A 72,089-nucleotide genomic window follows, 5' to 3' on the forward strand; every position below is an offset into this window, starting at 1 on the left:
AGCTGATGCTTTCATGGTGCCCTTCATATAAACACTCCAGAATGCTACACTTACTAAGTGAGGGGAAATGGTTTACAAAATAGTAATGAAAAGCCAGATCAAATGTATGCAATTTAAGAGTAGAGTTTTGGTTAAAAAAGAGATGGTGAGAGCTGAACATCATTTGTGAAAACTATTCTAGAATCTGGATTTGTAAAACAAAACAAAAACAAATACATTGCTTGCTCCAAAGGACTAAATATTATGGTTTGGAAGTTTTAAGACTAGTACTAGAACAATCTAATTCATGGCCAGAAGAGTAAAAATTAATTATGATTGGAACCAAGTGGCAAAGCCATATAAACCCTTGCAGACAATCAACACAACCTTAACATTGATTTGATAACTCACTGGAATTGGAGAAACTGATATTGCTGTTGGGAAAATGGGCATTTTCTGCAAGCAAATACATCTATATCAGTATTTCATTATTTGGATTTGATTTGAGTAAACTCATAATGGATGGGATAGATAAAACAGAATGGTGGTGATTCTGGTGAGTAGCAAACAGGGATGTATCCTTTTCAGCATGATGTTGACTTCAGTTGCCTTCAGCATTGTCTCCTGAGTGCACCCAGTCATAGATGACCAAAGGAATGCTCACTAGGGAAAACAATATTCCCAATGCCATGAAAAGAGAAGCCTGAAAGAAAAAAGGAAAGGAGTCTTTCAACTAAGGTAACTTTTTTCCTTAGAGAGACTTACAAATTGATACTGGGGTTCAAAATTACAAATGAAAACAAAGCTCTGAATTCCTTGTTAAGCACTGAGAATGAAAATTTCCTCTATCCTCAGTTAACAAACTTTGCCTTAAGTGCTCATTTCAGTGACTCTATCTGAAGAGGGCTGAATGGGTTCTCCTTTGGTACCCCTTGGCTCTGCTCTTCAACTAGCCAAAGGGCTCATTGCAGAATGAAGTAAAGCACATGCACTGGGCCATCCCATGAGGGTTTACTTGCACAGCATTTCAGCCATTGTCGTCTGGTGGAGCTAATGAATTAACCCACATATGTAACCTAAGATTCTTGCATGCCAGTGCAGAGAAATAACTATGGAATCACGAGCCTGGCCCAAATGAAGTTCTTGATTATGGAGTAATCAAATAAAATTAATCCAAATCACTACTGTAATATGAATAAAAAACAAAGACATGATAACAGAAGGGCTGGTTCTGGTAGTGCACTGAGTGCACTCAGCAAATCACAGGGACTATTCAGAATCTTACATGACTCTATTCACAGCTGGGAAATTAGCAGGATCTTTGACCTTTACCAAGGAAGTTTTTTATTCTAATCTCAGTATGGGAAGGATTGTGACATCTTCTGTACTGCAAATCTCCCTTGACATCCAGTAAAAACTTGTAAGACCCTGCTGAGATCAAGTTGTCACAGTCCTGTATGCTCACAAATGGTGAAGAGTTGGCTCCTTTTGCAGGGGGCGCCCAAAATTTGACTGTGATCCCTTAAAACAATGTGAAGTGCTGCAAACATGACACACTGCAGGCTCTTTCAGGTCATGTGTTGCAGTGGAAAATAAGTTGTGGCTATGGAGGCAGTTCCTCTGCTGCCAAACTTCAAAGGACTCAGAACCTTGCTAGGGATTACTATTGTTTAAACTATGGTACTTCCGGATGGCCCCTAATTAGATTTGAGGCCCCAATCAGATCAAGGCCTCAGTGTGCTAGGTGCTGTACAAACACATAAGAAGGTAAGGGTCCCTGCACCAAAGGTCTTACAATCTAATTTAAGACAAAACACTGCACAGGAGTGTGACAGAGGGAGGGAGGACAAGGGTAACAGCAATAGGTTCACATATGTTCAGACAACAGATTAGATCTGTTCTCAACCGAATACATTTTAATGAGTAACAGGCAAAGCACTAAATCGATCTACAGAAAAACATACCCAAATCCTCTGAGTAAATTTTTCCGTATCCCGGTGTGTGATTTTTAAATACAGCGATGAAGGAATAATGAAAATCAACATATTGGCAGAAGTTACTCCTGTAACATTCAAATAAATATGTTAGTTATTGTGGAATTTCACATCTGCCAACAACAGCTATTTATTATTAATATAAAACCAGAATACTGTACCTACAACTCCAAAAATATCCTTCATTGAGGGGATAAAAATTACTAACAGGTTGATGAAAATCAGGAGGACAATAGTAACCACAATATGATGGCATAAGTCATATTTTGTTTTTTTAGCCAGCTCAAATAAAGAAGAACGCACCTGTAGGAAAATGAAGAGTTCTCTGTTAGGAGGAGCATACAACTTTCAAGCCCATATACTAATTTTTATTGATTCTGTGCATGACAATGAGATTTTCATAGATGCCCCAGTGATTCTGGAGGTCTCAAATGTACTGCTTTTGGAATAAGCCTTACATTTAATTCAAAATCTGAGAACTGGATTTCTATGTGTCTGTACGAGTGTATTTCCCCCCAGATTATATTTCTTGACAGAGGTGGGGGAGTATGTTAACATGTACTTTTTAGTTCAAAATTAACTGCTGTTCTGCTAGGGTGAAAGCTCACGTAATCGGCTTTGTGTGTGGAATTAAACAGCGATGGGAAGGAATGGAATTCACCTACATCCAACTCTGCAACATAGCCACTCTGTAGCTGCCATTCCAGCCTACACAGTAGGTTGGAATAATGTCACCCATGTGGGTGGGGAGGTATTGAATCCACTGGATCTGCATAATTGAGGATTCAGTGACTCCTTCCCCAGCCTGCCCATAATGCCGCTTTCTGTGTTAGACTCTTCAAATGTTGTACAGAGCTCCTTGATCCCTGCAACACACAGGGGAAGTGGAGGCTGCCCTCATGGTCAGTCCATCCCACCCTCTCATGAAGAGCCCTACTACAACAGGGTTACTGAAAGGGATTTCTGTGGTTCCTCTGTTCTTGGATGAATTTCATCCTTGATTCTGCCCCTATTGAGATCAATAGGGTAGGATAAGGCCCTTATGTATTTTCATTTTAAATCGACTTAACACCTTCCAGTTCCAAGAGAGATTAATTTTTTTTAATTGTATGATAGTTTCTTATTCTCCTATCCAGAACTCCCAATGAAGCCAATGAGAGTTTAATATGTGGAAAGACTGACTGCAGGATCAAGTACTCTCTGTAGTCTGTCATTGATTCAGAAACCAGACCACACACACAAACCAGCCTTGCTTTGGGAGAGTGCACCTACTACAGATCTTAGCTGTTTCTAAATTGCAAGGAGCCTTATACTTACAGTGAAAAACAGCACTGGCACTGTGAGTATGACTGCAAAAATGACAGCCACACGCACTGTCAGGATGAGGATGTCATCTCTACTCTGGTAGTTGTGAAGCAGATCTGAGTGCACATTGTCTGCAGGGAAGACAATAACGTAAGTGTTCCAGCAAATAACCAATTAATTTACAGAAACCGTCACTTAACAATGGCCTTCTTGAACAATAAGTGATGTATCAGCAAACAAAAGGGCAGGGAATGAAACATTCTTGAGTTAAAATATGTTTTAAATCATACTCTAGTGATTCCATGTTTCAAGATTATCTCTTTGGGGCCCTGTTTCAGGAAAGCATCCCTAGTCAAGAAAGCACAAGGTTAACTCTAAGCTGAAGTCCATTGCAGGAAGACTACAGGGAGGCATAGCATAGCTACTGGGGATTTTTTGGCAGCTTAAACTTATATAAAAATAACCACATGCACTGTCCCTGCTGAATTTATACTAAATTATTAGGTTGCACTAAATAAGTCCAAATAGCAAATAAAGTGCTAGGAGAAAACAGAACATCTTCTCTTGAAGAACAAACCCCTTTTTAGGTCAACCCTTTCCCCATGAGGTTTCTCTGACCACACAAACTGCTATCCAGCTACTTCTGGTGGCTACCCCCACACCTCCATTTTCCCCCTTGAACCTACCCTCCTCCCTCAGCAACACTCACAGCCCCTGCACCTCAATGACCACCTCCTGGAGGAAGTGATCCATTCTAAATGCTGCTGATATGGGTCACTGGGAGCACCACGTGCTGGTGTACTGACAATATTTTAACAAGGCCTCCCACAAAAGCATCTCCCTTAACCAGTGAGAAATGCTGTGGACCAGGTGTACACATGCTGGCAGACAGGAAGAACATAGAATTCATTTGTTTGTTTCCGCACCTTTAAAAAAACTCTCATAACTGTAACCAAAGGAAGCAAATGCACTGAGCACAAAAAAAAAGTATATTAATCTGCCCTTTTCTGGAAGTGTTCAGGCTTTGTTTCTGAAAGGTGTCCTGAGAAAACTGATAGCACAGAACAGTGGTCAGCCTGTGTAATCTAATGGGGGGAGGCAGGAGGGTAAAGACCTTGCAGGGGGCTCATTGGGGATATATAGTTTTAAAATACCTGCCATTTGGTGCAATCTGGTCTATTCCTGAAGGCAAAAATATTACTCGTCAGAAAGATTTGACCCTAAAGGATAAACCCTCTCTGACAAGAATCACTTATCAATATACAGAAAAAGCCTGAAATCATCCCAAACTTCCCTTCAGTTTGCAGGTGCAATTTTAAAAGGGTGCTGGCATAGCCCCTTCTCGTACCTGGCTTATACCACATGAGGCGCATTCTGCCATTACAAGCCCAGGTTGCTGCCTCTGTACCTCTGGTCTCCCACTCAGCATGACAGCAAAATACCATACAGCCCAAGCAAGTGACCTTTATCAATACCTAATTTTTTGTAACTGTACTCCTGTAATGTACATATGGCAATAACTGCGACACCCTGAGCAAATAAACAAGTGGTGTTGGTTTAAAAAAAGAGAAGGCCAAAATAAAATGCTATTCTGGTCTATGAAAGGATGAAGGAAAGGGCTACAGAAAAAAAAGTGCATTTAAAAAAGGCATGTTCCTGTCAGTCTCAAACGATGATCCCTGGGGAAGGAGAAAAGTAATGCTGCCCTTCCACGCCCCAATTCTGCAACTGATAGGGTGCAGGCGAACATCGGGGTGGGGGGCTCTCGCAGATGCAGCATTATCCACACACTATTAATATTCAGGCACATGGTAAAGTAGGAAAGAATTGGGTTTCCTTTCCTCACAGATTAAAGTAATCTGTAGGGTTAGATTTGCCTCCTGCGTGGACTTTGCCTCCTCTGTGGACTTGTCTCCAGGCTTCCTGCTCCAGGTCGCCCCCAGGACTTGGTCCCAGCACCATAGGCACCGATTTCTGCTCCCAATGGTGGGTGCTCGACCCCCTTCTGCCCTCTGCCCCGCCCCGACTCCACCCCTGCCCCGCACCCATTCCAACCCCTTCCCCAAAGTCCCTGCCCCAACTCTGCCTCCTCCCTGCCCCTATTCCGACTCCTTCCCCAAATCCCAGCCCCGGCCCTACCTCTTCCCCACCTCCTCCTGTGAGCACGCCATGTTCCCGCTCCTCCCCCCTCCCTCCTGGAGCTTGCTACACCGCCAAACAGCTGTTTGGTGGCGGCAAGTGCTGGGAGGTAGGCGGAGGAGCTGGGACACGGCTGGCTGCCTGCTGGTGGGTGCAGAGCACCCACTAATTTTTCCCCGTGGGTGCTGTGGTGTCTGTTCTGTGGTGTCTGGGAGTTTCAGCGCATTAGTCTGGTCTTAAGAGGCTCAGATCCTTCAGTTGAGCCCCAGATAGTCCAACCCTTCCAGGGTTTGTCAATAAACCCAAATGAAGTAACCGCAAATGAAACATCCCACTTGTGGGGTCAGAGTCCTCTTCCCTCTTCATCTTCTGTAAAGCAGCGGGCCCCAAATAGGCTCACAGGCTAGCATCAAAGATTAGTCCCATCATAAGTGGATCCACAACAGGTCCTCCCTTCCTTTGAGGAGGCAGTAATCAGCTAAGGAGTTCTAGCCTTTAGCCAGAACTTGGTCCAGTAGCCAAAGACTGGAGATTTGCTCTCCTGATATGTCTGCCCCCCAACTCAGCTGGGTTTTTCTCTTTTAAGCTCCTCCCTCCAATTCTGATATCTCCTACAGGTGTAGCAAGGCACAGCCAACTGAGTCCACAGTAGCTCATTAACCCTGTATAATTTGTAATACTGGGGCCGGCAGGTCTAGCCCTGCCCATAACTAAAAGGCCCACCCCCCTCAAGTAAGCAGAGTAAGCACTAAGTCCAGGCCACAATTGATTTCTGGGGACAACAAATGAGAAAAAAAAAAAAAAAAAAACAGGAGCAGGAGTGAGGTCAAAGGTTGGAAATCAGGGATCTGGAGCACGACACTGAGCAGAGAACCCCAGATAGCACCGACTGCTCCTCAAAGGTGTCTAGAGAGTCAGTGGACGCTGCTCAGAGGAACTCTGCCTGGAGGCCTGATCATACGAGGGATCAGAAATAGACCCCCACAGTTACAGAGCACGGTCCTGTCCAGCTTCTTCCTCCTAGTATAATGGATGGAAATTTTAGGCCAGCACCAGGAGGAGATTAAGGAGGCCTCACGACTTCCTGGGGCCACAGATGAGGTGTGCCACAACCAGGAAGTGTGAGGAAAAGTGCAGCCAGATCTCAGTAAGAGGTTCTGGAGGTACCGGAAGAGGGGCTGCAAGTGTGCTAGGCTCATTAACCATATGTTGCTGAGAGTGGGGTTTGTAAACCCCATCACATGACTCCAAACTCCTCCTACATGAGGTGGGAATTTCAAAGAAATTCCAGAAATTGAATCTTGGGGAGTTTCTTAGCCTCCTCAAACTTCTTGGGAATCAGATCCTCAGCTGGTATAAATCTGCCTGGCTCTGTTGAAGTCAATATGATATACTAATTTATACCAGCTGAAGATCTGGCCCATTGTGGCTATTTCTTCAGGACCATACAACTGGATCATTAATTTTAATATTTTGTTTGTAGTTTTCTGTGAAAACTTACTGGCTAGCAACCGCCCAACTGTTGAATGAGAATGGCCATCGGTGTTGGCACCTGCAGCCTTTATCAGTTTTCTTGGCAAAATCCATTAAACAGAAATGGTGAATTCAAATTATCTTAATTTCTTCAAATTGGAGGCTTCATACCCACCATGACAGCCTCATGGTAGAAAGTAATAACTTTTTTGTAAATTGTTAAGACAGATGAACTTTTGGTGACCTATGACAGAAATGTCAACTTTCAAATTTGCTTCCCCCTGCCCAACAATATCCCATTATGCATTGGTTCCCAACCTTTCCAGACTACTTCCAGGAGTCTGATTTGTCTTGTGTACCCCAAGTTTCACCTCACTTAAAAACTACTTGTTTACAAAATCAGATATAAAAATACAAGAGTGTCACAACACACTAGTACTGACAAATTTCTTACTTTCTCATTTTACCATATAATTATAAAATAAATTGATTAGAATATAAATATTGTACGTATATTTCAGTGTACCTGAATCCCGAGTCCCGCTGCCCGGGGCCGAAACATATAACTTAGCTTTATGGGGCCCCCTGAGGCGTGGGGCTCCAGGCAATTGCCCTGCTTGCCATCCCCTATTGCCAGCTCTGCAATTGTGACCCCCTTGAACCTCTCCCGCAAACCCCTTGGGGGTTGCAACCCCCAAGTAAAGAAACACTGAAGTAGGCGAATATCTAGATGAGTTGACATACCCCCTGGAAGACCTTTATGTACCCCCAGGGGTACGCGTACCCTTGGTTGAGAACCACTGCCATAATGAATGACTGTAACAAACATGAAGGCTGTAGCTAGTCAGGGCACTTGAAATCTAATAAGAAAGACTGATGACCTTTTGGTGCCCCTGATGGAAAACTCACAGGTCAAATCTGTGATCTCCCTCTGATTGACTTAGTGGCCTGTAATGAACAAATGTACCAAATTTCAAGATTCAAATTGCTTTAGAACATTAGCTCTCAATCATCCTGCCAGTGTAAGGGTCTGTGTGTTCTTCGATTTTTATTTATTCTGCATATTCCTTTTAATAAGGAAAAAAATAAGATTTGCTTGTTTTTTGTATTTTTAAAGTGAATTAGTGTTCATGAAAGGAGGCGGATTGAAAATCTTGGACACTGAAGTATTCAGAATTGCGAAAACATTTCAAGCAGCAGCATTCCAAGCTTACCTAAACATGCATCACCAATGTATTTAACCTGAATGGGTAGGGACCAGCTTTGGCTAACAGAGGGAGCACAGTCTCCATCCCCCAGAATGGTAATAAGGCTGCCAATTGCTGTGGTGATGATTTTGACACCTATTCACTAGGCGCTATCCTGAGATCACAATCTCATTTCACACAGGCAATTGAATAGCCAATCAGATATCACCTAATCACTTTAGGTCATTACTGATGAGTTGAACTGAAACTAGTAACACAGAGTTGAAAGTTCTGATATGACACTGCTAAGCTCCAGTTACCCAAAATAAAACTAGTTTACATTAAACTTGTGCCTTTCCTCCTTTCTCTTTCATTTTTGAAGTTAAATTGGCAAATGCTGCATATAGCTACTGTCTGTAGCCACTCAGAGCACCGGTAAAGAAGAGATTTGTATCTTTATGGAAAAGGTTAGGGGATTTTTTTTTTTTAAATTCTAGTAAGGTAAGTGAGTGGGATTCTCCTTTTTCAGTGGGTAAATGTTATTGATTTCACCTGGATTCTTTCTGACCGATATGTTAGATCAGCAAAAGCTGCTTACTTACCATAGAAAGTGAAATAGCCAAAAACGGCAGTCATTAAGTACATAACGAACATGGCAAAAAATGAGATATTTGAAACCATTTGCATTCTCTTCTGTGTGCGACTGGAAAAAGAAGAAAACATAATAAATGGCTGCATTTTGTTTGAATAACTGTTGTAGAAATGTATTAACCTTTGCAGAAACAAAATTAACTAGCATCGGAGAGACTCCAGAGTGTGTCTTTTCTTCATTTAAATCAGTGATCCCCAATAGCTGTACTGAAGGAGGAGAATGATTGGGGGACTAAGTCTCCCAAAAGCCACTGGTAGCCTCCCAGTTTTGCTAGGGTTTTAAGTCAAGAGAACATAATGACCATTCTGTGAATATTGCCATCCCCAAACCCCAATGGGTGGCTATGGCCCCTTGCAGTAGCCTCTGTAGCAGAGAAAGGGTCAGCTTGGAACTGCTTCTGTGTGCAAATTAAAGGACTAGTAAAATAACAGAATATTAACATCCTAAATGTTTGCAAAAAATGGTCTGTGTCCTCTGGTAAGGAGAACTGCTGTAGTTTAAAACAAATTGGGTAAACATAAACATTTCATTTTAGACACTTATTTTGAAATGCTTAAACCTGGGTGCCTAGCATTGGGCTCTTAATCCATATTTTGATACCAAAATAGAAACACCCAGATTTCTAGAAGAGTTGAGCACCCAAAAATCCCACTGAAGTCAATGGAAGCTGAAAGTGCCCAACAGCTCCCAGTTAGACACCTTATTAAGTGGTCAGAATTTCAACAAACAGCAGATCCTTTGACAAGGATGGGAACTGCAGCAGGCTGAGCACTGCTGAAATTCCAGTAACTTCTTTTTAGGTACTTAAATAGGCGCTGAACTCTTTTGGCCTTGAAGCACTAATGCAAAGACATTAATATGGAGTAAAGAGAGAAAATGGCACAGTCGTTTAGGAGCAGATTTTGCTTCATGGCAAAAAATGTTTTCATCTAAGGTATAAAAATATAGCCCTGATTCTCCACTGGATCTGAGCTGTGCTGGAGGGAGCAGCTGCAAGGAGCCAGTTGCAGCTCCCTGATCATTGGCCGCTCAGCCTTGATGGATGTTAGAGAAGCAGGGGGCCTACTGTAACTTGCACCAGTGCAAATCAGGTCACCACACCTACTGCCTGCTCATGCCCCTTTGCTCCCCTTATGCGAGGGACGGAGGTACCGTTGCTGGTGTGGGAGACTCATCTTCTTCATCTTTCTTACACAAAGAAAAGTTATTGGTGTCTGTCACATCGTTTAACTATACTTGATGTGGTTTAAAAACACATTGGGGTGAAAGCCTGTACATAAAAAGCATAACTTCTTACTGTCACAGGCTTTTTGCTACATTGGAATCAATGGCATTAGCTGAAGTACAAGACTCTATCTTGTAAACTATAATAATTTGCACTGCTTGGCTCTCCAAAATCGCTGTGTCATTCTAAAGAAAACCCCTGGGATGTCATGTTACCCCATAGGAAATCCAGATTTACCTAGCTTCAAGCAGTGCTCCTTTGTTTTCTGATTTTATTAAACTACTTTTCCTTTGAATTACGAGGGTGATGTGGAGCAACTCTGCACTAACATTTTACACTCTAAACAGTTCATTTTAAACAAACAAACAAACAAACAAACAATAAAGAACATCTTACTCTTTAAGTTCGCTGTAAATTGGAAGGACCGATGGGTGGCACACAAATGCAAATGCAAGGGTAGGCAAAGCATAAACAGTCTGTTTGAACATAATTGAAGAAAAGACAGTTAGGAAAAATACATAGTAAGAAATCATCAGTGTTTCAACTACCTCATCTCCCAACTTTCTGAACTCTTCAACTGAACATTGAGAGTCCCTGCAGGGAAGGCAGAGTGCCTGTCAAAAACATCAGGAACAATAACTTTTCAATGTAAGGACACAATCTATGTATTTTTCTTGCAAATATTTCTGAGACAGTTCAGAGACAGCAGTCGTGTGGCAGCTGCTACCACCAGGTTTATTCCCTTGAATAAGACACTTTCATATCCTCTTCATATTCTGTCTGGGGATGGGTCCTGCTTTGAGCAGGGGGTTGGACTAGATGACCTCCTGAGGTCCCTTCCAACCCTGATATTCTATGATTCTACTATTGCTGCCAAACACAGTCTTGTGTGCGCGGGGCAAATGTTTGATCTTTACATGCCATGAGGAGGAATATTATTTCAGTGCCATCGAATGGATGCTCAGAGGAGTCTGACAGTGATAGATCAGAGCTTGACTGTGATATTTAGTCTCAGCCCATAGGAAGGAGCTGTGCAGAGGGTCACTGTCCCAGAAGGAGTACTGGGACACATTCTATTTCAAGGAGGCAAATGCCTGCTGGAGTTCCCAGGCATTACAACCTCTGTGTATTGATTGATAGTGCAGTTCATTCCCTCTTTGAAGCTGGCCAGATCTGCCCTGGTGCAAAGAGAGGCAGAGCCTCAACTCCTTAAAGTCCAGTGGAACCTGCCCCTTACACAAGCTGAGGGAGAAGATTCATTATGCCCTTCCCATCACAGCGCATCTGTGAAAGGGCCACGGAGACTCTGGACCTAAATGATGTGTCTCATTGACTAGGAATATGGAGTGTGATATCAAATTATCTGAATTAAAAATAAATATCATAGAAAGAAACATACCTTGGAATTAAAGGTAACATACTTTGCTTGACACATCTCTTCATGTGTTGAGCTAACATTTGATATGATAGATGATGTTGCACTTGGCTCCAGTACTGGGCAGGAAAGTTGAACTTTCTTGTAGATAACCTGCAATAAAGTGCCACATGGTAAACTGTAAAAACTTATTAAAATAAAAAATACCAAAGACACTATAGGGGCAACTCTAATCCAACCAAACAGCAAGCAGAACTTACCACTATGAGGAAAAAAACCATGCAACCAAGGGAAAATCCACTAGTATATCCAAGATACCCTAAAAGAAATACAAAAGAAATCTAATCAATAACTCATGTAATGGTCACATTTGTTTGTGTTTTTGTTCTTTTTATAGCTTCTTACTTTATAACATAGTTAAAGTTATTACACATTATACACATAATATGAACCATGAACTTCAGGATAATATAAAAGTGTCTCATTTTTCTGGAAATCTGTCATTTCACAAGGTTGCTACATTTCAGACATATTAAAATTCTGTTCTGATATGTTTTACTCTTATTTAATATTCTTCTCCTGCCTCCTTGCAGATCATCTATATGGCAGTTTGACTAACTGCACTCTTGAGAATGACTTTCACAATGGACGTAAACTTGATAATAGGAGAATACTCTCATAATATGCCGCAAATCACGCAGTGCTTAAATGTTAAAAGTTACTATGGGATTAGATTTTCCAAGGGATTTAGATTTTTATTTCAAGGGCAGTTAGGTGCCTAACCGCCTTAGGTGCTTTTAGAAATTCCAATATGTGCCTATCAGCAACTTTAGGCACCTAAATACCTTTGAAAATCTGGCCATATACGGTGAGAGGCACCTTGTGGAATATAAGTAATATCCATATACACATTACCTAGACAGAACTAGTCAACAATTTTCAATGAGAATTGTTATTGAAATTTTGAATTTTTATGGAAAAAACATTTTTTGATAATTCTGTTGCAATTAAAAAAATTACTAGCTCTATGTAATATTAATTTACCTAACGGAATAAACACCCAGGTGGTCATAAAATCTGTAATCAGTTGCCACAAGCAAATGGAAGAGCTAACGAACACATTATTTTGAATCAATTTAGTTATACTGTCTCATTTGTCATGTTACTAGCTTTTAGTTTAGCCTGGCTTGTTCCAGGATGCCTAATACATAGCTTATTCCTGTGCTAAGGCCACTTTATTCATGACTGAGCACTGTCCTCTCCATTACATCTGAGTGGCCAATATGACCTAGAGGGGAGCAAAATTTGGGTACCCCCACTTTATTCTAATGATATTTGCACTCTTACCTAAGTTCTTAAGAAGACACAGGGGGAGGATTATAGTAAATGTCACGGCTACAACAAGAATTCGCCCATCCACATACCATGCCCTGTAAAACATTTCAAAGATACAGTGAAATCTCTTCTTAAAGCACTATCACTGTTTTTTAACATTGGATCAGCCATCCAGAATTACAGCATTTTCTCTGGCTTCCATATATTATAAGCTCAAGTACAGGCAAAGGCTGGGACAATTTCTGAACTTCCTAGGGCACCGGTTACATGTGATAGTAAATGGAATATTTTATCAGTAATTGCTTAAAAAGTGGCACTCTTTGGAATCTGAGCCACAACACATTTTCATAGTCCGAGGGCAAAATGTTGCCCTTACTGGTAGGAGTGGTGGCATGGGTGAAGGGATGGAGCAATACCAGTTGGCATTAGATAGAAGCTATCCTGCCAGCACAGGAAAAGACAGATCAAGCGGTCAGATATAGTGCAGTGCAGCATATGCTGCAGACAGCAGTATACCCACTTAGCCTGCTGAGGGCCTGGCCACATGCCCTAAATGACAGACCATGCTACTGAGGGCTGGGATGCACTGTCCACCCCAGTCACTTGACCCCTTCCCATAGGCTGTGGTTAGAATCCTCTCCTCGTGGTCTGCAGGGAAAGGGGAGAAATGCAGGATTGTTCTCTACAACATATTTTAAAGTTCTCTGTCCAGTCTTGTATGAAACATCTCTAGGATGGTGTTTCCACCTTTTAGCTAAGTTGCAAGACATCATATAACCTGATGTAACAAACAAGACATGTACCAATGTAAAGAAATACCCCTCTTTTTGTTTTGTTTAAGGCAATGATAGATGCCATCAAGCAGTAACAAGTGGCAGAAATCTATCCTAGGTATTCTACTCCTGTCATGTTTTAGTATTGGGGCACTTCGCACTATGGCAGGGGTGGCCAAACTGTGGCTCGTGAGCCACATGTGGCTCTTTTACAGTTAAAGTGCAGCCCGCTGAGACCCTCACAGCTCCCCCTTTCTCCACCAACCAGATGGAGGTGTGGGGGGGAGAGCTTGGGACTTCTGCCTTGCAGTGGGGTGGTGGGGTAGGGGCTTCTCCCCAATGGGGAAGGGCGTTTCAGGGCTTCAGCCTCGTGGGGTGCACCTGCCAGGGCTTGGGGCTTCAGCAGGAACAGGGCTGAAGCCCCAAGCACCATCAGGTGCCACCCATGGGGCTGAAGCCCCAAGCCCCAGCAAGTGCGCCCCGGCCCTCGAACTTCTGAAGATTGTCATAGGTGGCTCGGAGGGTCAGTAAGTTTGGCCTCCCCTGCACTCTGGGGAGTTCTTTACAGATTGAATCCTACAAGGTGCTCCGAATTCCTGGAGGTGCTGAGTGCCTTCAATGCCCATTGGTTTCAATAGGTGTTGAAGGTGTTTAATAGCCCCAGGTATTGCTCAGCATATTGGGATCAGACCATAAGATAAGAATGCTGTAGAAATCATTCTTCTGAAAGAAAATCTAGACAGTAATCACTAAAGGTTCATTTATTTTTCTTTTCTCTCCCCTCCCTCCACCCCACGCTTTACAATCCCATTAGGGACCCTGCTGTGAAGATCTGACACTAGCATGAGGAACAGCCAATAATTAGTGCTTTTATAAACCCATGCTCTAGCTTATCTACATGAAGTTTAGACTCTGAAGTCAAGTAAGCAAAATAGTATTAAACTTACGAAAATGCTTCTTCTTTTCCCATAAGAAACTTTATGGCAGAAGGCAGCTCATTTTTTACTATGAAGAGATAGCTCAGCATTGCTGGGGAAAAATGAGACTATTTTAGAAAGTGGACATGATACCTTGTGGAATGAGCACATAGAAGGATACTGGACCTGTTCTCCTGCCAACCCTAAGTAAATACAAGCTGATCTAAGGCAAAGAAGTTTAACTGATTCTAAATTACTGATCCAAGTTGGGTTTTCCCTGATATGTCATTTCAACAGACTACACAGAGAATACTAGTTTGAACTGCACAACAGAACACGGGGGCCCCCAAAACATCACTGGGAGAATGAGAAATCTGAGTGGCTGACAGGCATAAATGTATGTGCATTCCTTTGTTTGCTCTTGTCTTTTATACTCCCTTTACCTCCAGTATTCTGGAGAGAAGTGGATCCAAAAACAATGATTTTTCCTGGAGTGCCAAAGACCTGCTCGCCAAGCTTTTCATACACCATGCAGCCTGCGTAAACCAATTGGAGGAGAAATCAGAAATCAGGGTTGACAAGCAACTGTCAAGTCAAAACATTTAAGATTCCTCTTCATTCAGCTAATTTCCCCATCCATGCTGCTATTTCTTCCCTTTTCACACAAATATGGGTCTCTATTGTAATTCACAGGAGTCGAGCAAGCTTATTTGGAAATATCTTCCTCATGTTTTTAAATGTCAGGAGTGGCTACCAATCACTTTTTGAAAGTTGGAACTCACAATGAGATTATTATATCTCTTAATATAAGTGTCCACCTACAGTCCTCATGATATTTACAAACCTGGCATCCTGACATCTTAAGTTTGCTCCCTCAGTAGGAATAATATAAGATTTAATGGAAGATAATATTCAACACAGCAGGGATCTGCAAGCCAAGGCTCTGGCAGACAAGCTAGAGAGACACAACACAGCAATGCTGTAATTTTATACAGTTTAACTGACATAGATTAATGCAGAGAAGCCAGACTGTTCATTTAAATTATTATTTTTATTTCCTTATAATATATTAATTTTATGAGTTCTCATTCTCCTAGAGTTCCTGTGAAAGAAGGAAAGTATGAGAACTATAATTAAATATTCTTTGTTTAAAGTCTGTCAAATTCAACTAGTAGCTAGACCCTCTATTAATTACAAGATGTTCCAGTTGAATTTAGCAATTTTTTCCCCCAGTTGTGGTTTGGGCTGACAGAAAAGCTACAGCATTAAGAACACAAGAGGGTATGCAATGAGAATGGAAGATAAATATTTCAGGTGTTACACTGCACAGATTATCCAAAAGAGGTGTCTCACAGTTTGGGTTCCTCACATTTTCTCCTGGTTGACATTTTCTCTTTAAAACTCACATGAACAAGAAGCAAAATTCAGTTTAAGTTTTAATGCAATGTCATCCTTAGCAGCCTGAAGCCCAGGACCCAAATTTTTAGTGTTTCAAGGACACAAATGTGTGTGCATCTGCATGCCTAATTTGAATATGCAATTGCTGCCATTGTATACACAGTCGTGATAATTGTGTACACAAATTAGGTGTTCAAATGTGGAAGCATTCTCATGCATGGGTAATTTTGAAAGTTTGGACTAAAGGTTATAACCTCAGGACATTATTCTTACTTAGCCTATGGAGCCTATTCTTAGCCTAAAGAGTTTAACATTACAATGGCATTTATATATGTATTTAGACTTATATATTGTGAGATCCTCAGGGCAGAGTGTGGCTTCTTCCCTATATGGAAAGTACCTATTATTATACCATGGGTACTATTGGGAACAACATCAACTCTATTTTAGTGATGTCATCTTATCCCAGATAAGCTTCACTATACAGAGTTTCATTATAACTGGAATTGCAATCTTCAGATTGTAATGCAATAAAACAGTTTGAATCATTCCTTCTACTTCACTAAATGGAGTTTCACTGTATCAGAATTCACTGTGAATTGGTTTTACTATATCTTTTCTTTATAGCAATGGGCCAGATTCTGGTCTCAGTTATACCAGTATAAATCTAGAGTAACTCTGATGGCTTCTGGCCCAGTTTCTCTTTTCTTTTTCAAACTGATGAGAAAAAAAACCCAGGCATCTTGCTTTATTCTGAACATTTTTATCACCTCTTGTCCTTTTCCCTCCTACTAAATTGATACATTATGGTCTCAAATTACCTGTTTCCTTTGAACATATCAACAGGAGATTTATTGAATAAATAGACAGCAATGTCACTGAAGACAATAGAAACCTACAAGAGAGTGAAAAATAAAATGTATTATAATAAAAGAATTCCTTGGTGTTGCAATTTTGTACATATTGGGACAGATTCTCATTTACACTAAGCCACCTTCATAGTTTTCTGGCAGTGCAAAGGGGCCCTAAAGTAAGTATAAATATAACTGACACATGCTTTATGGCTTCTTTACATTGCTATAGTGTAAAAAAGGGAACCTAGTATAAATGAGGCTCTGGCCCATTAAGTCTTATATTGAAGGCCTGCTGTGATCAACTTATGGTGCTCAAAGTTTATAGCCTATTAATTAGTAACCCCTCCCACTTTTAATCTAAACCAAAATAAAAATCTCCTGCCATCTAAGCAAGAAGATCTAGTCAGAGCAGCTGTGAGCCCTATGCTCCCAACTACTTAGTCTAATGATCTTTCTAAAATCTGAGGCACAGAATTTTATCTAAGCGTTTATATAAGGACACATCCTAATGTCCACATGAGGGTCACAGCCTAATGTTCTTTCCCAAGCCATGTTCCAGAGGATATTAATGGTATCTCCTGATATTGTTGTGCCTGACTCTGACAGTGCCACTGGGAAAGTGGGGGCAGCACTGCCCCAAGTAGCCCTGCTAGCCTATTGTACAGGATGCAGTGTGATCTCCCCCAATCTGTGCACCATTCCAGCTGCTCTGGAGCCGAAGGAGATGTGGTTCTTTGCCTTGACACTAGCATCCCTGTTGGCACTAGCTCACGCTGTATGATCCCCAGAGTGGTGGTCTCTGAGCTACAGATTTTGAGCAGGGGAGACAGCAGAGACACACCTCCTCTGAGGTACTGCATGGCACTGGCAACTCCAGTCCCTGTCCTGCACTGAGAGAAGCAGAGGCAGAAGGATTTGCTGCATCCTGCATTACGGTTGGTGCTTCCTGCAATGGGGCATCCATCATTTGACCCCTGCACTGTAATCACCGGTTTGCAGAAAAATTCGGGAATTAAAATGGGAATGAATGCTTAGTCAATATTTGCCAGGGGCTGAGCAGCACGCCTGTAACAAGGCAGTACCATGGGCCAAGTGCACAACACTACCTTTGCTCAATGATCCATCTCCTGTAGACCAGGGCACAGTTCAAACACTGTGTGTTCCTTTTCTCTGTGTACAGTTACATGGGCTGATTGACAACACATTTTCATGATATGTGTAAGGAGTATTAAAACAATCTGTTGGCACTTCTATCATTTTTATCATGACAATATGTCTTAGGACACCATGTAAACAAATCTAAAATTAAACAGAAAACAAGCTGCTACAATAGATGGGCAGTTTAAAATGACAAAAACAAGTCTTTTCACTGAAAGGAACATGCAGGAATGACAGTTCGAGAACAATGTTTTCTTCCTTAGACTAGATGTATTTAGGGCCAAATTATGGCTGCTCTTGCCATGATTGCATGGCCTGAGGTGTGGGGTAAAGTGGAAAAGGGCACAAGAAGCCCCATTCTTCTCAGTGTAACTGTACAGAACATGCCACAATGATGCAGACAGCATTACTTGATCTTAAGGGGGCATCAAACAGCTGACAATGGCACTGCACTTCCCAAAGGAACTTGCCCACCCTGGCTGCACTGTACATTGTAATGCCTGGAGGGCAGTGCTGCGAGAGCCCCCACTGAACCTTTTCATAAGGTGGAGTAAGTGCTGCTGCTGAGCATGCATGTTTTTGCACTGTGTGGGCATAATGTCTCCAGCCATTATTGCTTGGCTGTTGAAGCAAGCCGTAACTGAGCCCTTAACACTGAACTCCTAATTTGCTGACACCAAGCAAAGGGCGTCTTCACGGAGGTAAAAATAACAGCTGCAAGCCAGCCAGGTGATGATCTGATCTGTTTCCTTACCTCCCCTCAGGAGTCTCACAAGTTGCTATGAGAAACTTGTCCTTTTTCATTAAAGCCATATGAAAAGCCTGTTTGTGTGAGGGCTGTGGTTTAGGCAGACTAGTGCCTGTACCATCCCATAGAATGGAATGAAAATGTTAGTGCCCCTAGCGCTTTGCAAACTCAAAACATAAGCAGTGAAGCTTTGGCAACTGTAGTATCAAAATTGTTCTCATGCTTCACATCTTGTACAGTTTAAAAAAGTGCTGGCAACCACATAAGAAATCTGGGCAAAATTCTCATCCCCAGTCCAAGCCAAGTGTATAGCTATATGCAGAGGACCGACACAGGGCTAGGGGGAACAGAATCCTACCTCCCACACTGGGAAGCTATGCGTCTGTCCACAGCCGCTTCCTTCACTCATCAGCTGTAGCAACTACTGTGACCCACTGCACTGCAGAGGCCTGGGCTTTGTGACCAGTGGATCTGTGAAGTTGGTGGATTAACAGGCCACACATCTGCCACTCCCAGCTCCGCCACACAAACCCCCTTACATTCCCCTGGGGATCAGGACACAGCAGAGCTCGGCTCAACCAGTGCTGAAGTCTGCAGAATCCTCCTCCTAAGGTCCCTCTGTGACCTGGCTCATGTGCAGCCTTCCAAACATTCTGCAGCCGTGAAAATTTCTCCCCTATTGCTGATATGAAAGAGTGTTTCTATGGCACAGCTCATAGTTATTAGCCATATTAGACTGTAAGCACCCATGGGCTCTCATCTTATTTTACACCTGCAAAGCATCATACTTACCTATTGCGTTAAGTTACACAAATAATACATAACAATAGTGTTTTTGTTGCTTTGTTAATTTTGAATTCAGTATGCAAAGACTATATGATCCTGATTCAGATCTCAGTTGTGCGGGGGTTAAATTTGATTCCACTGGAGTCAGTAGAGTCATGCTGGCAGAAAAGCAGGCCCTCGTTTGCTTAATTAGCTTTTTAACATACAGGTTTCCTTTTCCATCTTTGCTTTTTACTTTTAGATCGCAGTGCATGGTTCTCTTCGGTAACCAAAGTCTACCCAGATCAAAGAAGGCTTAGAAACATTTCAGATCTGTGTAATTTACAAGTAATGAATACAGCAAGACCCTCTGTTCAAAATGCAAAAATAATAATACTTGGTCTCTGTCTTTAATCATTTGTAAAGCAACGTGTGATAAAGATAGCACTATATATTTGTTGGAAAGATTAATCTGATCAAGTTGTGAGGGGAAAAAAAAGTATTCTTGATCAATTGGATTCAACTCTCTGCATTGCAGGACATAGGAACATTTTAAACAGTGCTCTTTATTTGCCACAGAGCTCCAGAGGTCCCATTAGGATTTAGTATCTCAAAGACTGGCTTGATGGCTCATTCCCTGCTGACTTGCCTCTCACTCTCTAACTTGTCACTAACTACTACATCTTTGGTCTTAATAGCTTTGTCTATGACATTGCTAACATGACTGAAAACCATTACGAAGCTAACAAAAGCATGGCTATTAAAATAAATATCTGTTATTAAATCTGCATAGTTAATTAAGTAGAGAATAATTCTGTTCTTTATAGGACAAAAAATTTACCCAGCATTCACCTTAGCTAAATACTTTGTACAACATGGGTAACTCCACAGATCTACCCAGTATTTGATTCACGACAAGTCCAACTACTATCAAAGATCATTTTAAGCATATCTAGGGTTCAGTATCATGTATGTGATCTACTCTGCTTTTATCTCGTTAATGTAAGCATTCAGGAGATACACACCTCTCAACTGCCCCTGGAAACAGAATGCTTTACAGAACGTGGTGTTAGCTTCTTGTTAGTGCTAATGAGTTCAATAGCAGTATGGGTGTTGAAGAGAGGAGCAGACAAGGCTGTGAGAGTTTACAAAGAACTAAAGTTTGAGTGGAATCAGAATGTAATTAGACTAATGCTTTGGACTGTTACTGTGACACAGATAGTTCCCATCTACACTGTAACTTTTAAAGTGTAACTGGACCAGGGGCTGATTCCTGATTTGGTTACAGTTGTAGGGTAGACAGGACCCTGAACTCTCCAAAGCAAGTCAATTCCCAGAGTGAAAGTCAGAATGATTTTCTCTTTTCAATGGGTTTCAGATTACAGGGCAATCTTATACTGCACACACATAAGACAGATATTTGCAAATTGAATATAAAAATTGGAAGCACTTCTATAATTTTAATTAGAAATCACTGATGTAGCAATAGCTCTGTCCACTTCCATTTTTAGTTTGACATATAAACTAGTGAGTTTATTTTTAATTAAATGTTTGTCAGTGCTGCAGTAGCAAAGCAGTTCAAAACATCCTGAACTGATTTGTATCTTTTCATATTTTACGTTTCAGATCTGTCTCTTGATACCATGTGCTAGATCTCAGAAAGGAAAATCGAGGATATAAATCTCATGTGCCTCCTACCCATCATTTTTCCCCCCAGCTGTGCACAAAAAAGTATTAGGGCTTGTACACACTAGCAGTTACTTCAGCATAACTTAAGTCACTCAGGGGTGCGGAAAAGCCATCCCCCTGGAGTGATGTAAGTTACACTGACCTAAGAGCCAGTGTGGACAGCGCTATATCAACGGAAGAAGCTCTCCCACCAACATAGCTACAGCCACTCGGAGAGCGGGAGTAATTATGCCAATGGGAGAGCTCTCTTCCGTCAGCATAGACTGTATAAAAATTAAACATCCAAGCCTTGGGATTGCATTTGAACAACTGGAACACTTTAGCTTTGTCTGCCCAAGTGTTCCTTACCCTGGTTTTAGGGCAAATACTGAAGCAGCCAGGTGTCTGGGGCCAGATTGTGATCTGCCTTGCCACTGGGGGTTATGCCTTGTGTGATCCACCTGAAGAATAGGCACAATAATGGTCTCTAAGAGCAGGGACTACATCCTCCCTCCACACTGCAGTAAATAAATCACCTTAAAGGAGGTAGGGACCAGGAGAAACCATGGTCATGCTTCTCGTCACACCAGCCAGTGGAACCTTATAGATAGGGCCCTACCAAATTCATGGCCATGAAAAATGCGTCACAGACCGTGAAATCTGGTCTCCTCCCATGAAATCTGTTTTTTTCTGTGCTTTTACCCTATATTATACAGATTTCATGGAGGAGACCAGCGTTTCTCAAATTGGAGGTCCTGACCCAAAAAGGGAGCTGCGGGGAGGTGTGGGGTTGCAAGGTTATTTTAAGGGGGGGGTCATGGTATTGCCGCCCTTACCTCTGCGCTGACTTCAGAGCTAGGCGGCCGGAGAGCAGCGGCTGTTGCCTGGACATCTAGCTCTGCAGGCAGCAGTGCAGAAGTAAGGGTGGCAATACCATACCATGCCATCCCTACTTCTGTGCTGCTGCTGGTAGCAGCGCTGCCTTCTGAGGTGGGCTCCTGGCCAGCAGCCACTGCTCTCCGGCTGCCCAGGTCTGAAGTCAGTGCTGCGGTCAGCAGCAGTGCAGAAGTAAGGGTAGCAGTACTGCAAACCCCGTACAATAACCTTGCAACACCCTCCGCCCACAACTCCTTTTTGGGTCAGGACCCCTACAATAACAACACTGTGAAATTTCAGATTTAAATAGCTGAAAACATGAAATTTACTATTTTAAAAATCCTATGACCGTGAAATTGACCAAAATGGACCGTGAATTTGGTAGGGCCCTACTTATAGACAATGCCATGTGTAAATCCCTATACACGCCAGGCAGTTTTGAGAGAGATACAATTTGTCTTAGTGCTTCCCCTTGGGTGGAGCGGCTCTACACTGCCTCCAACAAGTTGTGCAAACTGCATAGTCTAACCTATTCTTTGTAAGTTACCATTATTATGTTACACAGAGTGATTATGCTGAAGGATTTTAATTTGCTTTGCTTTTCAGAAGTAGTTTCACACTATGTAATCACTAAAATAATAAGTGTTTGGATTTGTGATTTGCTCCCAGTGAAGGCACTGGCAAAACGCTCATTGATTCTTGGAGAACAGAACAGGTTCTTAATCACTGACATTTAGCTGCTCACATATTAAAAATACCTAAATGTAGCCTGCTATTTGTCTCTTAATAGAAAACTACCCTTCTGGGCATCTTACCCAGGGAATGGGTAGAGAAAATGAGTGAGATTCTGGACCTGGACATAGAACACCCAAAGATTCACCCAAAGGTGTGTGATTCTTTAAATTTTGTTTTTTAGGGCTGTGGGAGACGTAGGATAACAAATTAGTGATTAAAATATAAATTGGGTAATCTATTCTCTTGTTTATAAACTAACATTTCTCGTACCATTTCTTGTCCAAAAATGCTCTTTCTAATACTTATGCAGCTTGGAGACTCCAAGTGAAATCCTGGCCTCATTGAAGCCAATGGCTAAACTTGTATTGAATTCAACGGGTCCAAAATTACACCTCATGTCTTTTTTACTAATCACTGTGATACATTCATATCTGAAACCCATGACCAAAATGATCAAACTTGGATATTTAAGTCCATGTTTAATTACCTAAATCAGTGGTCTGGGCATTAGCTGCTGCTACTGAAGCCAGCACCTCTGAAATCCAAGCTACTTATGTATGCAGCCTACTTCGTTTAGTAAAACTGCCCACTGCATTTTGAATGGTCTATAAACAATCACATTCTCTCTAAATGCAAACATTTTAAAATCAAAATGAAAGCGTGCCCCATCCTGCTATTCACTGCGTGGATACTTACACAAAAAGGATGATTCCTGTGTTGGCTAATGCAAAGGCAAGACCTAAAATTCCACTACCCATAATGGCGTTGCTGAGATTAAAGACAGATATTTGCAATGAGGTTGTTCCTGGAATCTGGACATAGGAAAAATGGACATATAAATAGTTTAGAGTTCATTATACAATGCACATATACTGTGAATTCCAAGTTTCACGTTATAGGAAATAAAAGTAATTACTGCTACAGCAATGATACAGCAGAAAAATACAAAGCAAGATTTGAAAGAGAATAAAACCTAGTGAACCTTTTCATATGGACATTCCAATTACTGCCTAATGGAAGGGATAAATGCACTTATAGAATAGAAATAGTGTGGGCAATATATATTGCAGTATTTTTAAAAACGCCTTCCATTAATCATAGGAGCTGATTTTTAGAGGTGCTGAGAACATGCAGCTCCCCTGGCTCAGCTGGATTTGTAGGTGCTCAGCACCTCTGAAGAGCAGATCTAAGGGTTGTATAGTTCACAATCAACAGTATATCGAGAGAGACTTACATATTCTTCACATTTCTTTTTTTCCAAGTGACTGTTTGTGAGACTTCTTCGGCTCTCCCGATCCGAAATAAACTTGCTGAAAAGAAGTCAGAGAATACATATTCTATCATGAGGATGTATAGAATATGAATATACACTTTAATGCTATAAGCACAGCATGATTTTATACCTGCAAAAGAGGGTCAAACTTAGCTATTTAAAGGGTTATAATGAGCTTGATATTCATTTACACAAGTGTAAATCAGGAGTCAGTGGAGTTACACTGGTGCAGAGGTCGGCAACGTTTGGCACGCGGCTCGCCAGGGTAAGCACCCTGGCGGGCCGGGCCAGTTTATTTACCTGCTGACGCGGCAGGTTCGGCCGATCGCGGCCCCCACTGGCCGCGATTCGCCGTCCCGGGCCAATGGGGACGGCGGGAAGCCGCGGCCAGCACATCGCTCGCCCGCGCCGCTTCTCGCCACGCTCATTGGCCCGGGACGGCGAACCGCGGCCAGTGGGGGCCGCGATCGGCCGAACCTGCCGCGTCAGCAGGTAAATAAACTGGCCCGGCCCTCCAGGGTGCTTACCCTGGCGAGCCGTGTGCCAAACGTTGCCGACCCCTGCACTAGTGTGAGAACAGAACCAGACCTAACAAATATAGAAAGCTATTCCTGGATCTTTAGTAAAAGAGAAGTACTGCTTCTGTAGACAGGATAGTAATTAATCTGCATACACATTAACAGAACATATTAGTCCCGATCCTCTGGAATGGTGTGCCTGCTGGTAGATCTTAGCCATAAAGACAACAAATCCAGCCATGGGAGGCTCATCCCACTGTAGGGGATCTTCTAGTGTTGTACAGCTACCCAATTTCTCTGCTCCTGGTATAAGGGGTACAGCTGAGGGAAATGAGCATGACTGGGATGTTCCTATGCCCTGTAGATCCTAGGCTGCCATACAGGAGCCAATAGCAGCTGGAGTTAAACTGCGGGATTGGCCTTGAATTTAGCCAGCCCAGGGTGGGGGAGAGCACATCCCCCTCCTGAGCTGCACTGCGTGCTCCAGGGGTGTAGCCAAGAATCTGGGCTTTAGTATTTCCATCAAAGTCATCTTCTAGGGTCCTGGCAAAGCCAATGATTTAGCTCATTGTCCTGTAAAGTTCAGTTTAGTTTAGCTTAGGAAAGCACTAACAGAAGAGCTGCTATTTAGAGTGATATAACTCTCTTCCTCCATTCTCTTCACAAGTGCTGTTTTGCTTTGTCATCACAATGTGCACATTAGAAATCTATTGTCATCCTGCTATTTTTCTGTCTGTCCCCTGCCTTTGTGCTTCACCATCTTGGAGTTATATTTCTTGCATTTATTTTCTCCCATTTCTTTTCTCTGCTGAAATCTTTTAGATTGTGTAACCCTTGGTTGTTTAGTTTTTGCAGTGTCCCTGATCTCCTTGTTAACTTACACATGGATCTCTGGGCCCTAGCTATTGCATCAACCATTATGCAAATTTCTTTCCTAACCATGTGTTGCCACCCCTTTTCAAAGATACCTTTTGCTTTAGATAATTTTAGGTGATTCTTTTAACAAACACCAAACCAAAAACACTCTGGATGGCTTTACTTAAAAAATATTGTTCCCAACAGTTCCCTACAATTTCAAGGCATTCGATGAGCTAACATCCTCAGGGTCAGGGACATACAGTTCTAATTTAACTGTAAATACACCTCTACCCCGATATAACGCGACCCAATATAACACGAATTCAGAGATAACGCGGTAAAGCAGTGCTCCGGGGGGGCAGGGCTGTGCACTCTGGTGGATCAAAGCAAGTTCGATATAACGCGGTTTCACCTATAATGCGGTACGATTTTTTGGCTCCCGAGGACAGCGTTATATCGAGGTAGAGGTGTATGTAATAAACTCTGAATCAAACCGTGTATTATATTAATACATCAAAAAGTCTTGTGGGCTATCTTTAGGGCTTTATCTTTTGGGGGCTCATTTTTGGGGGTTTACTTTTAACAATTTTTTAATTCTATGTACGTGTCCAAAAATCCAGGTTTTTGGGGCTCTTTTTGATACTGTAATGAGAAGCTTTTTCAGGTACTTCCCAAAGGATCTATTTTCATTTTTATTATATGTATAAAAATGAATTAACCTTTGCATCCTTGTTATCTGGTTTAGCATTTAGTGTTTGTTCCCTGGTGCATTTTAACATAGTACTGTTTCAAGCAGCACTACATTAGAGCACACTAGGGAACCATTTGTGCACACCAGCAGAGTCTACACAAACCAATTAATATGTGCTTTAGAAATCACACCCCATGGTTTGCATTACTGCTCCAAGGAGACAGGCCCTTAAATACAAGCCAGGGAGCAGGGACATTGCCTATATAAACAAACTGCACAAGGGGTGAAATCAGCATGAATTGAGGGTATGTCTACACTACGAGGGTATTTCGATTTCACTTAAATCGAATATGTGGAATCGATATTGCTAAGTCGAACTTGTGTGTCCACACTAAGGACAGTAATTCGACTTTGTGAGTCCACACTAACGGGGAAAGCGTCGACATTGGAAGCGGTGCACTGTGGGCAGCTATCCCACAGTTCCCGCAGTCCCCGCTGCCCACTGGAATTCTGGGTCGAGCCGCCAATGCCTTCTGGGTAAAAAAAAAGGGTCGAGGGTGCTTTTGGGTAATTGTCGTCATCCGTCTGTCAATACCGCCCTCCCTCCCTCCCTGAAAGCGCCGGCGGGAAATCAGTTCACGCGCTTTTCGGGTCAGTGACAGCGCGGACGCCACAGCACTGCGAGCATGGATCCCGCTGCGACCATCGCTGCAGTTGTGGCACTTGTGAACGCCTCGCAGGTTATCATCCACCTTTCCCAGAGGCAGATGCAGATGAACCAGGCGAGGAGGCTACGGCACCGCGGTGAGGGACTGAACTCTGAGAGGGGCACAGACCTCTCACAAAGCACGGGACCCAGCTCCGAGGACATCACGGTGACAATGGGTCATCTGGATGTTGTGGAACGGCGATTCTGGGCACGGGAAACAAGCACTGACTGGTGGGACCGCATAGTGCTGCAGGTCTGGGACGAATCCCAGTGGCTGCGAAACTTTCGCATGCGGAAGGGGACTTTCCTGGAACTTTGTGAGTTGCTGTCACCTGCCCTGAAGCGCAATGACACCCGGATGCGAGCAGCCCTGACTGTCCAGAAGCGAGTGGCCATAGCCCTCTGGAAGCTTGCAACGCCGGACAGCTACCGGTCTGTCGCGAACCAGTTTGGCGTGGGCAAATCTACCGTGGGGGTTGTTGTGATGCAAGTAGCCAAGGCAATCGTCAAGGTACTGCTCTCAAAGGTAGTGACCCTGGGAAACGTGGAGGTCATCATAGATGGCTTCGCCGCGATGGGATTCCCAAACTGCGGTGGGGCTATAGATGGAACTCACATCCCTATCCTGGGACCGGACCACCAGGCCAGCCAGTACATCAACCGAAAGGGCTACTTTTCAATGGTGCTGCAAGCACTGGTGGACCACAGGGGACGTTTTACCAACATCAATGTCGGATGGCTGGGCAAGGTTCATTACGCTCGCGTCTTCAGGAACTCTGGTCTGTTTAGACGGCTGCAGGAAGGTATTTACTTCCCGGACCACAAAATAACTCTTGGGGATGTGGAGATGCCTACAGTGATCCTTGGGGACCCAGCCTACCCGCTAATGCCCTGGCTCATGAACCCCTACACTGGTGCCCTGGACTCTGAAAAAGAACTCTTCAACTACCGGCTGAGCAAGTGCAGAATGGTGGTGTAGTGTGCTTTTGGACGTCTCAAGGGGAGATGGAGAAGCTTACTCACTCGCTGTGATCTCAGCGAAACCAATATCCCCATTGTTATAGCTGCTTGCTGTGTGCTCCACAATCTGTGTAAGAGCAAGGGGGAGACCTTTATGGCGGGGTGGGAGGTTGAGGCAAATAGCCTGGCATCTGATTACGCCCAACCAGACAGCCGGGCGATTAGAAGAGCACAGCGGGACGCGCTGTGCATCCGGGAGGCTTTGAAAGCCTGGTTCCACACTGAGCAGGGTGACCAGTGACTTTAAAGTTTCTGTACAGAGAAGCTGAACCTGCCCCCGTTTCTTTACCCAGTTAAGGATGACTATCCTCTCCAGTTACAGACCCCCTCCACCCCCTTCCAAAAAAATAAATTTAGTTTTATTTTGTTAATGAACAAAAATAAATGAAATAAATAAATGAACACCGTTGTCTTTATTACTGTTTTCGCGGGAATGTTTTAAACCTGGGACGCAGACTGTGGTGGGGAGCGGGTGTAGTGTACTGATGCAAATGATCCTTCTAAACTCCAGGAATGACAGGAATCGCAGTGGTGGATTGGTTGTTTCCACGGAGCCTGCCAGGCCTCCTGAGCGGGACTGCGTGTATGTGGGGGCCATGTGACTTTACGGCAGGGGGAGGAGGCTGCGTGGCTCTGTGATCCAGGACAAGGACCGCTGCATAACATCTGTAACCCTCCCCCGCCACAAAGTCACAGAGCAACACCCCCCCCCCACCCCACGCACAGAACATGAAAACCACCTCCCAGACTGACCAGGGTAACTAGTCAGTGCACTGTGTATGTGCCCTGCTGCTGGACCTGCCCCCGCCTCTGTAGCCTGCTAAAGGTGAATGTCCTGTCCAATTACCAAGCCCCTTCCCCCCCTGCAGACAGACTCTCCCTCAAAACAGCATGACTGAAACAGTAATGAACAAAAACGTATTTTTTATTAACAACCACACATGAAACTGGGGGGTGAAACTTGGACGGGGGCTTGCTTGAGGCGGCCAGGAAAGGACTTTTCAAATTTTGGGGAATGACAGCCTTCTGGTGCTTGAGCAGTCTGCAGGGGTGGAGTGAGAGTTTTCACGGACTCTCCCGCCCCTCCTTCTTTGGACTTTGGGCGAGGAGGGTATGGGACTTGGTGGCGGGGGAGTGCGGTTCCTGATAGACTGCAGCGGGGCTCTGTCCTCCTGCCTCAGTTCCTGCAGAACATCAACAACGCGCCGGAGCGTGTCCGTTTGCTCCCTCAGAAGTCCAAGCAGCGTTTGAGTCGCCTGCTGGTCTTCCTGCCGCCACCTCTCCTCACGGTCCATGTGTATCCGGTGCATTTGGGACAAATTCTCCCTCCACTGGTTATGCTGTGCTGCCTGGGCTCGGGAGCAGCCCATAAGTTCAGAGAACATGTCCTCTCGCGTCTTCTTCTTCCTCCGCCTAATGTGCGCTAGCCTCAGGGAGTGTGATTCCAGGCTGGGTTGGGAGACAGTTGCAGATGTGGCTGTGGGAATGAGGAAAAGGCAGTGAATTCCTCCGAAAGATAAATGTAGTTGTGAATCAAGAACCTTGATTCACAAGAACATAGTCTTTCTCCGTGAACAAGACCATGAACCACACCTATCACATGCGCACTGAGGACGAGGTCGAATTTTCGAACCTCGCCTTCAGTGCCTGGGCTTTTGCACTGCCGATCTGGGAACCGGGGCAGGACACGGTACTCTCTGTAGCAGGCAAAGATGGTAAGCCGTAGACTTGTTGCAGATTAAAACTTTAGGAGTACCACTGGCCACCTTTCACATTGAAAGCAATGCCAGTCTGTGCTGCCATCAGTCGGCCAAGCAAGAACTGTGGCCCTGTCCCACCCCCTCGCGGATGTGCCAGGGAAAGATCCCTGGATGCTGACCCTCTCCTGCCCCCACCGCGTGGCTGTAAACCAGCGGTCACAGTTCTGTAAAGGAACTTGTTGCAAGCAGTCCCAATACTAACAGTCCCCTACCTAATTCAAAGCAGGTTGTCATGACCGACATCACCCTCATGAGGATCCCGGACAACGAGATCCGGAGGATGCTTCGAGAAAGCATGCAGAGACCGGGGCCCTATGCCGCCATGATCTGCAAGGCGCTGATTCCAGAGTACCTGCTTGTCTCCTGGCACGGGAACGTCTCTTACTTTGGAGGACCAAGTAAAGCCGCTCTCCCAAGGAACCTGATGAACAGGCTATCCCTTTACCTCCAGGAGAGCTTTGTTGAGATGTCTGTGGAGGACTACTGCTCTATCCCCGGACATATAGCCCGGCTTTTCATATAGCTGCAGTAGCAGCGACAAAAGAGTGGAGCAGCTTGGGCAGCACAATCATGCAGAACCGGACACTGTTTGATTTTTTTACAAATACTTGTTACTGATTATTTAAGCGCCCAGGGGGAAGAAATCATGAATCAAAGATTGTTATTAGTATTAATATTCTAGTTTTGTACAAAATAAAGGTTTATATGTTTAAAGCACTTACCGCTTGATCCTTCCCCTGAATCTGTGTCCGGGTTACATGCTGGGGAGGGTTGGTAGGGGATCTCTGTAAGGGTGATGAAGAGCTCCTGGCTGTCGGGGAAATCAGCTTGGTAAGCGCTGCCGACTGCCTCGTCCTCCTCATCTCCTTCCTCATCTTCCCCGTCCGCTAACATGTCCGAGGAACCGGCCCTGGACAATATCCCATCCTCAGAGTCCACGGTCAGTGGTGGGGTAGTGGTGGCGGCCGCACCAAGGATGGAATGCAGTGCCTCGTAGAAACGGGATGTGTGGGGCTGGGATCCGGAGCGTCCGTTTGCCTGTTTGGTCTTCTGATAGCCTTGTCTCAGCTCCTTGATTTTCACGCGGCACTGCGTTGCATCCCGGCTGTATCCTCTCTCTGCCATGGCTTTCGAGATCTTCTCATAGATCTTTGCGTTCCGTCTTTTGGAGCGCAGCTCGGAAAGCACGGACTCATCGCCCCACACAGCGATGAGATCCAAGACTTCCCGATCAGTCCATGCTGGGGCCCTCTTTCTATTCTGGGATTGCACGGCCATCTCGGCTGGAGAGCTCTGCATTGTTGCCACTGCTGCTGAGCTCGCCACGCTGTCCAAACAGGAAATGAGATTCAAACTGCCCAGACAGGAAAAGGAATTCAAATTTTCCCGGGCCTTTTCCTGTGTGGCTGGTCAGAGCATCTGAGCTCGGACTGCTGTCCAGAGCGTCAACAGAGTGGTGCACTGTGGGATAGCTCCCGGAGCTATTACCGTCGATTTCCATCCACACCAAGCCTAATTCGATATGGCCATGTCGAATTTAGCGCTACTCCCCTCGTTGGGGAGGAGTACAGAAGTCGAATTTAAGAGCCCTCTATGTCGAACTAAATAGCCTCGTGGTGTGGACGGGTGCAGGGTTAATTCGATTTAACGGTGCTAAATTCGACATAAATGCCTAGTGTAGACCAGGCCTGAGTAACTATTTCTGGGGGTTTTCTGGTATCTATTGGATAAACACTGATTTCCTTTACTTATTCATTTTATTTATTTTTTTAGTATCGGGGGATGGGGGTGGGTGGGTTAATCAGTGTTTATTGGTTAAAATCTTAAATCAGAAGCCTTAGCTATATTATACCTCTGCACCTTTCAATGTAAAGTTCTATTATACTTCTCACTACCCTGGCTATGACCTTATTACTAGCAATGCATGATGAGAATGTGGTGTTGTTTTAACTATGGGCCATATTCAGATGACTGTATATCCACTGACTTCAGTGGTGTTAAATGGGGGATGCATTTAGTCTACTAACTTTACAGGTTCTCTTTAAAAATGATTTTCTGTGCTCCATCTGTGGTTCTTGAAGGATACACCTCTAATGGAAAATATCTTGAAAAGTCTGAGTCATCATCTCTCCTGTATAATTCCCTTATAAGTTTATCCCTTAAACCAAGACAAACTTAGACACATATATTGCTGTTAAAATGTACTTAATCCCATTGCTAGTTTTACAGATTTGATTCACATCTATCAGATTGGTCTGACTTTGCTTATCTACATCTGAAACAACTATTTCATTTCTCATACATTTTAAAAACTGTTCATTTTCAGAAAGTTACAGCAAGTGAAGACAGAAAAACATTTGCAATGTCAATTTCAAGAGTCCTGAGATCTGTTGGGGGCAGACAGCAGATTCCCCTTCCAGTTACACATGAGGTGCAAATCAGCCACCCTCTTTCTGAGGGAGAACTCACATTTTAATGCTCACTATGCAGATTTTTTTTATTCATATAAAATAGAATTTGGCCCTGGGCTTCTAGTGAGTTGGAACTTGTATACTTTTGATGTCTTTTTTAAGCCACATTGCTGAATGTAGGCCGTTGAATGGGAAGAGTTTACATGGCACTCAGGTGCTCTCGCTGAAAAACTCTGCATGTGGTGTAATAAGGAGCACAGAGAGGAGCTTTGTTTCCAGCTCAAAAAACCCACAGAAACCGCCAGCCACTCTAGTACAACAGCAGATCCTTACCGTAAATATGAAGGCTATTCAAAACCTGAAAATTTAACTCTTTATCTTGCAATAAGGCTTGGAAGGGTTTATTATGATGGAAACAATATTGTTCTATTTTATTAAATTAACAAAAAGTTTATATACAAATAAACGCTATAATAATTTTTAAGTAATCATGTAATAATTGTATTTTACTTTAACTGCTGAGCAGAGAATTTTTTTTTTTACATTTAAATTTGAACCTTAGTTATAAATCTGTCACTTTTTCTAAAAGAGCATTTTCTATTAGGTTTTTGCTATTGCAAACTTAGGAGCAAAGGTTTGATATACATTCTCATTTGCAGAGAGTTTTAAACATAGACAGAATGATATGATCTACATTTCTTGTTAACAGCATGAGTTATAAATTCACAGAAGCCTAAAGAACATTTTTGTGGCCATTGTGGTTACATACATCAGATTGTGGAACAGCCTTTATTGAAAATCCTATATCTTTGCCCAAAATGTTTGTCCGTCTAATATTATTATTTTGTTTTTTGTATTGTATATGCAGATATTTTGAAATGTTAGCATTTTGCTACTCTATATGTTTATGCATTTTATTAGACTCATTTGAAAATTTCAAAATGATGAATAAATTGCTACTCTGTTTGCTTTATCTGCTGTTGCAGCCTATGCCCAACAGATGTCACATATGAAATTCAAATTACATTTTCAAATGGAGCATGACTCAGTAATGAATAATTCAAGAGATATACTGAAAATTATAATGCTGTTTTTAAACAGTGTGTTTCACAGGATAGACAGCATCAGTGGAAAAATACTCACCTATTTATCTGGCCATTTTCTACCTCTGTAAAATCATTTGAATCATTGCTGATGTTATCATCCTCAGGGACAGTCATATTCTGCAACTCAGTTAATTCTAATCCGCTTTTGAAAGGCATCCTGATCTAGGAAGTATAAGTATCCAAATGTTTATCCAAATAATAGTGTATATTTTGTAGGTAGACAGTAGCCACAACGTGAGCTCGACAAACCTAAAACGCAGTAAGAAAAACAAGATGTATGAAGTATTCTAATAAGATTACACTGAAATCTATACAAAAGAACGCCTTTATCAAGCAACCTCACGTCTGAAGGGACCAACCCAGATTATATCCCAAATGTACAGGTGGAGTAAAAGGCTCCTCCAGCTTAATTAGAAGAACACCTCCATTGCTTTATTTGTGCCAGGGCTCAGCCCAAGCACCTCTAGGCTTGGCAGTTCACAGCCCTGGCACCTCTGGACTTGCCGCATCAGTTATGAAAGTAAAAATTTTGGTTGAGTCCCGGCACCTAATTGCTTGAGCCCTGACACCTCTTTCATTACAAATTAAGCACTGAACACCTTTGTTTAAGTAACCATATTTTGTCAATCCCATGAGTAGCTATTTACGACAGGTTTGGCTGTGTTTACATTTATAAAATAGTGAACAAAATACTGTATATACTCGATCATAATCCGGTTCATTTATAAGCCAACCCCCCCAAGATGGATAAGTAAAAAATGGAAAATTTTTATGACCTGTTCATAAGCCGACCCTATAATTCAGGGGTCAACAAACTTTGGCTCCCGGGCCATCAGGATAAGCCGCTGGTGGGCCGAGATGGTTTATTTACCTTGAGCGTCCGTAGGCACAGAGGTAAACCTAAGTAAACAAAGTGTCCCAGCGCACCAGCTGCTTACCCTGACGGGCCGGGACAGCAACTGGTGGGGAAATTTTTTGGGGGGAGAAGCTGGAAGTCAGGGGACTGTGACCACCCTGCACATGACCCAACCCCTAGCCTGGGACCCCCACACTCTCCCCATCCCATCCCTTCCCACCTTATCTGGGGAGGGCCAGGGGAGGATGTCTCTGGCCTGGCTGGAGTTGCTCCGGCAGGCTGGGCAGCACAGCTGCAGTCTGCTCCGGCAGGCCAGACCGGGCGGCGCGGCCGCAGCATGTTCCAGTGGGCTGGGTCAGGTGGCACGGCCGCAGCGTGTCTGGCAGGCCGGGCGGCGTGGCCACAGCCTGCTCTGGGGGGCGGGGCCGAGCGGCACGGCTGCAGCCTGCCAGCCCCGGAGCTGCAGCTGCTTCGGAGGCTGGGGGGAGAGCAGCGTGGCCAGAAGTGGAGAGATCTGGCCCCGCCTCTTCCCTTCTGGCTGTGCTGCCTCTCCTTGCTCCCTCTGTTGGGGGGAGGGGCTGTGTCCCACCTCTCCCTCTCCATACACGTTCATAAGCCGACCCCCTTCTCTGGTGCTTCCCTTTTTTTACTAAAAAAATTCGGCTGATGAACGAGTATATACGGTAGTAACACACAACTTCAAAAAATAGGTTTACAACCTAGTAGTCAAGGAAAAAATTCTTAGTGTGTTAGTTTGAGCCCCAGCTAGCTGTCACGCCTTTGTGTTTTGTGTGTTTCTCATGTTGTCTCTCTCCTGCTTTTAATATACATATAAAATGTCCCATTCAATATAATTTTCATTATTAGTCTCCACGTTAGTACCAAATGAAGGCAACACAGGAATATCATCATTGCAGTTTTCTTTTATGAAATAGCTTCATTCCAGTTATTTGAATACGCTACTATCCGGAGATAAAGATTCAGACCACAAACACTCCTCTGATTGAGAAACCGAATGCCTACATTCATGGACAGTCTGAAGAGAGAATGTCTTGTATCCAGCAATTGTTAAGCTATCAACTGTGAGAAATAAATTAGTCTCTCCCCTGGGAGAAGATGCAGCACCTGAGGCAACTAAAAATAACACCTGTGCGGAATTGGTCTAATCCACTACAATGAAATACATTTCCTCATGAGAAATGTGGATAATTTGAAAGGCCATACTTTCGCCTCTATGATTACGATTCATCACCCCAGGACCATATGTATTTGAGAATCAAAGAACTGTGGAACTCAACTGCCCCACAATCCCAACAAGCTTTTGAAGACGAAGTGTCATTAAGAAACAGTTTCTGTAAATGGCTGATGTGTGGTACAACTTCTCTAAACCCAGCAATTTTTCTGTAAGCAATTTTTCTGTAATGCGAGGTTTCCAAAACTTTAACGGAGAGTTTGGGGTTACTGACCATACCGGACTAACCTCAGAATATTGGGGGATCTCTGAAGCCCTCAGAGCTGCCTCAAAAAAAAAAAAAAAACCTCAGAATATTCAGACGTAACTAAGGAAGCAGGGCTGTCCCTAGTTTTTGCAGGGCCTCACATATTCATGTAGAGTCCTATTTCAATTCCTGTCCAACTATGACTGCCTCCTATCTATATCAAATAAACAGTACAGAATCCAAAACTGCTGCTTACCCCACATCCTCATTGCATTTGAAAGCACTTAGCAGAGGTTAGCAGTTTCACTTTAAATAATCTCTCAAAATCTCTTCAAAGGTATAATAAAATCTTATATTGAGTTTCACATGTGTCATTAGACAGATAATTTTCTTATCCCTGGGGTTTGGAAAATCCACCTCTTGAATTTTCAAGAGCAAAGTTTAAGATTAAAAAAACCGAGTAACCCCCCTAATTCAAACAAACATCCTTGAAAAAGAGCACTTGAAAAAGTAAACAGGCCCAGCTGAAGTGGCTTTTGCTAATTCTAAAGAAAGACCCATTCATCCCATGACATACAATGACATGTTAAAAACAATTTAAACATGAATTAGGGCTACTTAATAAATACAGTGCAATCTACCTATAAAAATTCCTGATAAAAAGACTAAAGTCAAAAGTTTCAAAAATGGGTCCCTAAAGTTAGGCTCCTAAATGCATCTACACACAAAAGTTGTACTGCTTTAATTATTCTGGTATACTAACCCATCAGTGTGGACCTAAAGTTATATCAGTACAAGCTACTTTAATACTGGTATAGCTATTACCATACAGAAAGCGGAATAAGCTATACCCGTATGAAAAACTTTTTATGAGTATAACTGCCTCCATGCTAGGGGCCGTATTGGTATAACAATCTCAATTAAAAAAAAAAAAACAAAAAAAAAACCAAAAAACCCACACTCCTAAAAATACTGTTAGAAAGAAAGCACCTCAACTCCAGCTGAGTTGTTTTTTTAGGCCTGTCTACACAGGAAAATATACCAACATAATTATATCTCTGTAGATACACAGGTATAACTCACCCTGTGGACACTCTTATAATTATACTTGTATCTATCGTAGGTACTTATATGGCCCCTGCCACCACAGTATCTGAGCACCTCACACTCCTTAATGGATTTAACCTCAAAACACCCCTTTGAGGCAGTACTATTATTCCCATTTTACAGATAAGGAACTGAGGTACACAGAGATTAAGTGACTTGCCTGTGGTCACCCATGAAATCGGTGGTTGAGCAGGGAATTGGACCAGAATCTTGCAAATCCGAGGGTGGTGCTCTTACCATTGAACCATCCTTCCTCTATTATAAAGTGGTTGTTTATAAATATTATAAATATGCCAATAAATTTCCATGTGTGTCAGTGCCAGTGTAGACACCCTGGTCGATTACAGTGCTGTGATTGGCTTCTGGGAGGTGTCCCACATTGCCTGTTCTTGCCTCTCTGGTCATCGGTTTGAACTCTACTGCCCTGCCCTAAGGTGACCAACTGTCATTCCCACCCCTTACATTCCTTGGGAATTTTGAAAGTCCCCTTCCTGTTTGCTTGGTGACGCGTGCAGTGGTCTCAGCGCATCTTTCCAGGTGGCCATGCCTGCTCCACGCACCAAGCGATCCCCCCGCTTGAAGCAATGCTGAGCTGCTGGACCTCATCAGCATTTGGGGAGAGACGGCTGTCCAGTCTCAGCTGTGCTCCAGACGTAGGAATTATGATACCTACGGATGGATTTCACGATGTATGACAGAAAGGGGCCATGACCAGGACACACTGCAGTGCAGGGTCAAAGTGAAGGAGCTGCGGAACACCTACCACAAGGCGAGGGAGGCAAACTGCCGCTCCGGTGCTGAGCCCACGAGCTGCCGGTTCTACAAAGAGCTGGATGTGATACTTGATGGAAACCTCACCTCCACTGTGAAGACTCCTGTGGATACTTCGGTGGCTCGCGTGCCAGTCGAGAGTGGACTGAGCCAGGAGGAGGAAATCTTGGACAAGGATGGGGAGGGGGACACCAGAGGCAGAGAACGACTCGGAGGCCAGAGATACATGCAGCCAGGAGCTTTTCTCTACCCCAGAGGAGACTAGCCAGTCACAGCAGTCAGATCTTGCCAAAGCTCAAACAGGAGAGGAGGCCCCTGGTAAGTGGCTTTGATTTTGGGAATTGCTGAAGCGAGTTGTTGGGGGCAGGACGGTTGCAGAAAGCAGGGTTGTGTCTGTACGATGCACATACCACCACATGCCTAGTCTGAGCAGCGGAACAGGGTGTTGATTGACTCCTTCATTTCACTGGAATCTGCGGCAGAGATTTCCACAAAACTCTCATGGAGATACTAGGCAATCCACTGCCGCAGGTTCTTTGACAGAGCTGCTTTGTTTCTTGCCCCATTAAGGGTAACTTTCCCGCGCCACTGTGCCGTCACTGGGGGTGAACCATTGCTGCACATAGGCAAGCTGCATAAGGGCCTGGGCGGAAGCCGCAGTCTTGGAGAAGACCCTCCCTTGATTCCCTGCTCACCCTCAGCTGTGAGATATCTTCCATAATGAACACAGCCTGTGGAAATGTGGGAACAGGAATGATTATAAGCCCCCCCCCCAGTACTGGCTCCCCCCAAGAGCCACATGCCCAATGTACAGTATGGTCCTGGAACACTGATTTCCCCTGCCCCTGCGGTTACTCACCATTTGGGGGGTCTTCATAGAATATCAGGGTTGGAAGGGACCTCAGGAGGTCATCTAGTCCAACCCCCTGCTCAAAGCAGGACCAATCCCCAGACAGATATTTACCCCAGTTCCCTAAATGGCTCCCTCAAGGATTAAACTCACAACCCTGGGTTTAGCAGGCCAATGCTCAAACCACTGAGCTATCCCTCCCCCCACAAGGCTTGTGGCTCACGTGTGCTTGCCTGGGGTCAGCCAGTTAGTAACAGGTATGTGAATAGTGGCTGTGTTTTAAATCAGTGGTCTGTGTGTTGCAAACAATACTGCTTCTGTAAAATGTTGCATGACCTTGGGAGCCCAGCCTCGGCTGAACGGCTGCGCAGAATTAGAAAGCAGCCATGAAGAACTAAAGACGACTTTCTGCGTGAGGTCATGGCGCACTCCGCGGCCAAAAAACAAGAACTGAAGGAGTGGCGGGACAGCAAGAAGAGGGACTGAAAGGAGAACACGTCACGCCAGAATGAAGCCACTGAGTGGCTCTTAAATGTTATGGAGCACCAAGCGGACATGCTCCAGGTGCTACTAGCACTGCAAACCGAGCAGCTCCGCGCCCACCCTCCCCTGCAGCTGCTGTCACAAAACTCTTTCCCATTCGCCCCACACACACTGCCAACACACTTATCAATCTCCTGGTTCCAGTCTGTACCTGCTGCATTCCACTCCTGCCCCGTCACAGTCCAGCCCTGAGGACTCCCAGTACCCACTGCACTCAACAACCGTCCCTTTGCCGTTTAGCCTTGCTGAAGTACAGTACCCGCTGTACTGTACTCCAAAGGAGAAGGTTGGCTATGATAAGTGGACATACACAAATCTTTAACTGTCCCAGGACCTCACCTCCTCCTGGGACCCTCACTTCCCCCATCCCCCTCAGTGCTGATGTGTTTTTTTGTTTGTCTCTCTCCTCTTGTTGTTGTTTTTTAATAAAATAATTGTTTTGTTTGAAAGCAATCTTTATTCTATTAATTGAAAGCAAACAGAGCCCTGCAAAGCAACAGGCTATTTTCTTAAACCTTCATAGTGCATCGTCTGCACCAATCACAATCACTTCCTAGCATTACAAGCACTGCACTCCCGCGCATAGCAACAAATATTAGTGGCTTTCAGCTTCAAATTGCTGCCTCAAGGCATCTCTGGTCCTTATGGCCCTGCACTGCGCCCCTCTAATAGCCCTGATCTCTGGCTGTTCAAATTCAGTCTCCAGGCACTGAGCCGCAGAGGTCCAGCCCTGAGTGAAGCTTTCACCCTTCCCTTCACAAATGTTATGGACCATACAGCACACAGCTATAAGCATAGGAATACTGCCATCGGCCAGGTCCAGCCTCCCATATAGGCAGCGCCAGCGGGCCTTTAAATGGCCAAAAGCACACTCAGTCATTCTGCACTTACTCAGACATTTGTTGAACCGCTCCTTGCTGCTGTCAAGGAGCCCGGTGAATGGCTTCACAAGCCACGGCATTAAGGGGTAGGCAGGGTCTCCCAGGATCACAATGGGCATTTCAACTTCCCCTACAGTGATCTTCTGGTCCGGGAAGAAAGTTCCTGCATGCAGCTTCCTGAACAGGCCAGTGTTCTGAAAGATGCGTGCGTCATGCACCTTTCCTGACCAGCCTGCGTTAATGTCCGTGAAATGCCTGCAGTGATCTACAAGCACCTGGAGAACCATACCCCTTCCAATTAACGTACTCAGTGGCTAGGTGGTCTGGTGCCAGAATTGGAATATGCGTACCATCTATCGCCCCTCCAGGGAAGCCCATTTGTTCAAAGCCATCCACAATGTCATGCACGTTGCCCAGACTCACGGTCTTTCAGTGCAGGATGCAATTAATGGCCCTGCACACTTCCGTCAACAAGAGTCCAACAATCGACTTTCCCACTCCGAACTGGTTAGCGACCGATTGGAAGCAGTCTGGAGTAGCCAGCTTCCACACTGCAATCACCACGTGCTTCTCCAATGGGAAGGCAGCTCTCATTCTTGTGTTCTTGTGCCAAAGGGCTGGGGCGAGCTCATCACACAGTCCTCATCCAAAAGTTCTGCAGCCACTGCTCATCATCCCAGACGTGCATGACGATGTGATCCCACCACTCAGTGCTGGTTTCCCCGAGCCCAAAAGCAGCATTCCACTGTGGTCAGCACCTCCATGAATGCCACAAGCAATCTCATGTCGTAGCTACTACGCATGGCGAGATCAATATCGCACTCCTCTTGCCTTTGCAGTTTAAGGAATAACTCCACTGGCACTCATGACGTGTTAGTGAGAGCGAGCAGCATATTGGTCAACAGTGCAGGATCCATTCCTGCAGACCGAAGAGGCAGAGTGTGCAGTACACAAACCATTGAAAGATGGCACCAAATGTGGATGGAAGCACAGGGATTGCTGGGATGCAAAGCAATGCATCACGGGGTATTGGGACAGGATCCAGGATGCCCTGTGACCCTCTCTGTCTTCCCACAACTCTTAGCAGCAGAAGAGGAAGAGATGCTCTGTGGGATAGCTGCCCAGAGAGCACCGCTTCAAATACCACTGCAAGTGCCGCAAGTGTGAACACGCTATTGCGCAGGCAGCTGACAGTGTGAACACACAACAGCAGTTTCCCTTCAGCGCTCTCTGAGCGGCGCTGTAACTGCTGGTGCTGTAACTGTGCCAGTGTAGACATACCCTAAGGATAAAATAAGAGGCAACAGATGGAGACAGACGGGGAAGTACAAGGGACCAATGAGTCAATATTGATCAGCATGATAGACATTGGTCTCAGCACAACAGCAGCCTAACCATTGTGAGTTTTGGTAGGAATCATGACAAAGAAGAATGTTTAAGTAGGGTTTTGAAGGAGAACAGTGAAGTGCTTTTCAGACATTTACAGGGATGTTTGTGGGTGGAGCAGCATGGGAGAAAGCACAAAGATGCTCGTTTGAAAGTTTGACAAGTGGATAATGGAGGTTGACATCCTTATTCCATGGGCCTACTGGAGGAAGGAGTCAACCTATTGATACTGAATGAGAGATGGCAGTTAGGGTAGGGATAGGCAATGAAAGTCTTGAAAGTGAAGAGTGTCCACACAAAGGTTTGCCCCAGTTTGACTAAAACAATTTAAAAACTGATTTAAATTAAATTGGTGCAACATTCTCATGCAGACATGACCTTAAGGCCCGTTCTGCAAATACTTGTTAACCAGCACAGACCACAGTATCCTGATTAGTCCCACTGATGCATTTGCAGAATTGCCTTTACATTGCCTGTGCTTAATAAAGTTAGCATTTAATAATCCCAACTAGGTGATGAAATTAACACTTCACTGAGATAAAGCTCACACCCCTTGCTTCTGCTAGTGTTGAGCTAAAGAGCTGCAAGTCGGGACTAACAGGGCAGAAGTGCATTGATTGATTTGTGAAGGTTCTCTTGGTAATGAAAAACCCGAGAACCTTTTAAAAATGAATGTTTAGATTGTATGGAAAATTGATTTAACAATACAGGAACTTCTCACTTAACGTTGTAGTTATGTTCCTGAAAAATGCGACTTTAAGCGAAACAATGTTAAGCGAATCCAATTTCCCCATAAGAATTAATGTAAATGGGTTAGATTCCAGGGAAATTTTTTTCACCAGACAAAAGACTATATTATATACATATATATATATATATATATATATACACACACACACACACACACACACACACACACACAGTATAAGTTGTAAACAAACAATTTAATACTGGTACACAGTGATGATGATTGTGAAGCTTGGTTGAGGTGGAGGAGTTAGAGGGTGGGATATTTTCCAGGAAATGCCTCACTGCTAAATGAACTAGCAATTGACTGAGCCCTCAAGGGTTAACTCTCACACTCTAGGAGGCAGCGGGAAAGGAGGGCGGGCAGACAGAGACACACACCCCGTGTGTGAGAGAAAAAATGTGCATTTCCCCTTTAAGTAGCTGACCCCAGGCTTAAGTACACTGCCCTGTTAATTAAATCAGCTTGCTGAGACCTCCTGAGACTGCAGCTACTGCCTAGAAGCTCCCTCCGTAGTGTGTCGTCCCCCCCCACTCTATGGAAGATGGGGTAAGCGGGGTGCAGGAGCAGGGGGGAGGGGGAGACACCCTGACATTAGCCCTCCTCTTCCCCCGTACAGCAAGCAGGAGTCTCTGGGAGCAGCTCCAAGGCAGAGGGCAGGAGCAGCACATGGCAATGAGGGGAGGGACACAGCTGAACTGCAAGCAGATGCTGCACAGGGAACTTAGGGGATTGGGGAGCTGATAGGGAGGGCTCCTGGTCCACCCTGGTTCCAACCACCCACCAGCTAGCTGCAATGGGCTGCTCTTCCTGCAAGCAGTGGACAAAACAGGCGGCTGCCAAACAATGTTAGACGGGAGCATTTCACAACTTTAAACGAGCTTGTTCCCCAATTGATCAGCAACTTAACATCAAAACACTGTTAACTGGGACGACTTTAAGTGAGGAGTTACTGTATAGGGTGAAATTCTTGCCCCAATGAAATCAATTGACTTCAGAGGGGCCAGAATTTCACCCAGAGACCCTAATCCTGCAACACTGTGTATATGGGCATATACTTGCACCTCACGGCGCTCCGCATGAGTGCAGGGTCCACCCCATGCTGTAACTTGCAGGATTGGGGCCATAATGCTTATAAAACCACAGTATCTCATCAAGAAGTTCATTCTTCAGTATATAAAAATTCACATTAACATCAACAAAATAACTTGACAGAAATAGAGTCATTCATTCCAACTCAGACAAGAGGCTATTTCTTTCATCAGAACAAACAAATACATGAATTTTCAAACATGAGTTATGAGGCACTATGGACTCTAGAAGATAGAGACAGGAACTGGGAGTCTGGAGGCCTGGATTCTTGGCCTGACTGCCATTAACTCATTGTGAGTCTTTGGGCAAGTGACAAGTATCTAATCCTTAGTATCTCTATCTTTAAAATGAGGATAATATTAACACTTATTCAGCTTTGTAAAGTGCTTTGCAATCCACAGTTGAAAGATGCTATATAAGGGCAAAGTATTATTATTCTCCCAAGCAAACTCCAGAACTTCCTTGTTTAATAGCCAAGGAAATGTAAGACTAGTCTACACTTAAAAATTTTGCTGGTGGTATAGCAATACCAGTACAGTTATACTAGCAAAATCTTCCTATGGTAGACATGGCTTATATCAGCAAAAAAGTGTTTTTGTTGGTATATCTTATACTGGTTTGGAGAGTGAAATACTGGCAACAATATTTTTATGCTGGTATAACTGCATCCACACTAGGACTTGGGGGGGATAGCTCAGTGGTTTGAGCACTGGCCTGCTAAACCCAGGGTTGTGAGTTTAATCCTCAAGGGGGCCACTTAGGGATCTGGGGCAAAATCAGTACTTGGTCCTCCTAGTGAAGGCAGGGGGCTGGACTCAATGACCTTTCAGGGTTTCTTCCAGCTCTATGAGATAGGTATATCTCCATATATTACTTAAAAGACTTTTGCTAGCATACAAATATCCCAAAAACTCACATAGCTAAACTGGCATAAATGTCTAGTGTAGACCTGGCCTTTTTCTTAACTCTCACTCAAAGTTTCAAGGAAGCAATATAGATATGAACAATAGTCCAGTTGGTAACTAAGCAATTCCAATTCCCAATTCCAGCCATTACCTATGTTCCCACCCCATGCCTTACCTCCAAAAAGGTAAAGCAATGTTTGAATTGGTACTAATGAAACCCACCTATAAAAAGAAAATTAGCCCAAGAAATAAGATCTCTTCCCTTCACATGGCACTCTTCCACTCTGCTGGATAAAACAATCCTCTGTGGTGTAATTGCCCTTGAGAGAAAGTGTGAAAGGATTGGGTCCACTGGAGAAGGAGCTTCAAAAGTATGTGTTTAGTAGCTAATCTAGATCCTCCGTCCAGAAGAATAAGCAGGGAGCACTCTCCTATCCTGCAGTCTCTATTTGATTGGACTGGAAGCTTGCCTTTGTCTTTAGACATCCCATATCTTGAAAAACCTATTACAGATAATTTGCTTACACTTTGCTGCTCACAGAAGAACACCATTGCCTTGAAAATTATAGAAAAGGATTATAATTTGTCAGATTTTAAAAGCAGGATTGACAGATGAGCATGAGTGGATATGCCCTTCTTTTTCTCAAGGATATTGAGAACCTCACAGACTGTCAAAACCTGTCAGGCAAAGAATCCAAGCCATTTTCTTTATTGTCTTCTGAAAGGTCAATAATTCTAACAGAATCCCTGCAACTCTAGTTTTCTGGATTGTCTAAATATCATAACACTAAAGATGGGCTTAACTCATCTGAAAAGTCTGGGTAATTGGAAAAACAAAATCCGATGTAAACAGTCCCATTGTATCTCACTACCCAATGGAAGCATGAACCAGCCCTGGTGGTATTTCTAAATTATGTATTTCAGAAAATACCTCTCCTGAAAGTGGCACTTCTGACATTAATGTCACCACAGCAAGAGGTAAAAGTGATTGCTTGATGCTGTGGCATCATTCACTGAAATACTCCTTTAACTTGACAGTTCTTCCTCAAATAACATAATTCAAAATGGTGATCTCAGAGCCTATCTTCTCAGAAGCAGGCAAGGTATTTGAGAGGTACCTGGGTGCAGCTGAGTTGCTTGTGTGCTTTCACCTCTGGACAGGACTTTCTTCACAGTGACATGGTCTTGCATAGATTCATTGTGGAGTTCCCAGTAATCAAATTGTCCTTTAGTGTTGTGGTAGGATGTTAAACCTCCAAGATACAATTAGTAGTTTTAACTACAGAGATAATTTGCTTGAAAGCTGAAATTTGATTCAGTTTTCTGTTCATAGATATGGTTGTTAATCTTGTGAAAAATCCCTCTGTGACGTTTACTAAAGCTATCAGAATCCAGAGCTTGAGTTTCACACAAATTGCTTCCTGTACAAAAAGACTGAGATGTGATATGTGTTCCATATCTTTGAGTGTTCTTTGAAAGGAACAGCAATATGACCAGTAAGAATCCAAGGATATAAATAATGAAACAATGAGTTTGAAATTGTGTGTATGAAATATTCACTTAAAAGACAAATACAATAATGAGTCTTATAAATGGAATTTCATGTGAAAAGCCAGGAAGGTAACTACTCCCTTTAGCACTAGTGACATCAAGAACATCTGGAATATGAAGCGCAGTTATGGTTACTATAGAAGAACACTGATAAATTGGAAAGATTAGAAAAAAGTAACTATGGTAGCAAAGGGTTTGGAAACTAAGACAACCTGTATGCAGAGTAGATAAAAGAAGTTAACATGCATAGCCTTCTGAAAACAAATAACTGAGGGAGGACATGATAACGAAGTTTGGAAAGAGATGCTATAATAAGGAACAGAGGTGTATACTATTCTTTGCCTGTGGCACATAATCGTCTAGTCTCCCATGGACTGTAATACCTTGGTCTAATTTCAGTTGTTGGGTTTAGTGTGGGGGTGCTGGTGGTGTAGGTAGCTTGTGATATACAGGTCAGACTAGGTGATCTGGTGGTCCTTTCTGGGCCTAAACTCTATGACTAGTGAAGTGGTTCTCAACCTTTGCCATATTGTGACCTTGTGTTACAACAGGAAAAACTTTGTCCCCTGTTCCATAATTTTTTGGATGCCTCCTCCTCATCCAGCAATAAAGAAAGGGAGGATGGTCACGACTCCTTGAAGTCTGGTTGCAACCTTTCCCCTCCAAACTGAGAAACCATGGTCTGCAGATTTGAGCACAGGACTGTAACTAAAAAAAAAAAAATCACCAAGTTCTATTTCTGACTCTCTCACCGACTTATGGCTTGGCCTTAGGCAACTCACTTAAAGGTAAAGCAAAAAAGGGAAAATAGATTTAAGTACAGATTAGTTCTGAGCCCTCAGCAATCAAGCTATAAGGAGCATTCAGCACAGAAATACATTTTAACTTTGTTCTTATTATTGTTTCATGTGAAATCCTCTTAATATTTCCTATTTTGCTTAAGAGATCTCAGAATGCAACCTCACAAATCTCTAAAATCTCATTTCAAACCATGGATTCCATAATAATTGTGAAATTACAGAATGATAAATTGTGGGATACCACCAATAAAACATGAAGTAAGTACCAAGAAGATTCACAAAGGGGAAAAAGTTATTTAAAACTTAATTTGCTGCTAAATGTGCTAACAGACTCTTTAGTAAGGCTATGTCTGCACAGAAATCTGTTCTTAATTCAATTTTTTGTTTTCTTTTTGTAGTACACCTGTAACTTCTTTCCATCAGTTTCCTCATCTGTAATATAGGAAAAATAACTTTTACGTGCTGATCTCACAGAGATATTGTGAGGGTTAATTGGAAAATGCCTGTAAGGCACTTTGAAAATGAAAAGATCATTACAAAGAAGATCAGCTGTTCAAACTTCTTGTATTGGATTTAGATTATACATATAGATATGTAAGAAAATTTAACTTTAGCTTTTCATTTAGATTTAGAATATTTAAATCTTTCCACACCACAGAGGGTTCGACTAGGTGACCCAACAGTAGGGTTGTCAACTTTCTAAACGCACAAAACCAAACACCCTTGCCCTGCCCCTGAGGCCCCGCCCCTTCTCACTCCATCCCTCCGTCACTCGCTCTCCCCCACTTTCACTGGGCTGGGGCAGGGGGTTGGGGTGTGGGACAGGGTGAGGACTCCGACTGGGGGGGCAGGCTCTGGAGTGGAGCCAGAAATGAGCTCCACTCCAGAAAAGGGCTCTGGGCTGGGGCCGAGGAGTTTGGAGTGCCAGAGGGGGCTCAAGGCTGGGGCAGGGGGTTGGGGTGCGGGCTCCAGCTGGGGGTGTGGGCCCTGGGGTGGGGCTGGGGATGAGGGGTTTGGGGTGTAGGAGGGGGCTCAGGGCTGGGACAGGGAGTTAGGGTGCAGGATGGGGTGTGGGCTCCGGGAGGAAGTTTGGGTGCAGGAGGGGGCTTACGGCTTGGGCAGGGAGTTAGGGTGCAGGACGGGGTTTGGAGTGCGGGCTCCGGCCACGAGGTGCTTACCTCAGGAGGCTCCCGGAAGCAGCCGGCATGTCCGGCTCCAAGGTAGAGGAGCCAAGGGCCTCTGCGCACTGCCTGCGCCACCCCCGCAGCTCCCATTGGCCATGGTTCCTGGCCAATGGGAGCTGTGGAGCCAGCACTGGTGCTCGGGGAGGGGGCAGTGTGAAGAGCCCCTGTGGCCACCTCTGCATCTAGGAGCCAAATGTGCCTGCCACTTCCGGGAGCCGCACAGAGCCAGGGCAGGCAGGGAGCTTGCTTTAGCCCTGCTGACCAGATTTTTAGCGGACTGGTCAGCAGTGCTGATCGGAGCCGCCAGGGGACCTTTTCGACCTGGTGTTCCGGTTGAAAACCAGACGCCTGGCAACCCTACCCAACAGACCAAAGTTGCTTTCCATCCAACTGATTCTTTGGTTTCACAATACTATTTTACGTAAACTGGACTGAAGGTCAATTATGTGCAAGAGAGTCCCTTAAAAATAAATTAAAACACTTAAATTATTGACATTTTTACTTAAAATAATGTTTTCCTGCATAATGTATATTTTAAAAGATCATATTTACTTAGGCTTATATGCTAGCTTCTGCTGTGGAGGGATGAGCAAAACCACCTTAGAACTGCAAAAATGCAGTAAAAATGTGGTAACACAGGACAATCCCACTCTCTACTCAGTCACCACTTTTCCCTATGGGAAAAAAAAGTGGGGGGAAAAAAGAGGAGTAGCAAGGACACAGAATGGAGGAGTCAAGGAGCAACCTCTCTAAATGACCTGTTCCTCCTCCTATGTGCATTAATGTCCTTGTAAAAAATAGGATTAGGTAATAAAGCATAAATCATCCTCCATGCTCTATGACATCCAGAAGGGTTCTGAGAGGCACGTGGGATGACGGTTTTCTGCACTTCTTCTCAAGGGTTCATTGCGTCTTGCCCTTGGCTACCCACAGATTCCCAGGCGCTATTCAGTCTTGAGAGTCCCCTTTGTCCCATCCATACCAAAACTGGTCTACTGTACAGGAGAGAAAATGTACTGTTTCAGCCACCCTCCTTGGTGTGTAATGGTTCAGGTGACTGTTCCTTTCTCACAAGTTTTTACACAGAAAGTGTTTGAGTCAAATCAGAACTACTTAGTGGAACTGCACCACTTTACATCAAGGGTCCATTGCTCTAACTGAAGTGATTCCTGGGATGTAATGAAGTTCTCTCATTCAATTTTAGGGAGAGGAACAAGCCCCAGGTCTTAATCGGATCCCTTCTGATTATTACTTATTTATTTTTCATTGACAGATGACACTTCTTCCCAGATTGTTTTGAAATTGGTAAAAGTTTGGGTTTATGATACAATTCTTTTTGCAAAAACATTTTTTTAAATTAAAAAATATTTCTGAGTTAAAAGGATTAATTAAGGGTGTCTCTCATTCTGACTACTGCTTTAACTTCAGAACAATGATAGGTTCATTTTATGTTGTCTTTCAAGCAATATTACCCCTCACAAAAAATGAATGAAGCACCATAAAGCAGCAGTCACTATAATTTGAAATATAGGTTAGTCAAAATGCCTAAGAGCAATATGAGCACAGTGGGAATCTAATGATATCTGGCAGGTTCATACTGTATGACAATCACGCTAACAGCTGTCAAGGATGGGTTTTATTTCAGTTGTCCTTCTAATATCAGATAAACAAAGCACAGGTTTTTACATATACCACCTCTCTTTTTTCATGAAGGTGATAAATTATAATTACAGTTTGCTTTAATTTACAACCTCACCTTTAAAAACAAATGGAACAAAAACCTTTGGTCTAGAGGAAATCAATTATGTGATAAGAGAAAGTAGGCCAACAAAACACCCCAAAACAATATAAACTAAGCTTCTCCCTTTTAATGGTTTTACATATAGTGGGCCCAGCCTACATTCCTTGCCTACACAAAACTCTCACTGCAACTAATAAGACTATCGGGCGTTTTTGAAATGCAGGATTAGACAAAAAGCCAGTAATTGTGGGTTTTGATTTATGCATATGAGTGTGTTTCAGATATACCAGACACACACACATTCACATCATATTTTTAGTTTCTTCCCCAGATGATTGATACTCGTTTTCCCCTCAAGTCTTAATTTTAAAATGTTACTGCTGCAATCTACCAGCAGGATTATTAATCAATGCCATATTTAAAAATAAACACAAAGTCTGGCTTATTGTTAAAGCAGCATCCCTACCAGGGCATTGCACACTACTGCAATGGCTGTAACCAAAAGATAAAATCAACCCCTCCCCTCCCAATATTTCATTCAAAATGAACATCTAGCAGAATTAAAATGCAAATACTCACATTCCAACTGTCCCTGTCCAGGCAGGGAAGTCTCTACATTTCAGGAGAATACTCTGACTATGTTTCTGCTTCAAAATCTCCCCTAGCCCAATGAATTTCAATAAGAGTTAAAAGATGTATCCTTATTTTACTACCACAATGTCCCTATTTATAGCTTTCAAATGTTGGCGGGAGTGATAGAAGCTGAAATCAGAACTCAAATTACAAATGAAAGCGGGGGGTGGGGGTGCGGGCAAGGGCCATTTGGGGGGGCCCACCTTTGTGCAGTGACAGTGGGGGACGAAGAAGGGCCCCACCCCCGGACTGCATCTCTTCTCACCATTGTTCTTCTTTTCATTTAAAAGCTACAGCCCGACCCGCGGGCGGGAACAGAGTGGAGTGAGCGGGAAATGTGCTCACCGCGTTCGCCTCCCACCCGCCCGTTCAGACATCAGGGGCGAGCCAGGGGGACGGGAAACATGCTCCTGTTTACTCCCTGTCTGCCGCCAGCCCCGCCATGGACCGCAGCAAACCCCAGCACCGCCACCCCGGCGACGCAGACCCGGGACCACGCTGCTTGGCTCTGTCCACACGGGCTCCCCTCGGCTGCGGCGCCATCGGCGGCTCCCCCACCACAGGGCAGCAGGGCACTGAGTCCCAGCCATCCTCAGACCGACCCGTGGACCAGATTCACGCTGGAAGGAGACTGGGGGGCCCACCCCTACCCGCCGCGCAGTGCGCGCTGCAGATACGCATCTCACCTCCCCAGCCAGGATGGGCCTCGCCTTCAAGGTGTCCCCGCCGCCCCGCCTTACCTGCCGCCCCGCCGGTGTCCTTCGTGGAAGGCGCTGGCCACCTCGGGCTCTGCCTTGCGGAGAAGCCCCCGTGGGTTGTGTCCCGCTTGGGAGGAAGGGTCAAAGCGGCGCCTTTTCCTCGCAGCGAGGCGGGCAAGGGGAGCGAGCGGGAGATGCTTAGACGCGACCTTCAGCAGCAGCGTGGACCAGAGGAAGCAGCTTCCCCCTCCTCTTCCTCCTGTGTGCAGCGCTACCGAGCGGCTTCTATCAGAGCTGTGCGCCACGCACCAAATAACCCACCCACCCACCTACAGAGCTGCGTGTGTCTGTAGACATCGTATTAAAAACGCGGCCCCTCTAGAGTCCAGCCGGCTTTAGACAGGAGCGAGGGCACCGGCTCCTCTGCCGCTTTGTGCGCACGCCACTGCGGCTCAGAGGCAGCTACCGCCGCCTCCTGCGAGGTGCTGCGCCCGATCCAAGAGCATCTCCTGCCCCAGGGGCCACGCGAAGAGAGCCGTAGCTGTGTGCTGTCTGAACGGAGAGGCAGCTTTTGTGTCTGTGCTCCCAGACCCCAGGCGGTGTTAATTGGAGCCAGCAGCTGCAGGTCTGAGAGGCAGAGAGAGCCACCCCCACCCCTCCGGGGGGGATGATGACACAGGTGGAAACTGCATTGTGGGATGATGATGGGAGCAACAGCCGGGCCTCGGAGCGAATTCAGGCTGCCTTTGTCTACCGCTTCAAGGAGTGAGTATATGGGCTGGATCTGTGCTTGTAGGGCTGCGCTCGCAGATGGGCTCTGTGGCTTAGCCCAGAGATGTAGCCCACTGTCCTAGCTACAATAGCACCCAGCCATGTTCTGAAAAACAGACAAACCCTTTGTCTGGTTTCCACATCTTGGGACTTAATAATTGTAGCCCTTCCTGCTCCTCTATAGAATTGATCCCACGGTACACCAGCTTTGATACACAGATAAAGGAAATCTCCAGGATTCCATCCGCGTTTTTATTGGCTTCTACAACATAAAAGAGTGCGTTGAGTAATAAACTGTAATACTGTTCATATCCAAATGTTCATACTAATTTCTAATACAGAGAAGTGGGAAAGTATGTCATCTGGTTTAATTGACCTAGCTCTTCAGTAAATACTAATTGCAAAATAACATCTTAAGTGAAAGCTATTCTTCCCTATGTATTTTATGCTTTCTTGCTTTTCTTGAATTTTTGGTGCTGTGACAGTTTTGTTTCAGGGAGAACCCCTTGCTGCAAGAAGAAACTAATTTATATAAAGGTTAGTTTCAAGTCCCCAAAATAGCTACAGAAAATTCAACATATACTGAAACCAATTCCCCAACTCATTATACCAAACTACATACTAAAAGTTTCCATTTTCTTGAAATGTTAACACATTTAGGAGAAATAATGTGTACATTAAATAAACAGCTGGCACGACACTCTTTGATACTTCACAGATGCTCTCTGTAAACTATTGTATCAGCTCATTTCAATCCTTTCTCAGGGTATGTCTACACTACGGGATTAATCCGAATTTATATAATTCGAATTTTGGAAACAGATTGTATAAAGTCGAATGTATGCGGCCACACTAAGCACATTAATTCGGTGGTGTGCGTCCATGTACCGGGGCTAGTGTCGATTTCAGGAGCATTGCACCGTGGGTAGCTATCCCATAGTTCCCGCAGTCTCCTCCGCCCATTGGAATTCTGGGTTGAGATCCCAATACCTGATGGGGCCAAAAACATTGTCGCGGGTGGTTCTGGGTATATCCTCCTCCCTCTCCAGGGAAGCAACGGCAGACAACCGTTTCGCGCCTTTTTCCTGGGTGAACAGTGCAGACGCCATACCACGGCAAGCATGGAGCCCGCTCAGCTCAAGACAACAGTCATGAACATTGTAAACACCTCGCGCGTTATCGTGCAGTTTATGCTGAACCAGAACCTGCAAAACCAGGCGGCGAGGAGTAGGCTACGGCAGCGCGGTGGCGAGAGTGATGAGGATATGGACATGGAATTCTATCAAACTGCGGGACCCGGTGCTTTGGAGATCATGCTGTTAATGGGGCAGGTTATAGCCGTGGAACACCGATTCTCGGCACGGGAAACAAGCACAGACTGGTGGGACCGCATAGTGTTGCAGGTGTGGGACGATTCCCAGTGGCTGCGAAACTTTCGCATGCGTAAGGGCACTTTCTTGGAACTTTGTGACTTGCTTTCCCCTGCCCTCAAGCGCCAGAATACCAAGATGAGAGCAGCCCTCACAGTTGAGAAGCGAGTGGCGATAGCCCTGTGGAAGCTTGCAACGCCAGACAGCTACCGGTCAGTCGGGAATCAATTTGGAGTGGGCAAATCTACTGTGGGGGCTGCTGTGATGCAAGTAGCCAAAGCAATCACTGAGCTGCTGCTACGAAAGGTAGTGACTCTGGGAAATGTGCAGGTCATAGTGGATGGCTTTGCTGCAATGGGATTCCCTAACTGTGATGGGGCAATAGATGGAACCCATATCCCTATCTTGGCACCGGAGCACCAGGGTATCCAGTACATAAACCGCAAGGGGTACTTTTCAATGGTGCTGCAAGCACTTGTGGATCACAAGGGACGTTTCACCAACATCAACGTGGGCTGGCCGGGAAGGATTCATGACGCTTGCGTCTTCAGGAACACTAATCTGTTTAAACGGCTGCAGCAAGGGACTTACTTCCCGGACCAGAAAATAACGGTTGGGGATGTTGAAATGCCAATAGTTATTCTTGGGGACCCAGCCTACCCCTTAATGCCATGGCTCATGAAGCCATACACAGGCAGCCTGGACAGGAGTCAGGAGCTGTTCAACTACAGGCTGAGCAAGTGCAGAATGGTGGTAGAATGTGCATTTGGCCGTTTAAAAGGTTGCTGGCGATCGTTACTGACTCGCTCAGACCTCAGCCAAACCAATATCCCCATTGTTATTTCTGCTTGCTGTGTGCTCCACAATCTCTGTGAAAGTAAGGGGGAGACCTTTATGGCGGGGTGGGAGGCTGAGGCAAATCGCCTGGCTGCTGATTACGCGCAGCCAGACACCAGGGCGATTAGAAGAGCACACCAGGAAGCGCTGTGCATCAGAGAAGCTTTGAAAACCAGTTTCATGACTGGCCAGGCTACAGTGTGAAATTTCTGTTTGTTTCTCCTTCATGAAAACCCGCCCCCTTTATTGACTCATTCTCTGTAAGGAACCCACCCTCCCCCTTCCCCCAGCTTGCTTTGAAAGGAAATAAAGTCACTATCGTTTAAAAATCATGTATTCTTTATTAATTGATTATAATCATAGGGAGAGAACCGACAAGGTAATCTGGGTGAGGTTTGGGAAGAGGATAGGAGGGAAGTAAAAGGCCACTGAAAAAATTCAATATAATGACAGCCTTTTGGTTGGGCTGTCCACTGGGGTCTAGTGGGAGGGTGCACGGAGCCTCCCCCCCGCGTTCTTACACGTCTGGGTGAGGAGGATATGGAACATGGTGAGGGGGGAGGGAGGTTATACAGCGGCTGCAGCGGCAGTCTGTTATCCTGCTGCCGTTCCTGAAGCTCCACCAGACGCCGGAGCATGTCTGTTTGATCACGCAGCAGCCCCAGCATTGCAGCCTGCCACCTCTCATCTCGAGCATCCCTCATGACCTCACGTTCACTGGCATCTTTCCTAAATTTAGATACCGTGTCCTTCCACTCATTCAAATGAGCTCTTTCATTGCGGGTGCATTCCATTATTTCCGTGAACATCTCGTCTCGCGTCCTCTTTCTCCGCCACCTTATCTGAGATAGCCTTCAGGACGGAGGAGGGAGGCTTGACAAATTTGCAGCTGCTGGAGGGAGGGTTGAAAAAAAGGAGAGAAGTTTTTAAAATGATACATTTTACAGAACAATGCTTATACTCTTTCATGATGAACAACACTATTCACATTACATAGCACATGTGATTTCAGTACAAGGTCGCATTTTCCATCTTAATATTGAGTGCCTGTGGCTTTGGTGTTAGAGATCACAGATGCAGGTCCGGGCAACAGAATTCAGCTTGCATGCGGCCGTGGTAAGCCATTGTCTTTGGGCTTCTGCGCCCTCCTTTCCCACATACCAAGCAAAGCCCGTTGACTGCTGCGGTTTTCCTGTTAACCTTCAGCAGCAGAAAACAAACTAACCCCCCCCCCATCCAATTCTCTGGGATGATCGCTGTACCCCTCCCCCCACCGCGTGGCTGGTAACAGGGAAGATCCCTGCTAGCCAAACGCGAAAAGCTCAGGGCCAATTCCTTCTCCCCCCCCCCCCCCCCCGCGCGCATGGCTAACTGCAGGGAAGGATTTCTTTTCAGCCACAGGCAAACAGCCCAGTAGGAATGGCCACCTCTGTCCCCTTAATTAAATTCCCGTATTTCAACCAGGTTACCATGAGCGATATCACTCTCCTGAGGATTACACAGCGAGATAAAGAACGGATGTTGCTTGAATGCCAGCAAACACCGGGATCATACGCTGCCAGGCTTTGTCATACAATGATACCAGATTACTTGCTGCAAGCATGGCGTGGTCAAGTGTCCTACCATGGAGGACGGAATAAGGCTGCACTGCCCAGAAACCTTGTGGCAAGGCTTTTGGAGTACCTCCAGGAGAGCTTCATGGAGATGTCCCTGGAGGATTTCCGCTCCATCCCCAGACACGTTAACAGACTTTTCCAGTAGCTGTACTGGCCACGAATGCATCCCAAGTCCTCAGGGCAAAGTAATCATTAAAAAACGCTTGCTTTTAAACCATGTTTTATATTTTAAAAGGTCAACTCACCTGAGGTCCCTTCCATGGGGTCATGGTCTTGGGTACTGGCTTGGGAGGGTACTTCAGTCAGGCTGAGAAAAAGATCCTGGCTGTTGGGGAGAACGGAGTGCTGGGTGATCTCCACAAGCTCGTCGTCCTCCTCCTCCTCCTCCTCCTCTTCCCCGTCCACAGAATCCTCAGGTGTAGCTGATGAGATTATCCCTGCCTCGGAATCCACGGTCAGAGATGGGGTAGTGGTGGCGGCCCCCCCTAGAACTGCATGCAGCTCGGCGTAGAAGCGGCATGTCCGCAGCTCTGACCCGGAGCGACCGTTTGCCTCCTTTGTTTTTTGATAGGCTTGTCTGAGCTCCTTGACTTTCACGCGGCACTGATCTGAGTCCCTATTGTGGCCTCTCTCCATCATGCCCTTGGAGATTTTTTCAAAAGTTTTGGCATTTCGTCTTTTTGAACGAAGTTCTGCTAGCACTGAATCCTCTCCCCATATAACGATCAGATCCAGTACCTCCCGTACGGTCCATGCTGGTGCTCTTTTTCGATTACACTGGTCTACAATTTTTGAGACGTCGTCTGCTTCAGAGATAAAATGTGCTATTTATTATGTATTTTGATGTGCTGAATTCAAATATGACAATTAAAACAACTGATTGGCTACTGTTTCTAAGATATTTAAGTTTTTACATTTTATGTATATTGTGTAGATAGAGTTTTAATCATAAATTGTAAACCTAGGTCTTTTCATGTGTTTATGGTTGCTTTACATTATAATATTTCACCTGTCCTGTTTATGTAACACTTTAAAAATCAGCAAAAGGGTTATATAAATAAAATTTATTATGAAACAAAAGGCAAAAAACTATTCTGTACATAGTTTAGTCCTATTCAGTGTCTACTCAGCGCTTCTTGGCTTGTCTCTTGTATTCATTAAATGGAGCATCTCTTGTCACTGTCCAGCAATAGTCTGCAAGCATTGATGGGCTCCATTTGCCCTGATAGCATTTCTCCATTGTTGCAATGTCCTGGTGAAATCGCTCGCCGTGCTCGTCGCTCACTGCTCCGCAGTTCGGTGGAAAAAAATCTAGATGAGAGTGCAAAAAATGTATCTTTAGTGACATGTTGCAACCAAGGCTTTTGTATGCCTTGAGGAGGTTTTCCACCAACAACCTGTAGTTGTCTGCCTTGTTGTTTCCGAGAAAATTTATTGCCACTAACTGGAAGGCTTTCCATGCCATCTTTTCCTTGCCACGCAGTGCATGGTCAAATGCATCATCTCGAAGAAGTTCACGAATCTGAGGACCAACAAAGACACCTTCCTTTATCTTAGCTTCACTTAACCTTGGAAATTTTCCACGGAGGTACTTGAAAGCTGCTTGTGTTTTGTCAATGGCCTTGACAAAGTTCTTCATCAGAACCAGCTTAATGTGTAAGGGTGGTAACAAAATCTTCCTTGATTCAACAAGTGGTGGATGCTGAACACTTTTCCTCCCAGGCTCCAATGACTGTCGGAGTGGCCAATCTTTCTTGATGTAGTGGTAATCTCTTGCACGACTATCCCATTCGCAGAGAAAACAGCAGTACTTTGTGTATCCAGTCTGCAGACCAAGTAAGAGAGCAACAACCTTCAAATCGCCACAAAGCTGCCACTGATTTTGGTCATAGTTTATGCACCTCAAAAGTTGTTTCATGTTGTCATAGGTTTCCTTCAGATGGACTGCATGACCAACTGGAATTGATGGCAAAACATTGCCATTATGCAGTAAAACAGCTTGAAGACTCGTCTTCGATGAATCAATGAACAGTCTCCACTCATCTGGATCGTGAACGATGTTGAGGGCTGCCATCACACCATCGATGTTGTTGCAGGCTACAAGATCACCTTCCATGAAGAAGAATGGGACAAGATCCTTTTGACGGTCATGGAACATGGAAACCCTAACATCACCTGCCAGGAGATTCCACTGCTGTAGTCTGGAGCCCAACAGCTCTGCCTTACTCTTGGGTAGTTCCAAATCCCTGACAAGGTCATTCAGTTCACCTTGTGTTATGAGGTGTGGTTCAGAGGAGGATGGGAGAAAATGTGGGTCCTGTGACATTGATGGTTCAGGACCAGAAGTTTCATCCTCTTCCTCTTCCTCGTCTGACTCAAGTGAGAATGATTCTGGTGCATCAGGAACCGGCAGTCCTTCTCCGTGGGGTACTGGGCGTATAGCTGATGGAATGTTTGGATAATGCACAGTCCACTTTTTCTTCTTTGACACACCTTTCCCAACTGGAGGCACCATGCAGAAGTAACAATTGCTGGTATGATCTGTTGGCTCTCTCCAAATCATTGGCACTGCAAAAGGCATAGATTTCCTTTTCCTGTTCAACCACTGGCGAAGATTTGTTGCACAAGTGTTGCAGCATATGTGTGGAGCCCACCTCTTGTCCTGATCTCCAATTTTGCAGCCAAAATAAAGGTAATAGGCTTTCTTAACCATAGTGGTTATACTGCGCTTTTGTGATGCAAAAGTCACTTCACCACAAACATAGCAGAAGTTATCTGCACTGTTCACACAAGTACGAGGCATCTCTGCTCACTTTGGTAAACAGAAATGTGTCCCTTTGCAAAATCAAACACTGACAAATAAGAGAGCACGACACTGTATGATTTCTAGAGCTGATATAGGGCAATTTGTTCAGCAGAGTGATGTAAGCTTCGTTATGATTGCATCATCCATGATTTCTAGGAATAACATGATGCAATTCATATCATGTATGACGCAATACCAGCTTCAGATTGCATCATTCATTGTTTTGCCTAAAAAGCAAGTACTGTCCAAACCCAGTCATAGATTTATTCATAGATCCAGTCAAAGATGTATTTTAGTCATTTCTGGTTTAAATTGAGATCCCTTCCCTTTATAACTCACTTATCCTCCGCCATTCCCAAGTCAAGGGTCGTATATACTGACCCAATAGCATATCTTGAAAACTAGAGCCAATCAACAATTTTAAGCATCATTTTCGTTCTCAGTGACCCAGAATTAGTAAAGTTTCACTACATTTATTTCAGAAGCATTTTGGCTGTAGAGCAGTGTTATCGGCCTGCATGGTTACCTGTGCTGATGAGCTGAGCTATCTGTGGTCACCTGTGCTCTCCACGCTGGGCAAACAGGAAATGAAATTCAAATGTTCGTGGGGCTTTTCCTCTCTACCTGGCCAGTGCATCCGAGTTCAGATTGCTGTCCAGAGCGGTCACAATGGTGCACTCTGGGACAGCTCCCGGAGGCCAATACCATCGAATTGCGGCCACACTAACCCTAATTCGAAATGACAATATCGATTTTGGTGCTACTCCGCTCATCGGGGAGGAGTACAGAAATCGATTTTAAGAGCCCTTTATTTAGAAATAAATGGCTTCGTTGTGTGGACGGGTGCAGGGTTAATTCGATTTAACGCTGCTAAATCCGAATTAAAGTCATAGTGTAGACCAGGCCTCAGCCTGAAAAATACTTAAGGAATAAAACAGAAGTAAAATTTCATCACCATTAACAAATGTAGACCCAGATCCTATATTCACTACAACCATGCATAACTTTAAGCATGTTGTCCCATTGATTTCAGTGGGACCACTCACAGGCTGGAAGTTAAGCTCACATTACAGGTCCATCTCCACTGCCTGCTGTGCTGTTCCACAGAGGATCTGAGTTATTACAGCTACAGAGGCTTTGGCTCTTTAGCTCAGGCTGTAGCACCTCATGGTTTTAGTTCTGAAGGTCCCCAGTTTAACCCTATGTGTGTCAGTTAAGATGGTGGCTGTCAAACTTGCAGGACTGTGGCTTTAAAATAATAATATTTTGTATACATGTAACGTTTTTCGTCAATGAGGCCCAAACCGCTTTATATAAATTAAAAATAACACTTACTACTTTACCTTTGCAACATGCTTTACAAACATTAACTAATTAAGCCTCACAGTATCCTCTGAGGCAGATGCATATTATGGTCCCCATTTTACAGATAGGGAAACTGAGGCTAGAGCATAAGTGGCTTGCCCAAAGTCACAAAACAAGGGGCCAGTCTAGTAACCTCACTCACTACTGTGACGACCTGCTGGAATTCCCCTCAACCTCAGCAAGTGAAAATTTTGCTAGTGCTGAGCTATGTGACAACTCCTTGACACACCAACTTGTCTGCCTTACCAGCAAACTCATCAGGACTCTACCAGTCCAAACCTAGCCTCTCAGGTAAGAAATAGTGAACTCTAGCTCCCGAATTCCCTAAAGACATCTCCCTGCAGTGTCCAGCTTCCTTTCTGAACACTGACAGAAGTTGTTTACCGCTCCTATAAAGAGATAGTAAACAGCAGCTCATTAATGTAATTGTGGTTTGAAAAACATTCTTATTTCAATCACAGCAATGTGTTGGTTATTGTTAAAAGTAAAGCAAGCTTATTAATGAAAAAGGCATAGATTTAAGTGATACCAAATATAAGGAATAAAGACAGAGTTACAAGCAAACAAAACTAAAAATACATTTCTAATACTAAAACTTAATTTCAGCTAGTTATAATCTTTGACTAAGCAGGTTTTTCAATTATTGTCAATTCCCAGAGACTTCAACCCCTTGGTTGAAGGATCCAAGTAATGTTCTGTGATTTCAGGAGCTCTGGCCTCTGTAGTCCCCCCAGTGATGGATGCCAAAATGGCCTTTTCTCTCTCCTTCTGTCTTCCCAAAATTCATTGACTCTGCTTCAAGAGGCAGGAAGGCTTCCTGAGGGTGCAGTCTTCCATTGAGACAGTTAACTTCCCCACTTGTTAGTTTGATGGCTTTGTTTACCTTTTATGTAAATATACCTTCCTTGTTCTCTGGCTGACAACCAGGCTGGACAGACAAGTAAATACACATTCCTCTGTCTAGGACAGACTGGGCTTATGTGTTGTTTGCCAAACACATTTTAGAAACATAATTTTAGCACATACTTATAACTCTTTGTATACACCCTGTATATACACCACACAATGATTTGCAGGACCAGTGTGTTACCAGTTTGTATATGATACCTTATATCAGTGGTTCCCAACCTATTCTCTGCCACAGCACACCTTGATATCTTTAATTATTTTGAGGCACACCACCAAATTGTCTGCAAATGAACTCTCCCTCTTATCACCTTGGTTTAAGCTGTTTACTGCTCTTGCCATTCACTATGACAAGTATTTTCAGTCAACTCACATATTCACACATTCACACCAACAAGACGCCAAATTTTATTATATGATGAACAACAAATAATAGAAAAATTGTAGCAATCAAGAAACATAAACTAACGATATTACTATTTATCAAGACTGATATTACCTTTTCATCTTTGAGGCACTTCTTTTTTGTATGGCTTTGGAAGTGAGCAACGTCAAATGCCAAACTCCAAGTCTGAGATCCAAGCCTAGCACTGAATTTGAAAGGGGAAGTTGTTCAATTTTGTTGACCTTGTGTGCACCCAACGTTACTCTCATGATTTCTATGCATGCTGGTAAAATTAATATTTCTAAGATTGTAAGTGGCTTTTTTGCCTTTGCTACAAGCTCAGTGACCACGTAGCTTGCTTCTAGTGCTTTGTCAGAAACAGTTGCACAGTCTATCGTCAGTCACTCTTGCTTTTCATTCTGATCCCTCAAACGCTTAAAAAAAATTATGTCCTTCTTGGCGAGGGATGAATGTTTGCTTGTAAGGTGTCATTTTAACTTACTTGGCACCATGGCATGGTTTGAGAGTTTCTCCCCACACATGAGACGTTGTGGAAGAGGGCAAGATGGTTCCCCAGTGGATGAATATCCATATTGCAGATAGCTGTCACAGATGTGTTGGTTCACCACTTTCACTTTCTTAATTTTATGTTCAGCTTCATCACTACAAGTTCATGTGGAACTGCCAAAATCTTTTTTCTTCAAATATTTGTCAATTTTTGGGTCATAAATTTGAAATTCACTGCTGTAACTTGTGAGATTTGTAAGATTTGAAAAACACACTGACCACCACATGACTCCCATAACATGAAGTTCATTTGAGCGTAGTGTAATGTTGCGTCTTTCATAGGCCACTTTAAATTTTATCTCATGAATATTCATGAGCCAATCCAGAAGGAAGCTAGTAGGGTTAAAATCAAAACAACCGTGGTGGCTAACGTTAGATCGTGATCTATCTTTTGTGCTAGAATTAACATTTTCAACAGTGGAAACTAACATTAAAGCTAAATATAAGAACTCTGGACAAAAGCATGCTCAGTGGAGAAAGTGGCACACACTTGAGAATAATATTTTGGGATGACAAGCAATTAATAATTAATAATTTCTTCTCATTCCCAAAATAGTCTTCCCAAGTGTGTATAACTCTCTCCGCTGCTTTTAAATGCAATATAATTAATTATAATGTCATTCCAGGTCCAGCTCTCTCCGGCTTTTATCTCAAGTCAAATGTAAATATAAAACTTAGGCTTGAATTCTATGTCTTTTTTACGTGCATCATCATCAAAGGCTCAGTGCAGTATATTGCATTCATCAGGGCACGTCATCTTTGTTTACTTTTTATCCCTCTTAGCATCGCTTTGGGGAATGGAATGTGACACATGCATAATATTTGAAAGGGGCCTAGTCCCAGAGAGCAAAAGTACAGAATGCAGTCTGGCTCTGACACTGATTAAAATACAAGAGAAATGTTAGTTCTCACATATAGTTTTTCAAAAAATTACATGCCACACTGGTTGGGAAACACTGCCTTACATGACACCCTTTAGATACAGATTATTACAACAGTGTGTTAGGTGTAGTGAGTATGTCAGGCCTGACAAGTTATTGAAACAGAGTATTGAACCACCAGTAGATCTCTTTATCACAACTACTCCCATGGGTAATGCATGTAGCCCCATTGAAATCTCATGATGAGGGGCCAGGTTCCAAGTCATGGGCAGAACTCCTGACTCAGTCCTGTGCTAAAAGTACCAGACCATGGTCCCTGCCAAAAGCAGATAAGAAAATATTTTTAATTTGCTCTTTTATTTAATTAGAATTTAATCCATATTTCTTTTAAAACTTGAATTGTAAAGAACTTCAAGGAAGTAAGAAATCTACTCAACAAAAACACAAATTACACAGTGCGCACGATCAGATCCAACTAATATTGTGAAGAATAAGAATGCTTTACTTCATTTCTATAACTGAAAACTCAGACATATCAGGTTAGGTATCAGGTTACTGTTTTATATCATTGTGCTACCAAACGTGTAAGTTATGTAGAGAAGGCACTTAAAATTTCTAAAAAATTGAGTCTTTAATTTTCAGAGCTATTCTTAGACTCAAGGTGATTAATTTTTATAAAATTTGGTAAAATTCAGTTCATATCTTAACAGAGCTGGGCAAAAATAATAATACTTTTTACCAATTAAGACATTTTTCATATGAATTTTTGGCACAAGGCTAACACGTTTTACCCTAGGAGAACAACTTCTTTATAAAACCTCACCTCAGCTTTGCCACAGACTCAGTTCCTTTCATAAGTTCAAGAAAAACTAGGTTATAAATGTCAGAATTCTTCCCATTAACCTTTAAACAACATAATCAGGTATGGAGTTCCAGATACACATATCCACATGCAAGCCTAGATATACATAGTATGCTTGTTTGAATGCCTGATCTCATATCATGCCATAAATAGGGCCTCAGGGTGTCCACTCTATTCTTATTCTACTTAGGGTGGCCAGGTGAAAGTCCGGTCAAAAAGGGGACCTGACAGTGCCCAGTCAGATCTACCGACCGGACACCCAAAGTCTGGTTACTGTGGGTGGGGGAGGCAGGGAGGCACTGGATCATGACCCACACCAGCCCCTACTCATCTGGGGCTGCCTTCTACCTGCATTGGGTGGCTGCAGCTCCCAGCCCTGGCTCCACAGGCGAATCCCTCCCGACCTGGGAGGGGGTGGAGGGAGGAAAAAAGCGAGCGACTGGGGGAGAGGGGAAGAGGAGCGGCTGGGGCAGGGACTTGGGGGCAGGGGTGGGACCTTGGGGGAAGAAGCATGATAGGGGCGGGGGCGAGGGCTCAGGGGAAGAGGTAGGGCAAGGGAGGTTCCAGCATTCCTGCTGAAATGTCTAGTTTTTAAATATTACTAAGTTGTCAACCCTAATCCTACTTGATCTCTCTCGTGTTTTTGACATTGTTAATCATATTCTCCTTGATATTGTGTTAACCTTGTCTTTTGTGACCAAACTTCTCCTGGTTTTCTTACCTTTTGCTCATTCCTTCAGCTTTTCTTTCAATAAGTCCACTTCTCTCCCACTTCCTCTTTGGCCCCACTCTTCTCTCTGTCTATATTCCTTTCCTGTATGATCTCATCCTCAAACGTGGCTTCATTATACTTATGATTCACAAATCTACCTCTCTACTCTAATCCTGTTTCCCCCACTCCAGTTCCATATCTAGCCCTGTCTCTCTCTGACATCTCCTCTTGAATTCCAACCAACCATCAGTTTAAACTTACCTAACTGTAACTGAACTTCTCATCTTTCCTCTGAAACATTCCCTACTCGCCATTCTTTGTCACTAATGACAACACTCCCATCTTTCCTGTTATTGAACCCTAACCCTAATCTGAGGGTCATCTTTAGATCTGCCCTATTTATATTTTATAAATGTGAGAAACTTAGCATCCAAATTCATTTCAGAGTTACACCCTGAAATATAATTGTTTTCCTCCCAGCTCCTAAAAATTCCTTTTAAAATTGGCTTTCAAAAATTCGCATATCTGTCTATCTTATCTATCTAAAACTATATATGTATAATAAAAACTATACTTTGAAAAATGAAAACATACTTTATAATTCTTTTGTTGACTACGTTATCACAATACATTGCCTTATTATGTAAGACACTCTCATCTGGAAGATCAATTACATTATCAGAAAATCAACAATACTGACTCTTTAGTTTGAAGTATTGCTCTTTAATATGGAGTATTAAACTAAGGGCTGCCAGAACTGTGCTTGCTACACCGATGTTAAAACACTGCTGTTGCTACCAGCATTTTAACAGGGGTTTCTTGACTTTTATATATAAGAGTATTTGCTCTAACAGTGGAGTTATAAAAACATGCTTAATGGGGTGGTCTACAGCATGATTTGGCTAGTGTGGTTTTCTGAAAATAACTGCCCACATTCGTCAGGGAACCCATGAACCCTGATAACATCAACTGATTAGGCAAGCATTGGTGGATCCCCAGGGGTGCTTCACCAGTATCAATATGGGCAGGTTAAGGAAGGTACATGACACTCACATCTTTAAGAACACAGGACTGTTCAGAAAGCTTCAAGCAGGGACGTTCTTTTCTGACCAGCGGATTACCACTGGTGATGCTGATATGCCAGTAGTGATTCCAGGGGATCCAGCCTACTTTTGGCTCCCCTGGCTCATGAAAGCATACACTGGCCACCTTGACAGCAGCAAGGAAAGATTCAACTGCTGGCCAAGCAGGGGCTAAATGACTGTTGAATGTGCTTTTGGTAGATTGGAAGGATGCTGGTGGTGATTACTCACTAGATGGGATCTCAGTGAGAAAAATACTCCAGTGGTTGTTTTCTGAGTAATATGTGTGAGGTTAAGGGTAAAAAGCTGCTGCCAGAGTGGAGCGGTTGTCTGCTGATTTTGAACAGCCAGACATATGGGCCAGTACAAGAGCTCAACGTGAAGCTATGCAGTTGAGGTAGACTTTGAAAGAGCATTTTAATGTTCACTCACAGTAGTGTTCTGTGCTAGACTGTTCCCTGGGCCTGAAGCTTGGGTGCTGCTAGGTATTGTGTAGTGCTTGTTGTACATTTATAACTATGAGTGGGTGTTTTCTCGAACCTATGAGTTTTGTGTTATTCTACATTTATAAGTACTGGGTGTTTTGAGTACTGCTATGCCTTCTGCAAATAGGTGGTGTGAACTAATGAAGATCATTTTACTTGAAAAAAATAGAATTTTACTGAGTGGCAAAAAACAGTGCAGAAAAACAATGCAAAAAAAAAACAGGCAACGTAATACAAATTTTAAACATAAATTAACGGAATGGGACTTTGAAATTGGAAAGGCAGCAAACATTTCTGTCCATTTCAGTGCACATACATAGTCTGTTGTGGCTACACATATACAACTGTGGCTCTCACAGGTCACTGCATGAGAAGCTGTAGTCTTCCATGGTGACCCATCGCATGGAATGGTAGGGGTATTGATGTAGCCCTTGGTGCCACATAGAATATTGGGTCTATAGGGAGCTGCTACCATGGAGTTCTCACAGGAGAGCAAAGGATGGGAAGTCTGGGATTTTTGGACCTGTAGAGCAGCCAGGGTCTGCAGCATTTGCGTTTGCTGCCTGAGAAGACCCATTACATCATGGTGCATCCACCTCTCTTTTTCCTGGGCCTTTCTCCTGTCTGATCTTTCCCTCTCCATGCTGTCTGCTATGTTGGCACTTCAGGCCCTATGTTTGCAGTCTGATGCAGCACAGGCTTGTAGTTTCTCAGTGAACATGTCCTCCATACTCCTTTTCTTTCTCCTCCTCAGCAGGGTTAGACATTCTGCAGGTATGGAGGGGGACCATTCAAGGCTGTAACAGCAGCCGCTGTTAGTAAAAACAGACAGATGTATCATCGGATTTACAGTCACAACAGAAAGATGCACAACACAAGGCGACTTTCTCCTCCCCCTCCTCACTGTTCACAGTAAGGGTCTTTGTCTCAGGCTCTTCCAAGGTATCCATGGTGGTTTGCAGGGTGCTGGTGGGGTGCAGTTTGTTGTAAAAGTGGCAGGTCTGCCTGGCTCAGTTCCTTCACTTTCACACAGCACTACTGCTGATCCCTGTTGTATCCCTTTGATTGAATCCCCATGCAATCTTTTCGTAGATGTCTGTGTTTCTATGACTGGTCTGTAGCTCTGCTTGCACAGCCACTTCTCCTCACAGGCCCAGGAGATCCAATACCTCCCACTTACTCCAGGCAGGAGCATGTTTACTACGTGGAGCACATGGTAAATAAGCACCCCGACTTTCACAATAAGCCAAAAATCAAGCTAATCCCATTTCAAAACAAGGCCAAAACAAGACAGTCCCTAAGAACCCCAACATTCTATGTGACTAGATCCCCCTGGCGTGCAGTCTGGGACTGTGGTGGGTCCGCTGTGCACCCCTGACTCTCCTCCCCCCTTGCCTCTGCTTGCCGGGAGCTGATCAAAAAAAAGAAGCAACAAGCTACAAGCCAAAAACTAGCCAACAAGCAACTCACAAGCCAATTAAACCAAAAATAAGCCCAATTTCTGCGGGTTTTTTGGCAGGTTTGGCATGTCTGGTGTGGAGCTGGCATGGTCAGTTGAGTAGTTGCACACAACAGGGAGAGTTGCTAGGTGTGCTCACCAAGGCGGGCAATCAGAAAAACACATTTCAAAAATGGGGGTGGAATTTAAAGGAGAGAAGTCTTCTGGTCTCCATGACCCCTGAACAGAGGAGTTTATAAGTGTGACCAGAACAGTCACTGTTTCAAGGAATGGGGCATTGTAGGACAGCAGCTAGATGACTATTAGGGTCCACACAGGTTGCACAGTGTCTACACTTTCAGTGCTTTGACCTGAGTAGATCAACCACAGCTTCCCGCTGTTTGGAGAGGTGGGTTTACAGCATCACTGTGAAAGGGCACTTACATCAGCGGGAGACAAATTTTAGCATAGACACATGCATGAATAGGTCGACGCAAGGCGAATTACATCGACCTAACTTTGTCGGATTCCTCTGAATTTTGGTATACATCAGGCAGGTGCGGAGTAGGATTAGTGACCCAAATGTGGACTCATTTGAGTTAGGGGTTGTAGAGATATATGTCCTCTAACCCAAAATAGCTATTTTTCAAAAAAGTTTCTAGAGTTGTTGTTGTAGTTGTCGGTTGTTTTTTAAGCAGAGCTAGACATCAAATTATTGATGTGATATGGGTCAAAATGGTCTCATTCTGTCAAGTTTTGCCCACTAAATCTTTGGGAGATCCAAATGAAAATAGTATTTAAGAACATGCTCACCTCTTTGCTTGTGTAGATGTGCCATCTGGAAGGATTACAGTGCACATGCACCAATAAAGTAAAAAAAATGAGAGCGTTTCTATGCAGCCACTTTATGATTGCCTGGGTAGTTCAAGGAAATGTACCAACACCATTACCCCTGGTGAACACCTTGCCACTGATGTTTCTAGTCTGAATCTTTGTGTACCTGTGCAATAAAGATTTAATAGCTCATGTTGCTTTCATCAAGTTGTCTCTGTTATAATATAACATGTTTTTATTTTGTGGGTAGGTTTACTGTGAACACAGCAGATTAGTCAGCAGGTGTTCTAGCCACAGTTTTGTTATTTTGAGTGCAGAGGAATCGGAGAACAGGACTTTGTGTGTGTTAGAGGAACAGGAACTTGAAGAAGGGTTACAGCTGTGGAGGGTATGGGAAATGAGGACAGGTGGTAGGCAAGACTTGCATTTGTGGTTTGTTGCATTTTACTAGCCTCTGCAGAAATGGGATGGACAGGAGAGGGGGAAATAGAGTGGCTAATTCCTGATTTTGGGGCAGATGAATGTGATGTTTCCAAAGGTGCCTTGGATGGAGTTTTGACAGTGCAGGTACTGTGATGGAAAAGGAATATGTGTGCCCAGTGTTGCCAGTGTGTGGATTTTGAGCGATTCCTGGATCATGAGGTTGCCGAAGTGTGCAGGAGAGCAAGGAATACATCATGACATGGGGATTTTGACTACAGTCTGATTTGGGTGCAGAGAGGTGGCTTGTGTTGACATCATGCTTTGCCCACTCTGCAGCATCTAAGTGGTGACTTAAAAGGTTGTGATCTACTGAATATTGTGGTGATTCACTTTGATGGAAATGATCTGGGCCTTATTCATGGTGTGCACCTCATACAATGTCTGAGAGCAAATTCGGACCACATCAGAGATTTGTGTCCAAGAGCTGCGATACTTTTCTCTAATTTGTCTGCGCATCTGCATAATTGCTAAAGCAACAATATGAAAACTATTAATAAGTGTTGGAAGAACATTAGTCTGAAGATTGGAGGGTTCATGGCTCCTCAGAAAATGTGTTTCTCAGAGATGGGATGCATCTGTTGGACGGGTCAGAGGATCTTTCTTTCAAAAGTAAAACTAAGTGTTTTGGAATAGAAATCCAGCCTTGCCACAAACTCCACCATCCAACCATGAAACAAGAGCAGGAACACCATTCCACTGTAACATAGTCATCCTTTGCTCCAGGCACTGCATGTGAGTCCAGTTATAGGAGGGAAGGAAGTAAGAGCAATAGAAATGTTTGTATACCAGGGAACAAAGACTTCAGAGGGATGCATTCCCTGCTTGCGGGGTGTGTGTGTGCGTGTGTGTGTGTGGGTGTCTTAATTTGCATAGGCAACCTTAACTGTGCATTTCCTGGTTTTCAGATGTTTGAGTTTTGCTCAACTCAACGTTCTGCAGACATACCACCAAGCCACCTTGACTCTGCACTAACATAGGGTTTTGACACTGAATATGATAAAAAAAAAAAGGTAGCCAAGCCAAGAAAACTGGTTCTGCCCCTGTGGACTGATAACTAAGCAACACATCACTTGGTGGGGGACTTTGATCACCTGATGAAGCTGGTCAGGGGTCACCTGACAAAGGGGACTGGAGGTTATAAAAGAAAGGACTCTCACTGGCTATTCTGTGGAAAGAGCAGAAGGAGAAGCTGGCTGCAGAACAGAAAGAGACATTGTATGATTTGGAGGAGAATTTTCACAGGGACAGCAAAAGACACATCTCTGACACCAGGGCTACTCCCCTGCCAAATTTTAAAACCCTGTTCCAAAGCATGGAGGTGCTAGAGTTTCTCAATGAAACAGGTGTAAGAAGTTTTTTAGTTTAGGCAAACAAAGTATTTCCCCCCAACTTTGTGCTTGGAAATGGCTGAACTATTTTAGCTGAAACTTTAGGGAAAAAATCAGCCTGAGTCAGAAACCTGGCATGAAAAATTTCATTCTGAACAGTAAAAGTTATGCAGTTTTAAGGAACTGAAAATAGAACAATCAAATGGAAACCATGGACAACTTTAACTATACCTATGTCACCTATAATAATGAGAAAAGCATCAAGCATGTAACAGCAACAACAAAATAAGAAAATAAAAACTGGTTTAATCTTTCTAATAGCTGCAAATTTTAAACCCAAAAGATGTACACACGGCTGGATCATACAGCTTTCACTCTAGAAAATTTTATGAAAAATGTACATATATTTAACCAGTATTACCAGAGGTGATGATAAAAACAAAAACAAAACAAAAAAAACCTGACCCTACTCTTACTAAACCTTCTACAGGGAAGATGTAATTGCCATAAATAATTTAAAAGGCCTGGAAGTCAGATATTTCCAACATTATGTAATTATTACAATCCAAGTAATTTTTTTATGCTGAGTATATAGTTGCTCTCAGTTGTACAGCTGATTGTTTTGCCTACATGTGCGTATGTAGCTTGTACGGACGTAGGAGTTCCACCCTACTTGTTTGTTTTTCATTTTTCCTGGAAGCAGGAATACGTGTTGCCAAAGTTGAATACAGTATTTCTATATCTGTTTACTATTCTATATTCTATTTCTATATCTGTTTACTTTTACAAATACATTAATTAATCGTTACTACTCCCTCTAACAAATTCATGTGATTCATTGTGTCATATTTCAGAATTAGGTAATTAGTTATCTGGAAAAGCAGCAACAATCTCATTTTACACACAGTGCAATAGAAAGAGAACCTGAAGAGAACCCTGCTAAAGACCTGGTTTTACAGTCCTTTCACAAGCAAAAATGCCTGTATCAGGACTTTCAAGACTGGCCCTAAACAGAGAGTTTCTTCACATCTCTCCATCCTCCTGTAATTACCCCTTGGAACTTCCCAAATTTTTCTTAACCCAGTGTTCTTTTCTTTGCTAAGGGCTAGATTGTACCTTTAGGCATAATCCTGAGCAAGGGTGAAGCATAAACTGCACCACCACAAAAGTAGGCATAATTTCCTCCTTGTTTTCTCTTGCTTCAGGGCACCTCATACAATATATAAGAGCAGATCTGGACCACATCAGAGATTTGTGTCCAAGAGCTGCAATAGTTTCTCTGATTTGTCTATGTGTCTGAATAATTGTGCTGTCCAGTGTGTTAGGCAGGCAGAGGCAAAGTTCCATCCACAACATCTCATCTACCTGCTTGAGAGGGGAGAGTGGCATTTGTGCAGCACCCACTTAGCCCTGTGGGCCCAGACCCAAGATCTAGTGAGCTCACACAGGATTATAAGTGGGGGCTCTTACTCTCTCTTACACTGCTTTGCAAATGTGAAGTCCAAGTTACAATCTAGCCTAAATGTTGTCTTTGGGAGAGTAAATTCATATATATATATATATATGCATAGATTTGTCTCTGTGTGTGTACACACACACACACACACACACACACACACACACACACACACACACACACACGTACGTATATATTTGCATTGATTGAGCTATATAATCAATAGCTCTAGATAATACTTAGTCCTGCCTTGAGTGCAGGGGACTGGACTAGATAACCTCTCGAGGTCCCTTCCAGTCCTACACTTCCATGATTCTATGATCTATATATGCATTGATTTATATATAGAGAGAAATCAATGGATTCCTGAATATTTATTACTTAATTTGAATATACTGTTTATGATGTTTAACACTTTCACTGACTTTGTCTCTTATAGTACTATCCTAACTTTGGCATTCCTAATCTCAAAGTTATTATGTTACTAACAAAACCGGTTCCAGAACACTGAATTTACTGGGCAATATAAGATTTCAATAATATGCATTTTGCAGGTACACTGTTTTGCATCACAGTACATCAGTTATAAAGAAATTCATTCTTGAGATTAAACTATTATTTATTTTCTCCTATACCAGGGACATGGAGTGGATTTAATAAATCACATCAGCACAAAGTTAATTATATTTATACTTGAGTGTCAATATTTTTTAAAAAGAACAGGAGTACTTGTGGCACCTTAGAGACTAACAAATTTATTAGAGCATAAGCTTTCGTGGGCTACAACCCACTTCTTCGGATGCATATAGAGTGAAACATATCACTCTATATGCATCCGAAGAAGTGGGTTGTAGCCCACGAAAGCTTATGCTCTAATAAATTTGTTAGTCTCTAAGGTGCCACAAGTACTCCTGTTCTTTTTGCGGATACAGACTAACATGGCTGCTACTCTGAAACCTGTCAATATTTTTTGTGACTTAGGAATAGCAAATCTTGCCCTGTGGCTTCCATCCATTTGGATGATTGGAGTCCATATGTTACACAGAATGCCAATTAATACTGTGTGACACAATTCATGCTAGTAAATTGGATTTAGGAGATGTCAACAGATTTTAAGCACATACTGAATATGACATATTTTTGATGGCACATTCCAGTTTTTCATCCTATATGATGTAAAAATGAATGGTGTGAGAAAAAATATCCTTGTTCTGAAGTTCACTAAGGCAAGTTGCAAAATAAAATCATTGTTTCTCAAAGGGACCCTGCAGACTTCAGAATGGCCTTTTCTGCAAGCATGGGACCCTATACTACACTGCAATTTTGAGGCAGTCCTGTTCAAGAGTTGCAGAAAGATGGTAGTTTTCGGGGCTTTTTCCCCTTCAAAATGAACATTCTGTTAGTATACATGGGAGTTTTCCATACCAGTTTTGGTGTACATTCAATGTAATATGCATTCAGTTTTTCTTTTTTCCAGGAGATAATTATATAATTTTCAGGCAAACATAATGCTTTCATTTTTAATAATGATGTGTTATTCCAATAATACTTCTGTGATACAGAATTGTAATAGCTATCAAATATGTTTTGCTTCCAGATCTTTCTTCAAAGCCCAGAGTTAGGGAGACTAGCAACCAAAGTCCTGATGATCCCAATCTAGCCCCAGTTCCACCCACTAATCCTAGTCATAAATCTAAATTTAAATATGATTACTGCATGTGTAGAGAGTTTGCATATGTCAAATTCATCTGAGAATCAAGTTCTGACAGGAAATGAAAAACAAGAAAATAACCCTGAAGTGGACTCTAATAAGACTAA

General features: G+C 43.6%; 1 protein-coding gene across 1 annotated transcript; it reads right to left on the reverse strand.

The window, feature by feature from the left end:
* Nucleotides 1–580: 580 nt before the first annotated feature.
* On the reverse strand, nucleotides 581–33,058 carry SLC38A1 (solute carrier family 38 member 1). The gene is made up of 15 exons (XM_065416307.1): nucleotides 32,940–33,058; nucleotides 23,791–23,866; nucleotides 23,253–23,368; nucleotides 16,574–16,647; nucleotides 14,798–14,890; nucleotides 14,385–14,466; nucleotides 12,677–12,759; nucleotides 11,590–11,648; nucleotides 11,354–11,482; nucleotides 10,351–10,430; nucleotides 8,680–8,780; nucleotides 3,291–3,409; nucleotides 2,135–2,276; nucleotides 1,944–2,041; nucleotides 581–682 (listed from the first exon to the last, which is right to left on the reverse strand). The coding sequence occupies exons 1-15, from the start codon at nucleotides 33,056–33,058 to the stop codon at nucleotides 581–583; spliced, it is 1,473 nt and encodes a 490-aa protein (XP_065272379.1).
* Nucleotides 33,059–72,089: the final 39,031 nt, after the last annotated feature.

This window comes from Emys orbicularis, chromosome 1 (assembly GCF_028017835.1).
Source record: "Emys orbicularis isolate rEmyOrb1 chromosome 1, rEmyOrb1.hap1, whole genome shotgun sequence".
Lineage (NCBI taxonomy): Eukaryota > Metazoa > Chordata > Testudines > Emydidae > Emys > Emys orbicularis.

What these genes read in the sequence shown, in the direction of transcription:
- SLC38A1 (XM_065416307.1), bottom strand. Translation starts at nt 33,058, where the DNA reads ATGCCTTTCAAAAGCGGATTAGAATTAACTGAGTTGCAGAATATGACT. An exon ending in AAAAGAAATGTGAAGAATAT is followed by an intron (nt 23,369 to 23,790) that starts GTAAGTCTCTCT and finishes TCCTATGTCCAG; the next exon opens with ATTCCAGGAACAACCTCATT. An exon ending in GGATATTTTTGGAGTTGTAG is followed by an intron (nt 2,042 to 2,134) that starts GTACAGTATTCT and finishes TGAATGTTACAG; the next exon opens with GAGTAACTTCTGCCAATATG.